Source organism: Chrysemys picta, chromosome 1 (assembly GCF_011386835.1).
Source record: "Chrysemys picta bellii isolate R12L10 chromosome 1, ASM1138683v2, whole genome shotgun sequence".
Lineage (NCBI taxonomy): Eukaryota > Metazoa > Chordata > Testudines > Emydidae > Chrysemys > Chrysemys picta.
Window position 1 is genome coordinate 354814603 of NC_088791.1, and position 72089 is coordinate 354886691.

Consider the following 72089-nt stretch of genomic DNA (forward strand, 5'->3'; position numbering starts at 1 on the left):
GTAAGAGGTGGAGAATAGAGTGGGGCCTTGGCGCAGATGGGACAGTGGAAAGGGCCTTGTGGAAAGAGGTGGGACAGGGTCTTGTGCATTAGGCAGCGCAGGTCGCGGGGCCTCAGAGATCCAGTTAACAGCCATTAGAAAGGTGGCAACATTATAGGAGAATGAGTTGTACACAAAAAGATTCCTCGGTTTGTCATGCAGACAGAGCAGAGCAAGGTCAGGAAAGGGTTTAATGTCACTTTGACTGTCCAGTCAGTGATTGCGGGAAGGGGGGCCCAGCAGAATGTCACCAGCCAGCTCTGCACAGAGCTCGGTCTGAGAGCCAGAGCACCAGGAGAAAACTTTAGGTCTCTTTATGAGTAAAGAGGCGGAGCAGCCTGCCCCGGATGTGTTTGGTCCTCACACCATATATGATGGGGTTTAGCGTGGGGGGCATCAAGACAGACACCGTAGCAATGAGAACATGGAAATTCAGGGGCACATTTTGGGCAAATCTGTTCATGAGGGAGATGATGACACCTGGGATGTAAAAGACTGAAATGAGAAATAGGTGGGAACCACAGGTCCCCAAAGTCTTGAGCCGCGCGTCTTTTGTGGGGAGGATGAAGATGGCCCTGAGGATCTGGGTGTAGGACACCCCGATAAAAATCCCATCCAGACCCATCACACAGAATTGCACAAAGAGGCCGTAGTAACTACTAACACGGGTGTCAGAACAGGCCAGGTTCACCACAGCTATGTGTGCGCAGTACGGCTGGGGGATGATGTTAGTTCTGCAATAAGGCCACTGCCTTACCAGGAATGGAATGGGCAATACAACTATGCAACCACGCAGCACCATAGCCAGAACAATCTTGGCCACCAGGGGGTTTGTCAGGATCGTGGAATGTCTCAAGGGGTGGCAGATGGCAACGTAGCGATCAAAAGCCATGGCCACAAGGATTCCAGACTCCATCACAGAGAAGATGAGAATGAAGTACATCTGGGTGAGGCAAGCACTGAAATCGATCTCCCTGGAATTGAACCAGAAGACTGCCAGCATTTTGGGCAGGATGGATGTATACACGACCAGGTCATTGACAGCCAGCATGCAGAGGAAATAGTACATGGGCTCATGGAGGCTCGGCTCCCTCTTCACAGTGAACAGGATGGAAAAGTTCCCCAAGATGGCTATGATGTACATGGTGCAGAAGGGGATGGAGATCCAGACGTGGGCCGCCTCCAGGCCAGGAATGCCCTGCAGGATGAAGGTGGAGGGGTTGATGAAGTCAGTTGTGTTGGACTCTGACATGGAGTAGGGGAGAAGATGTCGAAATCTGAGGCAGAATGGTGTCTCTTGCATATACCGTATGTTCCCCTGCCCAGGGTCTTGGGTGATGGTTGCAGTAAAAATACCTGAAGGGAGAAACAATGTGACTATGAGAGACTACATACAGTACTGGAGGGTTTTCTCATGAGCGAAGCAGATTGGGTGCTCTTTGCACACTGAAAAATGAATTATGAAGAACTGACCCTACTAATGCCAATTGCATATTTTATGGGGCTCCCTGCTCTATAATTCCTACACATCATGGTGTGGAAAACCTTACTAGGCACCGGTAAGAAACGCAAGTGTGGATACTGGTTATCCATCATTGTTCCTTAGGCTTTTTCTAAACTGACATGTTTTGTTTCCACAAATAAGCAGCTTTTGCCAAAGAAACAGTGGCAGTGTACACACTGCAAAGCCACTTTCAATGACAGAACTCCTCAGTTTCAGTGACATCATATAACCACCTTGACAAGAGTTTTACGCAAAAGTTTTTTTGTCAAAGTGCCAGTGTAGCCACTTGTGTTAGTTTTTAATCACTGTAACTGGCCTCTGGAAGGCGTCCCACATTGCCCATCCTGAGTGCTCCGGTGAACAGTTTCAACTCCTCTCCCCTGCATCAAGGTAAACACTTTCTGCCCCTCCCCCTTTAAGGGCTCTGGGATTTTGAAATTCCTCTTCCTGTTTGCTCAGTGTAGAGTGCTCACATCACACCTTCCCAGGTGGCCATGGCAGCTCTATGCTTGGGACACTGCGGAGCTGCTGGATCCGCTCAGTATTTGGGGAGAGGAGGCCGTGCAGTCCCAGCTGCGTTCAGGCCATAGGAATGTCAATAGCAAAGGGCAGATTTTGTGCAGTGTGTGGGAAAAGAGCTGTGATCAGGACACACTGCAGTGCACAGCAAAGGTGAAGGAGCTGTGGCACATGTACCAGAAGGCCAGGGAGGCAAACAGTATCTCCGGTGCTGTGCCACAGACCTGCTGTTTTTATAAGGAGTTGGATGCTATCCTCAACAGTGACCCCATTTCAACTGCCAACAGCCCCGTGGGTACTTCTGTGGGGGTACTCCTGTCAGTGTACGTAATCTACCTCTCTGAGAGGTGGTAGCTAGGTCGATGAAGAATTCTTTGGTAGACTTCCTGCTTTATATACCAGGGTTAGGTTGATAGAGCTACATCTATCAGGGGTGTGATTTTTGTTTTGCTATTGCAAAAAGGAGCCAATACAATTTTCATTCTCATTAGCAGAGGCATAGCATGCAAGTCACGGGAGGGGATAGTAGCAGTTTTTTTGGTGCTGGTTAGACCTCATCTGGAGTATTGTGTCCAGTTTGGGTCTCCAATATATAGGAAGGATGTAGAGAAACTGAAAAGGATCCAGGTGAAAATGACAAAGACGACCCACAGGATGGAATGCAAGCCATATGAGCAAAGGCTGAAGGAAAAGAGTATGTTTAGTTTGGAAAAGAGAGGATTAAGGGGGGACATGACAGCAGTCTTGAGATACTTGAAAGGCTGCCATTAAACATATGCAGGAACATTGCCACATAGATCAAGAGGCAAGGGGTACAAACTACAGTATAGCAGATTTTGATTTAATCTCTGATAAACTTTTCAAATGTAAGAACAGGTGGACAATGGAACAGATGCCCAGACAGGTTGTGGAAAGTCCTTCATTGGACGTTTTGAACAGGAGACTGGATAGTCATCTGTCTGGGGTGGTTTAGACACAACAAATCCTACATCTTGGCAGGGGGTTAGACTAGTTGATCCTTGCAGCACCTTCTAACCCTGTTGCTCTTTGATTCCATGATATAAAAGACTGGATGATCTGATGGTCCCTTCTGATTTTGAACCCTATGAATCTATTGACATAGAAAGTAGCTCAGGCATTTATCTTTATTCTGTCTCATAACACACAAACAAGGGAACATTCAATTAGTTTAAATATAAAATTGATAAAAGAACTCCTTGCCACAGATATTATTGGAGCAAAGAGCTTAGCTGAATGGGATTCACAAATGGATTGGCCATTGCCTGAGCTACTTTCTATGTCCATAGAGTCATAGGGTTCAAAATCAGAAGAGACCATCAGATCATCCAGTCTGACCTTCTGTATTACACAATACATTAAATTTCGCCCAGTTACCCCACTATTGAGCTCCATAGCTTGTGTTTGGGTAAGACATGGTCTACACTAGGATTTTGTATCATGGAATCAAGGACCAACAGGTTTAGAAGGTGTTGCAAGGATCAGCTAGCCTAACCCCCTGCCAAGATGCAGGATTTGTTGTGTTTAGACCATCCAACACAGATGAGTATCCAGCCTCCTGTTTAAGACTTCCAGTGAAGTGTTCGGGGAGATTTTGGCAAACCAGTAAAGTGCCTAACCCACTATCGTGTATTGCTAACAGTAATCAAGTTAACAGGCCATACTGAACCATTCTTGCTTATTGCTATCAGAATAGCTAAGGCAGCAGGTCATAAATTGGTCATGCAGTGGCCTCAGTGTAACCAGACAGGAGGAACGGGGGTTTCGGCTGCCACAGACAGGGCAGCTTCACCCCAGTCCCTTCCTGCTAAGAGTGTTAAAATTGCTGATGCATGTATTGTAGAAAAACAAGAAGTCTGATTATATGTGCCCCCAGGAATGTTTGTCAGGGCCCAAAGGCATGGACATGCTGAAAAAAAACCCCTCTGGTTAATTGGCAATAATGAGGTGTCTGACCTTTTAACCCTACTTGCTTAGTAAGTTTCCTTTAAGGGATATGTCATTGCGTTACTAATGTATAAATAAGGGGAAGAAGTTTGAGGTAATTGGACTTCTCAGAAGGTCTCTTCAGGGACGCTCCCTCTGGACGCATCTTCGGGTCCCCACCAGCAGACCGAAGCCTGGCTAGCTGAAGCCTGTCACTCGGTGCCACTCGAAAGCCACGCTCAACTTTGGTAATTATCGAGGGTTGGGGGTGTTTCACTAACCTATTGCAGACGTGTGTAAGTGTTTGAGACTAAATAAAGTTTAGCTTTAAGTGAAAGCACTCTTGTGTTGTTCTGTTTGTGCCAGCCATCTATCGGTCGGACGGCCATGTCTCCCCTGATTTATTTCCTGATACCACCTCGCACAGAGTAAAAGTTACCAAGAGCTTTGGGTTAAAAGAACCCCGGGTAACAGAAGGACTTTTCACAACCTGCCTGGGCGTCTGTTCCATTGTCCTGTTCTTACAGTTGGGAAGTTTATCTGAGATTAAATCTAAATCTGCTATGCTGTTGTTTGAACAAATTGCTTCTTGATATAGGTGGCAACCTTTCCTCATATTTTTAATGGCATAATTAAGTCTGCCAAACATTAATCTGAAATTTCCCACTCTGGGTGTCTACTTCCGGCTGAACTGAATTTTCAAAATTTCAGGCATAACAGTTCAGTTGACTTCTAGAATGAAGCGGGGGAGAAGATGTCTTGCCAATGTTGAAAAATGGTCATATTGCTGCTAGTGAGGACCCCGAGCACTCTTAGCCGATACCGAGCAAATGATCTTCTTGTTGGCACCCCAAACTCAGCCAACCAGCATAGTAACTAGCAAGCAGTCATTCTAGTCTACCTTCTCAGTTGAGGGAGGGGCGACAAGTTCAATATGTTCCCTTCTTGGGGTTACGAGTGTCGGTGGCAGTAACCAATGACTCATCTGTCGGGGGACTTGCAATCGCCGGAATTTGGGCCAGGTCCAGCATGTCATTAGGCTGGTAACAAAACCACTACTAATTGGCACCCCAAGATTGCTATGATGGGGTGTAGGGCTAAATTCAGGACACCTGTACCAGTGGGGGACCATCCCAATAACACTGTAGGAATTAGAAACACTGTTCCTCTCAGCTAATAGTAGAAGGCAGCTTGGGTGAAAGTGATCATAAAATCATAGAGTTCGCAATTCTAAGGAAGGGTAGAAGGGAGAACAGCAAAATAGAGACAATAGATTTCAGGAAGGCAGATTTTGGTAAGCTCAGAGAGCTGATAGGTAAGGTCCCATGGGAATCAAGACTGAGGAGAAAAACAACTGAGGAGAATTGGCAGTTTTTCAAAGGGACACTATTAAGGGCCCAAAAGCAAGCTATTCCGCTGGTTAGGAAAGATAGAAAATGTGGCAAAAGACCACCTTGGCTTAACCACGAGATCTTGCATGATCTAAGAAATAAAAAGGGGTCATATAAAAAATGGAAACTAGGACAGATTACAAAGGATGAATATAGGCAAACAACACAGGAATGCAGGGGCAAGATTAGAAAGGCAAAGGCACAAAATGAGCTCAAACTAGCTACGGGAATAAAGGGAAACAAGAAGACTTTTTATCAATACATTAGAAGCAAGAGGAAGACCAAAGACAGGGTAGGCCCACTGCTTAGTGAAGAGGGAGAAACAGTAACAGGAAACTTGGAAATGGCAGAGATGTTTAATGACTTCTTTGTTTCAGTCTTCACCGAGAAGTCTGAAGGAATGCCTAACATAGTGAATGCTAATGGGAAGGGGGTAGGTTTAGCAGATAAAATAAAAAAAAGAACAAGTTAAAAATCACTTAGAAAAGTTAGATGCCTGCAAGTCACCAGGGCCTGATGAAATGCATCCTAGAATACTCAAGGAGCTAATAGAGGAGGTATCTGAGCCTCTAGCTATTATCTTTGGAAAATCATGGGAGATGGGAGAGATTCCAGAAGACTGGAAAAGAGCACATATAGTACCCATCTATAAAAAGGGAAATAAAAACAACCCAGGAAACTACAGACCAGTTAGTTTAACTTCTGTGCCAGGGAAGATAATGGAGCAAGTAATTAAGGAAATCATCTGCAAACACTTGGAAGGAGGTAAAGTGATAGGGAACAGCCAGCATGGATTTGTGAAGAACAAATCATGTCAAAACAATCTGATAGCTTTCTTTGATTAGATAACGAGCCTTGTGGATAAGGGTGAAGCTGTGGATGTGGTATACCTAGACTTTAGTAAGGCATTTGATAGGGTCTCGTATGATATTCTTATCGATAAACTAGGCAAATACAATTTAGATGGGGCTACTATAAAGTGGGTGCATAACTGGCTGGATAACCATACTCAGAGAGTTGTTATTAATGGTTCCCAGTGCTGCTGGAAAGGCATAACGAGTGGGGTACCCCAGGGGTCTGTTTTGGGACCGGCTCTGTTCAATATCTTCATCAATGACTTAGATATTGGCATAGAAAGTACGCTTATTAAGTTTGCGGATGATACCAAACTGGGAGGGATTGCAACTGCTTTGGAGGACAGGGTCATAATTCAAAATGATCTGGACAAATTGGAGAAATGGTCTGAGGTAAACAGGATGAAGTTTAACAAAGACAAATGCAAAGTGCTCCACTTAGGAAGGAAAAATCAGTTTCACACATACAGAATGGGAAGAGACTGTCTAGGAAGGAGTACGGCAGGAAGGGATCTGGGGGTTATAGTGGACCACAAGCTAAATATGAGTCAACAGTGTGATGCTGTTGCAAAAAAAGCAAACATGATTCTGGGATGTATTAACAGGTGTGTTGTGAGCAAGACACGAGAAGTCATTCTTCTGCTCTACTCTGCTCTGGTTAGGCCTCAGCTGGAGTATTGTGTCCAGTTCTGGGCATCGCATTTCAAGAAAGATGTGGAGAAATTGGAGAGCATCCAGAGAAGAGCAACAAGAATGATTAAAGGTCTTGAGAGCATGACCTATGAAGGAAGGGTGAAAGAATTGGGTTTGTTTCGTTTGGAAAAGAGAAGACTGAGAGGGGACATGATAGCAGTTTTCAGGTATTTAAAAGGGTGTCATAAGGAGGAGGGAGAAAACGTGTTCACCTTAACCTCTAAGGATAGAACAAGAAGCAATGGGCTTAAACTGCAGCAAGGGAGGTCTAGGTTGGACATTAGGAAAAAGTTCCTAACAGTCAGGGTGGTTAAAAACTGGAATAAATTGCCTAGGGAGGTTGTGGAATCTCCATCTCTGGAGATATTTAAGAGTAGGTTAGATAAATGTCTATCAGGGATGGTCTAGACAGTATTTGGTCCTGCCATGCGGGCAGGGGACTGGACTTAATGACCTCTCGAGGTCCCTTCCAGTCCTAGAATCTATGAATCCATGAATAATTGCCAAGTTATCAGCCAAAACACTAGAGCAGGGGTAGGCAACCTTTGGCACACAAGCCAAAGGTGGCATGCAAGCTCATTTTCAGTGGCACTCACACTGCCTGGGTCCTGGCGACCAGTCCGTGGGCTCTGCATTTTAATTTAATTTTAAATTAATCTTCTTAAACATTTTAAAAATCTTATTTACTTTACATACAACAATAGTTTAGTTGTATATTATAGACTTATAGAGAGAGACCTTCTACAAACATTAAAATTTATTACCGGCACGCGAAACCTTAAATTAGAGTGAATAAATGAAGACTCGGCACACTACTTCTGAAAGTTTTCTGACCCCTGTCCTAAAGGATCCACTCTGCCACTGAAATGAAACCACCTTAGGGTTGGAGCCCATCACAGACAGGCACAGCAAAGAGGGACATTTTGACCCATGATACTAGAGCAAATTCAGCGTCTGTGGCAAGGGCCCCGGGATGTTTAGTGGCTGCATGGAGTGGAAATGACTATAGACCCTTTCTCTATCTCATCATTGCACTTGGTTTGTTGAACAGAAGGAGATGGGTACCTGTGATTTCTGAGACAGAAGCCTCTTTGGTAGAAATATCCCTCAGGTAGCCGTGTCCCACACCTCTCTCACCCCATATCTGCATCAGCATTGCACACCGAGAGCTGACACAGGTGTGTACACTGTTTATAATATAGCTCTGTGCAATTCCAGTGGGGTTCACTCAGCCTCTAGGGGAGAAGCGGCATCTGGATGCAGACAGGCTGAAGACCAGACACACTCTAGCTCATGTCTCTGTTTCCATGTCTGCACTTCTGTGTTGGTTATTCAGCTTTAGCACCAAACAATAATTAAGGGACCTTCCCAAAGGGAGATGAGAACTCTTGGGCTCTCCACTGAGTCAGAGAGGAATTGGGTTTTCTGTGTATTTCTGTATATTAAAAATGATAGGTGATTACTTAGAAACCTAGGGATAGTGCCTAGGTCTCATAGGGTTTGATGTTGTCTAAATGCCCAGGATGGTAGATAGTAGAGAGATAGATCTGGAGAAAGATGACTATGGGGAGACACAAACACTTTCTGAAGGCACATGGGATTTTCGCTTAGGGTGACCAGACAGCAAGTGTGAAAAATTGGGACAGGGGGTGTTGGGTAATAGGAGCCTATATAAGAAAAAGACCCAAAAATCGGGACTGTCACTATAAAATTGGGACATCTGGTCACCCTATCTTCGCTAAGGGGTCAGAGAGTAGTAATTCTAATTAGTAACTATTATTATACCACATAGAAGGATCTTCAAATGACCTAAGAAAGGAAAGTCACTATGAAGACATCCCCATTATGTCCATAGGTAAACTGAGGAACAGGGAGACATGACTTGGCTAAAGTCACACAGAGAATGATAGACAGACCCCAGGAGTTCTGAGTTCCCTGCCATAACAATGGTCTCTCCATCGGTAACTGAGTGCATGATAAGCGGGAAATGGAGTCATTCTTTCGTAGGGCCTGTTCATTGGGTAGGAGTGACGGACTTCTGCAGGGTGCAACCTGAAAGAGGGGTTCCTGTGATCTCTCTCACATACCAACCTGGGCCCCGCCACACTGTGAGGCTGTGAAAAGCTGCCATTGTCTCCAGTTCTTGCACTTACACAGCCATACACAGACAGGGACACACCCAGCGGCAGTTACCTGAAAGCTTTCACTAGCCACTCATGAACCAACAATAGAGAGGCTCCATCCTGTTCCCCCAGCTCCACAGCCTAGGACCTCAGAGCTGTACTGTCTTGCCCTTGTCAGAAGACTGACCAGTGTAAATTGCTTGTCCTGCCTCCTTCCCTCAATGTGGAGAGGACAATGCACCAGCCCCTGTTCCCGAGCAGATTTCCCTTTATACTTCAAATAACACACGGTTTTATGTAAATAAATAGAAAGCAGATGTACTAAGTACAGAAAAAAATATTTTAAGTCATTATAAGTTATAGAGAACAGATCAAAGTTGGTTCCTTAAGAAATAAGCCAAATGATGATGTCGCTTTCCCCTATTATAGCTTCTGCCATGTGGAGGGAACCTCATTTTTCAAAGCAAAAGCCCCCAGCACAATTTGTGGAAAAGTTCAGGCACAAGATGTAGTCCAGTGTCATATGAGCTGGTCACGTGCCCTTCCATGCTGCGAGCACATGGCCATGATGAAGCTGGTGTGTGGGGACTTTAGATGTGTGGGGACTTCTGTGTCATTTATGGTTTGTTTATGGCTTTTATGGTGGGTGGGGAGTTGACCTCTTTATCATCACCATGTCCTATGCTATGATCCTCCAGGCGGTACCGAGCTCCTGTGCACAAACTCCTGTCTCAAGGCCTTCAGCACCTGCGCGTCTCTCTTGTGTGTCATCCATGGCCTCTTCATCTTTCTCACCCATTGTTTTGGCCAGAACGTCCCCCTGGCAGCCATGTCCACATCCTGGTGGCCAATTTCTGTGGGTGCCCCCCATGTGAAACTCTATTCTGTATGGCATGAAAACCAAACAGATCTGGGAAAGGGTGCTCTGTATCTTCCAGCAGAAGGGAATCTGAGCAGTGTGTGCCTCTCTAATTTAATCTAGGAATATAAAACATGCATCACCATGGCCTCTGACCCCCTCATGATCTGCCATCACTCACATTGGTATGTGGTATTAGAGCTGTCACCATGGATGTCGAGTGGGCTCCTCGTTTGCATTAGCCCTTCTGTGTCTGGGTGCCCATGTCTGGGTGACGCAGGCGTCCAGACACAGCATCCAAAAACCAGACTGTCCAGGTAAAACCATGATGGGTGGAAACTCCATTCAGTCTCATTTGATGCTGTGAACCATTGTTATCCTTATGTCTTTGGGTTTTTCCTGAACCTTTCACTCATGCACCTTGTGCTCAGAGGCAGAAGGCTGGGGCAGAGGCATCTGTCTATAAATAGGTTTGTCATTTAAGACACTCAGCACCTAACCAGATCTCGCAGGGACTGAAGAAGGGGGTAACTGCATTCTAGAGAAAAGCCAGTTTTCTCCAGCTTCTCTGCAGTGGGTCGGGCATGGAAGAAATGGAACCTCCCCAGCAAAGGGAACAGAGAGAGGAGGGGTGGGTCCAGTCCTTTAAAAACACACAGACTGGATGAACCAGAAGAAGTTGGGGCAGGAGAGAGGCACACAGGCGGCAGATGGGACTCTTTGGCTGCAGCAGAGAGACGGACTCCAGCTGGAGGAGGAGCCAGGAGTTGCAGGAAGTGGCTCCTGGACACCCCAGAGGGCTCTGACCAAATCCCAAAGTTCGCTCCAGGGTGGTGTGGACAAAGTAATGCACATTGGAAAACATCATTCCAAATATGCATATAAAATGATGGGGTCTAAATTAGCTTTTACCACTCAGAAAAGCGATCTTGGAGTCATTGTGGAAAGTTCTCTCCATTCAACATCCATTCAATTGGCAGCAACAGTCAAAAAAGGAAACAGAATGTTGGGAGTCATTAAGAAGGGGATAGATACTAAGATGGAAAATAGCATAAAACCATGACTGGTGTGGAGAAAGTGTATACAGAAGTGTTATTTATGCCTTCTGTAAACGAGTGCAGCCTCACCCGGCGGCACCTCCTGCTGGTCGTCTAGGAATTAGCTCTCCAGCCATTGGAGCGCCCTCTGCAGGCTGGTGTCCTGCTACCGCTTGGCCCCCATGTCCCTCCCAGACCCTGTGCCCTGTTGTCTGGGGTGCTGCGCCCTAGCAGTAACCCCTCACAGCTCTGGGTCTCCCCCTCCCCGGGGAACCCCCATCCACTATCCCCACTTCACCTCAGTCTTGGCTACTGCCAGTCCTCATCTAGCCCCCATTCAGTGGGGCAGACTGCAGTATCAGCCACTCATCACAGGCAAAGGGGTTTGGACCTGCTGCCGCTGCCTACCCGTGGGCTGCCCCTGCAACCCAGTACCTAATAGGCCTTACCAGGCCTGCGGCCTGGGGTTTCCTAGGCCAGAGCTCCCCAGCTCCCTTGGCCTTTCCCCAGCCCTGCTCCACTCCAGATACCTGGTTAACCTCCCTGCAGCCAGGCCCTTCCCTCTCTGAACACAGAGAGAGACTGCTGATCCTGGCTCCCGGCCAGCTGTGGCCTGATTGGGGCATGGCCCAGCTGCGGCCGCTTCCCCAATCAGCCCAGCTTTTAGAGCTGCAGCCCTCGTTCAGGGCTGATTTCAAGCCCTGCTAGGCAGGAGCGGGTGGTAACACTACACCGTCTCATAACACAAGAACTAGGGGTCACCAAATGGAATGAATAGGCAGCAGGTTTAAAACACACAAAAGGGAGCATTTCTACACACAACACGCAGTCAACCTGTGGAGCTCTTTGCCAGAGGATGTTGGGAATGTCACGACTATAACAGGGATAAAAAAAGAACTAAATACATTCATGGAGGATAGGCCCATCAACGGCTATAAACCCAGGATGGGCAGGGATGGTGCCTGTAGCCTCTGTTTGCCAGAAGCTGGGAATAAAAGGGCACTGGTGCTTGCACATGAAGTGGTCTCCGGCTGATTTTTGGGATGAGCAGTGAAGCGCTCCATTATACGTGGGGGCTTGTCCGGGATTGGAAGCCAGCGAATGTGATTGGCGACCCAGAGATGGAGGAGACCCTGCAATGGCTGGTAAAACAACAGAGACAGCAGACCCTGCAAAGCTTCCAGCAGTCCCACCAGACAGGTTTTCCTAGCCTGGCAGGTGGAACAGCAGCGAGGCCTGCAGGGATTTATCCGGGAGTAAACCAGCGAGCAGGGGCAACTCCAGCAACGCGTAGTGAGTCCTGTGACAGGGGAGGGCACCTGTCCACTAGCCTGGGGACTGTGTAAGATGAGCCCGGCAGATGATCTGGATGCCTTCCTGGGGACCTTTGAGTAGGTAGCCACGGGCGCCGGGTGGGAGAGGGCAATGTGGGCCCTCCGACTCGCTCCCTATTTGACAGGGGAGGCTCAAGCAGTCTATATGGCATTGAGCAAGGGACAAGCCCGTGATTATGAGGCAGTAAGAGACGCCATTCTGGACCGGGTGGGCCTATTGGCTGAGCGGTACCGACAGAAGTTCCGGTTGGCCCAGTGGACATCAGCAGTGCAGCCCCGGGCATATACCCAGAGGCTGATGGGCTGGGCCATGCGTTGGCTGATGCCTGAGGCACATACCATGGAGGAAATCATGGATACCCTGGTCCTCGAACAATTACTACAGAGACTCCCAGAGACCATTCACGTATGGGTGAGATGTCACCAGGCAGCATTGAGGTGGCTGTCAGATTGACGGAGGAGTACATAGAGGCCGAGGGACCCAGGAGGGAGGACCGACCCCAGAAAGACAGGAAGACAGGGAGAAGACAGACAGAACCTTTTTCTGGGAGAGAGCAAGAGAAGAAGGGGAAGCCCTGAGAAGCGCCCTAAAGGCCCGTCCGTCTAACGTGTCGGCAGTGTGGGAAACTGGGTGATACAAAATGGGAATGCCCGGATATGGAGTGCAGGTGAGCCGAATTTTGTGGATGGACTCAAGCTGAGGAGCAAAAACAGGGGCCGAAACTATCCACCATTCCTGTAAAGATTGGGAGAAAACCCCAAATGGGCCTGGTGGACACGGCCTCAGGCTGTACACTAGTACAGAGGAGGTTGGTAAAGCCGCACTGGCAGCTCCCGGGGGCAAGGATAGCTCTCGGGTGCATCCATGGGGACAAGAAGTCCTGCCTGGTGGCCCAGGTACCCCTGGAAGTGAGGGGCCGCTTCAGATGGAAGTGGGTGGGGGTGCTGGATGGGCTACCATACTCGGTAGTGTTAGGCCAGGACTGGGGCCCGCTGCCAAGAAGGAAGTGGTGGGGTACCCTGAAAGAGGGAGGCGGAGATATCGAGCCAAAGGGTCCCCAGATGAAAGGACAGGCCTTGTCCCTTCAGTAGCGAAGAAACTCCTAACAACAGAGCCCTGAGAGGGTGGATCCATGGGAAGGGTATATGGGGGGGTTGGCCAACCTGAGCCCTTCAGAAGAAGGGACAGGCCAAGGGGAACACCCCATATCACTGCTCCCTGCGGATGAGGCCCCTGACAAGCAGAATAGAGTGGGGGAAACTGAGGCGCAGAAGGTCCCGCCAGATGGTGGGATGAATCCTGACCCCTACCAAAGGGACAGGAGGAACAGGGGACTGGACGCCTGCCCATGTGTGACTGGTGTGATGACCTGAGGGCAGAGGTGGAACTGTGGGGGCAGCCAGTCCCAGAACCGAGTACTTCTCTGCGAGAGGGGAATAGAGTTGGACGGGGGTCACCCGGCCAGGGGCGGGGAGCTTTTCCTTGAAGGGCCTGGCCCGAGTACAGGGCAGAAAGGTGGAAGGGCCAAGGGGCCAAGTTCGGCCGGACCTTCCACTTCTTAAGGGGGGAGGCATGTAACAGGGTGCTGGCCAAAAAGCTCCTTTTTGGCCAGGCGCCTATTAGCCCAGCTCCAATTAAGGGGTATTAATTGGTAGTAGCTGGGTGTGGCTCGCAAAAGGGCTTCAGGAAAAACAAGTGTGGGCCTTGCTAGCCAAGAGGCTATATAAAGCTGGCGGGAAGGGGGGAACAGGAAAGGGAGGAGCCTGTAGCTGTAGTTCCCAGTTGGCTAAAGAAGCTAGCTGTCCCCCAGGGAGCTGGCTGGAATGGACTGTATATAAACAGTGGTGGGAACTGACACAAGGACTAAAAAGGCACTGGTGCTCGCAAATTAAGCGGTCTCTGGCTGATTTTTGGCATGAGCGGTGAAGCGCCCCGTTACAGTCCCACACACTGGACCCATGTGCTTTTGAGTCAGAGCAGCGTTAAGGCCCAGCCTCTGGCTCTGGGTTTCTAGCTCTGGGTTTCTAGGCTCAGTCTAGGCCTAGTCTAGGTGCAGCTTCCATTATACCACCTCCCACTGGGACCGGGGAACTGCATAACAAGTACCAAGGCCCTGACGCTAGTTCCTTTGCTCTGTACCTCGGCAGGCTTTTCTCCTACGATACAGAGTAGACTGCAGTCTTTCTCAGGACGTGGAAGTATGTCTTATATAAAAATACAAAATTAGAACTCAGGGAGGTCTAGTTCAGTAGATATATTGCTGTGACACTCTGTACCCCCAAAGCAAAACCCTGGCACCCCACATTCACCATTATTATATAGTTGCAACAAATCTTGTACAAAATATGTCATGTGAGATATCTATAGAAAAGCTGTGGTTTGCTGAATGTGATTATCCTATTTGTGTTTCTGTATAATTTTTGCCTCTGAAGTAACAAATATTGACTGTCTACCTGTATTTCAAATGTATTTCCTCCTGTGATAACTCCCACAAAGTAGCTTACATCCAAGCTAGGCAGCACATTGTGAATGGATATTCAACTTGATGGCCCATCAAGGAACACAATGGGCCATGGAAGAATCTTCTCCCCATCTGTAGCTGAAATACCGGTAATGGCCCCCGCTATGGTTCAATGAAGGATGCAAGGGCATGTGACCAGCTCATGTGACACTGGACTCCATCTTGTGCCTGTACTTTTGTACTAACTGTGCTGGTATCTCTGTTTGGGGCAATGAAGTTCACTTCTTATGGCAGAAGCTATAAAAGGGAGAAGTGTTATCACCACTTGGACTCACTCCCCCCACAACTCACCACTTTAAAACAAAGCTAGAAAAAAAAAAGACTTTGACTGGAGAGGTGGTCAGTGGTTGGAAAGGAGAAATGCAGGAACGTCGCCAAAAATCCACAAGTGGGAACAGTTGTGTCCTGCATACAACGAGGCAGGTGATATTGCTGAACACTTCACTATCTTTGAGAGGCTGTGTGTGATTCATACAATTCCTGATAACCAGAAGATGCACACTTTAGTTGCAAAGTTAATTGGTAAGGATCTGGATATAGTCAATAAAATGCCAATTGAGAATCTTTTAGATTATTCTAAATTCAAAGAAATGGTTTTGAAACAATTTCAGATTACCTCTGAAATATATAAAGTGAAATTTACAAATCCTAAGAGGGGTGCTGGTATGAGTAAAGTGGAATATTTAAACAAAATGAAAGATTTAATGGGAAAGCAGAGAAGGGGCAAAGGTGTTAGAAGCTTTGAAGGAATGTTTGATCATAGAATCATAGAATATCAGGGATGGAAGGGACCTCAGGAGGTCATCTAGTCCAACCCCCTGCTCAAAGCAGGACCAATTCCCAACTAAATCATCCCAGCCAGGGCTTTGTCAAGCCTGACCTTAAAAACCTCTAAGGAAGGAGATTCCACCACCTCCCTAGGTAACGCATTCCAGTGCTTCACCACCCTCCTAGTGAAATAGTGTTTCCTAATATCCAACCTAAACCTCCCGCACTGCAACTTGAGACCATTACTTCTTGTTCTGTCATCAGGTACCACTGAGAACAGTCTAGATCCATCCTCTTTGGAGCCCCCTTTCAGGAAGTTGAAAGCAGCTATCAAATCCCCCCTCATTCTTCTCTTCTGGAGACTAAACAATCCCATTTCCCTCAGTCTCTCCTCATAAGTCATGTGCTCCAGACCCCTAATCATTTTTGTTGCCCTCCGCTGGAATCTTTCCAATTTTTCCACATCCTTCTTGTAGTGTGGGGCCCAAAACTAGACACAGTACTCCAGATGAGGCCTCACCAATGTCAAATAAATTGGAACGATCACGTTCCGTGATCTGCTGGCAATGCCCCTACTTATACAGCCCAAAATGCTGTTAGCCTTCTTGGCAAAAAGAACACACTGTTAACTCATATCCAGCTTCTCATCCACTGTGACCCCTAGGTCCTTTTCTGCAGAACTGCTACCTAGCCATTCGGTCCCTAGTCTGTAGCAGTGCATGGGATTTTTCCATCCCAAGTGCAGGACTCTGCACTTGTCCTTGTTGAACCTCATCTGGGTTTTTTTGGCCCAATCCTCTAATTTGTCTAGGTCCCTCTGTATCCAATCCCTACCCTCTAGTGTATCTACCATGCCTCCCAGTGTAGTGTCATCTGCAAACTTGCTGAGGGTGCAGTCCACACCATCCTCCAGATCATTAATAAAGATATTAAACAAAACCAGCCCCAGGACCGACCCTTGGGGCACTCCGCTTGAAACCGGCTGCCAACTAGACATGGCGTCATTGGTCACTATCCGTTCAGCCCGACGATCTAGCCAGCTTTCTATCCACCTTACAGTCCATTCATCCAGCCCATACTTCTTTAACTTGGCGGCAAGAATACTGTGGGAGACCGTATCAAAAGCTTTGCTAAAGTCAAGGAATAACACATCCACTGATTTCCCCTCATCCACAGAGCCAGTTATCTCATCATAGAAGGCAATTAGGTTAGTCAGGCACGACTTCCCCTTCGTGAATCCATCCTGCCTGTTCCTGATCACTTTCCTCTCCTCTACGTGTTTCATAATTGAGTCCTTGAGGACCTGCTCCATGATTTTTCCAGGGACTGAGGTGAGGCTAACTGGCCTGACTGGTGTTGTTACTCAGGAGCATTTCTTACACATATGTAAAGATGATGTAAAACAGCGTCTGTGGGACAAAAGGGTGAACGCTGGGGATGAAATGGCTTCTCTAGCTGATGATTTTGAGCAGACACAAGCATCTATTGTGAATAAACCACAGACAGAGGGGTTTACACTTGGTGAGAAGCATGTTCTGTTTTACCCCATTCCTCTACGCTTCACAGAGGGCTAGCGAACTTGCAAATTCCCTTTCCATCCTTTCCTCACCAGACTCTGGCATACCAAGACACCAAAGATAAGCTTAGAATGACATCCCTACTGAAGGGGACGCTGAGGGGAAAGGAAAAACAGTAACTAAATACATGCCAAGGTTCATGGAGGAATTGAACGACCATCTTAGTAATCAACTCTAATTTTTAAATATACACAAATACACAGAAGAGCCAATTACTCTCTGACTCAGCACAGAGCCCAAGCGCTCTCGTCTCCCTTTGGGAAGGTCCCTTAATTACTGTTGGCTGCTAAAAATGGATAAAAAACACAGAAGTGCAGATATGGAAATACAGACATGAGCTAGAGTGTGTCTGGTCTCCAGCCAGCTTGCATCCAGATGCTGCTCCTCCCCGGAGGCTGACCAAACCCCACTGGGATTGCTTAGAGCTATATTATAAACGATGCACATCCTGTGCGAGCTCTCAGCGTGGGATGCTGCTGCAGATGCTGGGGTGAGAGAGGTGAGGGACATGGCTACCTGAGGGATATTCCCAGTGAAGAGGCTTCCATCTCAGAAAATCTCAGGTACCCATCTCTTTCTGTTTGACAAACTGAGTGCAACATATGCATGATGGGATAGAGAATAGGTCTGTTTTCATTTCCACTCTACACAGCCACTAAACATCCCAGGGCCCTTGCCACAGGTGCTGAATTTGTTCTAGTATCATGGGCCAAAATGTCCCTCTTTGCTGTGCCCCTCGGTGATGGGCTGCAGCCCTAAGGTGGCTGCATTTCAGTGGCACAGTGGATCCTTCAGGATGAAAGTTGTTACTAGAAGTCCAGGACAAGGCCAGATTGGGAGGCTGTGGGCCGTAGTTTACTCAGACCCCCATGAAGCGCTATGCCAGCCCCCCTCTCGTGCTTTAAGTGTAGACAAGCCATCAAGCAGATTATCCAGAAAAAACATCCAGTCTGGAGTAAGAACTGAGTAAAACCTCAGGAGCCAGCTGTGTGTTAATGCACAGACACTCTCACCTCCTCCTCTTGCAATTTAGGGCTTTGGCTGTTAGCAGGGCAGGGTGGGGGGTGGGTGTTACCAGACTTTATCTGCTAAAAAGCTGGAGGTGCTAGGGCTCCTCACTAGCATAAGTATAACAATTTTTCAACATGGGGAAGACATCTTCTCCCCTAGCTTCATTCTAGAAATTGGCTGAACTGTTGTGCCTGCAACTTTCAAAATGCAATTCAGACAACAGTAGACACCCAGCGTGAGAAATTTCAGGTTAATGTTTGGCAAACTTATACGCAACTGAAAATGAAATCTTATAATTGAAGGTGTCAGACAGACTTAACTATGGGTGGTGCCACCAGCAACACCAACTATGGCCAATCCAGTTGTGAATCCCATTCAGCTAAGCTCTTTGCTCCAGTAATATCTGTGTCAGGGAGTTTCAGAGGCCAAATATGGATTATGTAAACAGTTTTCTTTTATCAATTTTATATGTTCAGAGTTTCAATGTAATTGAATGTTCCCTTGTTCATGTGTTATGAACATAAGAGCCTGAACTACTTTCTATATCAATAGATTCATAGGGTTCAAAATCAGAAGGGACCATCAGATCATCCAGTCTGACCTCCTGTACAACACAGGACATTAAATTTCAACCAGTTACCCCAGTACTGGGCTCCATAACTTGTATTTGAGTAAGACCTGGTCTACACTAAGATTTTCATGGAAGAGTGACAGGGTTAGAAGGGGGCTGCAAGGATCAGCTACTCTAACCCCCTGCCAAGATGCAGGATTTGTTGTGTCTAAAGCATTCAAGACAGATGACTATCCAGCCTCCTGTTGAAAACCTCTAGTGAAGGACTTTCCACAACCTGCCTGGGCGTCTGTTCCATTGTCCTCCTGTTCTTACAGTTAAGAAGTTTATCAGAGATTAAATCAAAATCTGCTGTGCTTTAGTTTGTACCCCTTGCCTCTTGATCTATGTGGCAATGTTCCTCCATATTTTTAATGGCAGCCTTTCAAGTATCTCAAGACTGCTGTCATGTCCCCCCTTAATCCTCCCTTTTCCAAACTAAACATACTCTTTTCCTTCAGCCTTTGCTCATATGGCTTGCATTCCATCCTGTGGATCGTCTTTGTCACTCTCATTTGGATCCTTTTCAGTTTCTCTACATCCTTCCTTTATATTGGAGACCATAACTGGACACAATACTCCAGGTGAGGTCTAACCAGCGCCCAGAAAAGTGCAACTATCTTCTGCCGTGACTTGCATGCTATGCCTCTGTTAATGCAAATGAAAATTGTATTGGCTCTTTTTTGCAATAGAAAAGAAAAAAACCACACCCCTGAGAGATGTAGCTCTATCCACTTAACCCTGGTATGTACAGCATGAGGTCTACCGAAGAATTCTTCATCAACCTATCTACCACCTCTCAGAGGTAGATTACGTACGCTGACAGGAGTACCCCCACCAAAGTACCCACGAAGCTGTTGGCGGTGGAAATGGGGTCACTGTTGAGGATAGCATGCAACTTCTTATAAAAACGGCAGGTCTGTGGCAAGCACCGGAGATACTGTTTGCCTCCCTGGCCTTCTGGTACATGTGCCACAGCTCCTTCACCTTTGCTGTGCACTGCAGTGTGTCCTGCTCATAGATCTTTTCCACACGCTGCACGAAATCTGCCCTTTGCTATTGACATTCCTATGGCCGGAGCGCAGCTGGGACTGCACGGCCTCCTCTCCCCAAATACTGAGCGGATCCAGCTGTTCCGCAGTGTCCCAAGCATAGAGCTGCTATGGCCACCTGGGAAGGTGTGATGTGAGCACTCCACACCGAGCAAACAGGAAGAGGAATTTCAAAATTCCTGAGCCTTTAAAGGAGGAGGGGCAGAAAGTGTTTACCTTGACGTAAGGGAGAGGAGTTGAAACTGTTCACCGGAGCACTCAGGATGGGCAATGTGGGACGCCTTCCAGAGGCCAGTTACAGTGATAAAAACAAGCACAAGTGTCTACACTGGCATTTTGCTGACAAAACTTGTGCGTAAAACTCATGTCCAGGTGGTTATATGATGTCACTGAAACTGAGTAGTTCTGTCGTTGAATGTGGCTTTGCAGTGTGTACACTGCCACTGTTTCTTTGGCAAAAGCTGCTTATTTGTGGAAAAAACATGGCAGTTTTAAAAAGCCTAAGGAACAATGATGGATAACCAGTATCAACACTTGTGTTTCCTACTGGTGCCTAGTAAGGTTTTCCACACCATGATGTGTAGGAATTATTGAGCAGGGAGCCCCATAAAATATGGAATTGGCATTAGTAGGGTCAGTTCTTCATAATTCATTTATCTGAATAATGAAAATGTCATTTTTCATTGTGCAAAGAGCGACCAATCTGCTTCACCCATGAGAACAGCCTCCAGTAGTGCGTGTAGTGTCACTTATTCACATTTCAGAGTAGCAGCGGTGTTAGTCTGTATCAACAAAAAGAATGAGGAATCCTTGTGTCACCTTAGAAACTAATGAATTTATTTGGGCATAAGTCTTCATAGGCTAAAACCCACTTCATCGGATGCATGCAGTGACAAATACAGTAGGAAGATATATATACACAGAGAACATAAATTAAGGTGGGCTATTATCAGCAGGAGAAAAAAAAATTGTAGTGATAATCAGGGTGGCCCATTTCCAACAGTTGACAAAAAGGTGTGAGTAACAGTAGGGGAAAAATTAGCATGGAGAAATAGTTTTTACTTTGTGTAATGACCCATCCACTCCCAGTCTTTATTCAAGCCTAATTTAATGGTATCCAGTTTGCAAATTAATTCCAATTCTGCAGTTTCTCGTTGGAGTCGGTTTTTGAAGTTTTTTTGTTGAAATATTGTGATTTTTAGGTCTGTAATTGAGTGACCAGGGATGTTGAAGTGTTCTCCGACTGGTTTTTGAATGTTATAATTCTTGACGTCTGATTTGTGTCCATTTATTCTTTTGCGTAGAGACTGTCCGGTTTGGCCAATGTATATGGCAGAGGGGCATTGCTGGCACACGATGCCATATATCACATTGGTAGATGTGCAGGTGAACGAGCCTCTGATGTTGTGGCTGATGTGATTAGGTCCTCCGATGGTGTCCCTGAATAGATATGTGGACAGAGTTGGCAACAGGCTTTGTTGCAGGAATAGATTCCTGAGTTAGTGTTTTTCTTGTGTGGTGTGTGGTTACTGGTGAGTATTTCCTTCAGGTTGGGGGGCTGTCTGTAACCGAGGACTGGCCTGTTTCCCAAGATCTGTGAGAGTGAGGGATCGTCCTTCAGGATAGGTTGTAAATCCTTGATGATGCTGTCATAAACAGATAGTTAAGGGTTAATGCCTCTTTTACCTGAAAAGGGTTAAGTAGTTCACCTAGCCTAGCTAACACCTGACCAGAGGAACCAATGGGAGGACAAGATGGTTCAAAAGAAAAGGGAGAAGTTCCCTTTGTCTGGGTCAGTTTCACTTTTGACGGGAGAAAAACGCTCCAGAATTCAGCCTCTTATTAAGTAGTGAGTATTAGTGAAGGAAATAAATAGGTTTTTGTTTATTTCTTTGTAATCTGTCTTGTGCAATTAGAGGAATAGTCAAATTGAGTATTTGGGTATTTTTTGTGTAAGTTTTTGCCCAGGGGAACATCCTCTGTGTTTGGAATATGTTGTCTGTGAGAGTAGCTGGTATGCTAATCTCTCCCAGAGGGTTTTCCTTTACCTTTCTTTTCTTTAATTAAAAGCCTTTTTTAATAACCTGATTGGTTTTTCCTTGTTTTTTAGATCCAAGGGGGTTGGATCTGGATCCACCAGAGTTGGTGGGAGAAAGGAGGGGGGATGGTTAATTCCTCCTTGTTTTAAGATCCAAGGGGTTGGATCTGTGTTCACCAGGGAATTGGTGAAGAGTCTCTCAAGGCTACCCAGGGAAGGGAATTAGTGCTTGGGAGTGGTGGCAGCCAGACCAGATCTAAGCTGTTAATTGAGCTTAGAGCTTCTCATGCAGGTCCCCCACATCTGTACCCGAAAGTTCAGAGTGGGATAGGAACCTTGACAGATGCGATGGAGAAGTTTTAGTTGGATGCTGGAGGTGACGGCCACTAGTTCATATTCACATTGTCTCTCCATCCAGGTATTTGTACTGCGACCATCACACCAAACCCTTGGTATATACATGAAGTCAGAGGAACGTACAGTACATGCAAGAGACACCGTTCTGCCTCAGAGTTGGAAAACTTCTCCCCTACTGCATGTCAGAATACAACACGACCGACTTCACCAACCCCTCTACCTTCATCCTGCAGGGAATTCCTGGCCTGGAAGTGGCCCACGTCTGGATCTCCATCCCCTTCTGCGCCATGTGCGTCATCGCCATCTTGGGGAACTTTTCCATCCTGTTCACTGTGAAGATGGAGCCAAGCCTCCATGAGCCCATGTACTATTTCCTCTGCATGCTGGCCGTCACTGACCTGGTCATGTATACATCCACCCTGCCCAAAATGCTGGCAATTTTCTGGTTCAATTCTAGGGGGATAGATTTCAGGGCCTGCCTCACCCAGATGTTCTTCATTCACTGCATCTTAGTGATGGAGTCTGGGATCCTCGTGGCCATGGCTTTGGATCGCTACGTGGCCATCTGCCATCCCCTGAGACATTCCACCATCCTGACAAACCCCCTGGTGGCCAAGATTGGATTGGCTGTGGTGCTGCGTGGTTGCATAGTTGTATTGCCCTTTCCCTTCCTGGCAAGGCAGTGGCCTTATTGCAGAACCAACATCATCCCCCATCCTTACTGCCTGCATATAGCTATGGTGAATTTGGCCTGCACTGACACCCGTGTTAGTAGTTACTACGGCCTCTTTGTGCAATTCTGTTTGATGGGTCTGGATGGGATTTTTATAGGGGTGTCCTACACCCAGATCCTCAGGGCCATCTTCATCCTCCCCACAAAAGATGCCCGGCTCAAGACTTTGGGGACCTGCGGCTCCCACCTTTTTGTCATTTTAGCCTTTTACATCCCAGGTATCATCATATCCCTCATTTCCAGATTTGCCCAAAATGTGCCCCTGTATTTCCACGTTCTCATTGCCAACATGTACCTCTTGATGCCCTCCATGCTTAACCCCATCATCTATGGGGTGAGGACCAAACAGATCCGAGACAGGCTGCTCAGGCTCTTTACTCATAAAGGGGCCTAAAGTTTTCTCCTGGTGCTCTGGCTCTCAGACCGAGCTCTGTGCAGAGCTGGCTGGTGACATGGTGCTGGGCCCACTTCCCGCAATCACTGACTGGACAGTCAAAGTGACATTAAACCCTTTCCTGACCTTGCTGTGCTGTGTCAGCGTGACAAACTGAGGAATCTTTTTGTGTACAACTCATTTTCCCATAGGGTTGCCAGCTCTCTAGTTGCTGTTAACTGGACCTCTGAGGCCCCATGCCCTGCCCTGCTTATTCCCCATGGCCCTGCCCCACCTCTTTCCACAAGCCTGCTTCCACTGTCCCACCTGTTCCCCCAAGGCTCCACTCCCTCTCCACCTCTTACCCCAAAGCCCCATCCCTGTTATTCGCTCCCCTCCTCTCCAATGCTATCCACGTACTGGATCATCTCCACCTTCCTCCCCTCAAGCCCGGGCTCCCTCTGCTTGGGGCTGTGATGGGATATGCTGCATCCTGGCAAGGAACCTGCAGTGAGGACGCAGTGCTGGGGCAAATAGGCCAGTCCGGAGCAGAGAGGGAAGCCAGGAAACTTTGCTTTGCTGGGAGTGCTTTGTTCCAGGTGGGCCTTGAGTGGGCCTGACTGGGATATAAGGGCAGTCAGCAGCGAACCAGCTGAGCGGTGAACAGCAGAGGCTAACAGCGGGAGTTTGCCTGGGAGCTGTCCGAGAGGAGGTACGCTAAGTGCTGCATTAGGGGGGCTGTGTTGGGGAGTATCTGAGTGTCTGCTGCTGGGACAGTTGGTCAGTTTGACCGTGTGCTTGATTGTTTGCTTGTTTGTTTGAAAAGTGTGAACTGGGAGTGCTTTGTTCCAGGTGGGCCTTGAGTGGGCCTGACTGGTATATAAGGGCAGTCAGCGAACAGCAGAGGCTAACAGCAGGAGTTTGCCTGGGAGTTCGCGTGGGGAGAGCTCACTGAGGCTTTCATCTGCAGGTTTCTCTGAGTAGTTCCTGCAACAGTTGAGGAAGCTCTTAAGAGGACGGTGATATGGAAGGTGAGCGATCAGCTGTTGTAACCTGCACAGGTTGTGCCATGTTTGTCTTTCTTCCACAGGACAGAAGCGACTTTGTCTGTACAAAGTGCAAGCTGGTCTCCATATTGGAAGAGAAGGTTCGAGGGCTGGAGAAACGAGTATCGACTCTGCGTTGCATAAGGGAAAATGAAGATTTCCTGGACAGACGTCAGGAGATGCTTCTACGGTCACAATGTTCTGAAGATTAAGAGCAGGCGCAGCAGGGACAGAAGGATTGTGAAGAGGTTTGGCAGCATGTGACCTCCAGAAGGAGAAAGAGGAGCGTCCATGCACCAGCAATGGAGATACAGGTGAGCAATCGTTTCCATGTTCTCTCTGCAGCTACTAATGCGGAGAGTGGACTAGATGACCCATCTGAGGAAAGGGAGCAGAAGGAGACTCCACCGATTGGAAGGCAAAAGATGCACTGTCCTAGGGATGGGGGTTCCACGACCACCACTCCCAAGAGGAGGAGGAGGGTGGTGGTAGTCGGGGACTTCCTCCTCAGGGGGACTGAGTCATCTATCTGCCGCCCCGACTGGGAAAACCGAGAGGTCTGCTGCTTGCCAGGAGCTAGGATACACGATGTGATGGAGAGACTGCCGAGACTCATCAAGCCCTCGGATCGCTACCCCTTCCTGCTTCTCCACGTGGGCACCAATGATACTGCCAAGAATGACCTTGAGCGGATCACTGCAGACTACGTGGCTCTGGGAAGAAGGATAAAGGAATTTGAGGCACAAGTGGTGTTCTCGTCCATCCTCCCTGTGCAAGGAAAAGGCCGGGGTAGAGACTGTCAAATTGTGGAAGTCAATGAATGGCTACGCAGGCGGTGTCAGAGAGAAGGCTTTGGATTCTTCGACCATGGGATGGTGTTCCAAGAAGGAGGAGTGCTAGGCAGAGACGGGCTCCACCTAATGGAGAGAGGGAAGAGTATCTTCGCCAGCAGGCTGGCTAACCTAGTGAGGAGGGCTTTAAACTAGGTTCACTGGGGGAAGGAGACCAAAGCCCTGAGGTAAGTGGGGAAATGGGATCCTGGGAGGAAGCACAAGCAGGAGAGCGCAAGAGGGGAGGACTCCTAGCTCATGCTGAGAAAGAGGGACGATCGATGAGTTATTTTAAGTGCCTATATACAAATGCAAGAAGCCTGGGAAACAAGCAGGGAGAACTGGAAGTCCTGGCACAGTCAGGGAACTATGATGTGATTGGAATAACAGAGACTTGGTGGGATAACTCACATGACTGGAGTACCGTCATGGATGGATATAAACTGTTCAGGAAGGACAGGCAGGGCAGAAAAGGTGGGGGAGTTGCGTTATATGTAAGAGAGGAGTATGACTGCTCAGAGCTCCGGTATGAAACTGCAGAAAAACCTGAGAGTCTCTGGATAAAGTTGAGAAGTGTGAGCAACAAGGGTGATGTCGTGGTTGGAGTCTGCTATAGACCACCAGACCAGGGGGATGAGGTGGATGAGGCTTTCTTCTGGCAACTAGCAGAAGTTGCTAGATCGCAGGCCCTGGTTCTCATGGGAGACTTTAATCACCCTGATATCTGCTGGGTGAGCAATACAGCGGTGCACAGACAATCCAGGAAGTTTTTGGAACGTGTAGGGGACAATTTCCTGGTGCAAGTGCTGGAGGAACCAACTAGGGGCAGAGCTTTTCTTGACCGGCTGCTCACAAACAGGGAAGAATTAGTAGGGGAAGAAAAAGTGGATGGGAACCTGGGAGGCAGTGACCATGAGATGGTCGAGTTCAGGATCCTTACACAAGGAAGAAAGGAGAGCAGCAGAATACGGACCGTGGACTTCAGAAAAGCAGACTTTGACTCCCTCAGGGAACAGATGGGCAGGATCCCCTGGGAGAATAACATGAAGGGCAAAGGGGTCCAGGAGAGCTGGCTGTATTTTAAAGAACCCTTATTGCGGTTGCAGGAACAAACCATCCCGATGTGTAGAAAGAATAGTAAATATGGCAGGCGACCAGCTTGGCTAAACAGTGAAATCCTTGCTGATCTTAAACGCAAAAAAGAAGCTTACAAGAAGTGGAAGATTGGACAAATGACCAGGGAGGAGTATAAAAATATTGCTCAGGCATGCAGGAGTGAAATCAGGAAGGCCAAATCACACTTGGAGTTGCAGTTAGCAAGAGATGTTAAGAGTAACAAGAAGGGTTTTTTCAGGTATGTTAGCAAGAAGAAGAAAATCAAGGAAAGTGTGGGCCCCTTACTGAATGAGGGAGGCAACCTAGTGACCGAGGATGTGGAAAAAGCTAATGTACTCAATGATTTTTTTGTCCCTGTCTTCACGAATAAGGTCAGCTCCCAGATTGCTGCACTGGGCAGCACAGAATTGGGAGAAGGTGACCAGCGGTCCGTGGAGAAAGAAGTGGTTCGGGACTATTTAGAAAAACTGGACATGCACAAGTCCATGGGGCCGGATGCGCTGCATCCGAGGGTACTAAAGGAGTTGGCGGGTGAGATTGCAGAGCCATTAGCCATTATTTTTGAAAACTCATGGCAATCGGGGGAGGTCCCAGGTGACTGGAAAAAGGCTAATGTAGTGCCCATCTTTAAAAAAGGGAAGAAGGAGGATCCGGGGAACTACAGGCCAGTCAGCCTCACCTCAGTCCCTGGAAAAATCATGGAGCAGGTCCTCAAGGAATCAATTATGAAACATTTAGAGGAGAGGAAAGTGATCAGGAACAGTCAGCATGGATTCACAAAGGGGAAGTCGTGCCTGACTAACCTAATTGCCTTCTATGATGAGATAACTGGCTCTGTGGATGAGGGGAAAGCAGTGGATGTGTTATTCCTTGACTTTAGCAAAGCTTTCGATACGGTCTCCCACAGTATTCTTGCCGCCAAGTTAAAGAAGTATGGGCTGGATGAATGGACTGTAAGGTGGATAGAAAGCTGGCTAGATCGTCGGGCTCAACGGGTAGTGATCAATGGCTCCATGTCTAGTTGGCAGCCGGTTTCAAGCGGAGTGCCCCAAGGGTCGGTCCTGGGGCCGGTTTTGTTTAATAGCTTTATTAATGATCTGGAGGATGGTGTGGACTGAACTCTCAGCAAGTTTGCAGATGACACTAAACTAGGAGGGATGGTAGATACACTAGAGGGTAGGGATCGGATACAGAGGGACCTAGACAAATTAGAGGATTGGGCCAAAAAAAACCTGATGAGGTTCAACAAGGACAAGTGCAGAGTCCTGCACTTAGGACGGAAGAATCCCATGCACTGCTACAGACTAGGGACCGAATGGCTAGGTAGCAGTTCTGCAGAAAAGGACCTAGGGGTCACAGTGGACGAGAAGCTGGATATGAGTCAACAGTGTGCTCTTGTTGCCAAGAAGGCTAACAGCAGTTTGGGCTGTATAAGTAGGGGCATTGCCAGCAGATCGAGGAACGTGATCGTTCCCCTTTATTCGACATTGGTGAGGCCTCATCTGGAATACTGTGTCCAGTTTTGGGCCCCACACTACAAGAAGGATGTGGAAAAATTGGAAAGAGTCCAACGGAGGGCAACAAAAATGATTAGGGGTCTGGAGCACATGACTTATGAGGAGAGGCTGTGGGAACTGGGATTGTTTAGTCTCCAGAAGAGAAGAATGAGGGGGGATTTGATAGCAGCCTTCAACTACCTGAAGGGGGGTTCCAAAGAGGATGGAGCTCGGCTGTTCTCAGTGGTGGCAGATGACAGAACAAGGAGCAATGGTCTCAAGTTGCAGTGGGGGAGGTCCAGGTTGGATATTAGGAAAAACTATTTCACTAGGAGGGTGGTGAAACACTGGAATGCGTTACCTAGGGAGGTGGTGGAGTCTCCTTCCTTGGAGATTTTTAAGGCGCGGCTTCACAAAGCCCTGGCTGGGATGATTTAGTTGGGAATTGGTCCTGCTTTGAGCAGGGGGTTGGACTAGATACCTCCTGAGGTCCCTTCCAACCCTGATATTCTATGATTCTATGATTCTATGAAACTGTATAAAATCAGCTGAGGGTTGGGAGAAGCGCTGTGAGGGAGTCACGTGAGATTATGCATCATACAGCTTGTGGGCCCTAAAGCTCAGCTGCGAAGTCCTGAGGGCAGATACCATTGTGTGGCTTATTTCCTTAGCTTTCAGCTATTGTCTCAAGTTGCAGTGGGGAAGGCCTAGGTTGGATATTAGGAAAAACTATTTCAGTAGGAGGGTGGTGAAGCACTGGAATGGGTTACCTGGGGTTTTGTGGAATCTCCTTTCTTAGAAGTATTTAAGGCCCCACTCCCCTTCCACTCACAGTACCCTAGTGTCCATGGAGCAGCTCCAGGTTTGTTGTCACAGCCCTGCTCAAGCTCCTGTGGCTCGATGCCCACCAGAAATGTACATTTGTGTCCCACACACTAGACCCATGTGCTTTTGATTCAGAGCAACGTTCAGGCCCTGCCTCTGGCTCTGGGTTTCTAGGCCCACTCTCGGGGTGCAGCTTCCACTCTAGCACCTCCCTCTGGGAGTGGGGAGCAGGACACCAAGTGCCAAGGCCCTGAGACTAGTTTCCTTTGCTCTGCACTTCGGCAGGCTTTTCTCCCACGATACAGAGTAGACTGCAGTCTTTTTCAGGACGTGGAAGTATGTCTTATACAAAAATACAAAATTAGAACTCAGAAAGGTCTGGTTCTATAGCTCCATTGCTGTGACACTCTGTACCCCCAAAGCAAAACCCTGGCACCCCACATTCACCATTGTTATATAGTTGCAACAAATCTTGTACAAAATATGTCATGTGAGGTATCTATGGAAAAGCTGTGGTTTGCTGAATGTGATTATCCTATTTGTCTGTCTGTATCAGTTTTGCCTCTGAAGTAACAAATATTGACAATCTACCTGTATTTCAAATGTGTTTCCTCCTGTGGTAACTCCCACAAAGTCGTTAACATCCAGCACATTGTGAATGAATATTCAACTTGATGGCTCATCATGAACACAATTGGCCATGATAGAAGCGTGTCCCCATCTGTAGGCAAAATATTGGTAATGGCCCCTGTGGCAGGTGACCAGCTCATGTGACACTGGACTCCATCTTGTGCCTGAACTTTTCCAGTAACTGTGCTGGTATCTCTGTTTGGGACAATGAAGTTCCCTCCACATGGCAGAAGCTGTAAAAGGGGGAAGTGTTATCACCACTTGGTCTCGTTCCCCCGACAACTCACCACTTTAAAACACAGCTAGAAAAAAAAAGACTTTGACTGGAGAGGTGGTCAGTGGTTGGAAAGGAGAAAAGCAGGAACGTCTCCAAACGTCCACAAATGAGAACAGTTGTGTCCTGCATACAACGAGGCAGGTGATATTGCTGAACACTTCACTATCTTTGAGATGCTGTGTGTGATTCGTATGCTTCCTGATAACCAGAAGATGCACACTTTAGTTGCAAAGTTAATTGGTACGGATCTGGATATAGTCAATAAAATGCCAATTGAGAATCTTTTAGATTATTCTAAATTCAAATAAATGTTTTTGAAGCAATTTCAGATTACCCCTGAAATATAGAGTGAAATTTACAAATCCTAAGAGGGGTGCTGGTATGAGTAATGTGGAATATGTAAAGAAAATGAAAGATTTGATGGGGAAGTGAGCAAGGGACAAATGTGTTACAAGCTTTGAAGGAATGTTTGAAATTGGTCAGGAGCGTTTTTTAAATATATGTAAAGATGATGTAAAGCAATGTTGGTGGGACAAAAGGGTGAAAACTGTGGATGGGATGGCTTCTCTAGCTGATTATTTTGAGTGGACACAAGCATCTATTGTGAATAAACCACAGACACTTGGTTGGAAGCATGTTCCGTTTTTCCCCATTCTTCTATGATCCACAGAGGGCTAGCGAACATGCAAAGTCCCCTTACATCTTTACTTCCCCCTTGGCATACGAAGACATCAAAGATAACCCTAGACTGAGATCCCTACTGAAAGGGACACTGAGGGGAAAGGAAAAAAAATAACTAAATACATGCCAAGGTTCATGGAGGAATTGAACGACCCAATGGATATTGAACAAGCCAAATTGTAAAAGCAAAAGGCATGGTGTAATAAAAACACATGGAAATGCCTACCTGTGATAAAAGAGTTGGTGATGGTGTTAAATCTGATGATGCAAAGTTTGTTGCTAATGGTAAACCTTATAACAAAGAATTTGGTAGTGATGTTAAATCCTATGAAATGGTGTAATATGCATGATTTTGGGGGAAAGCTTTTAGCCAAGAACCCTATGGGGATAGTGCTTCTGAGCTAAACTCTGTAAAAAGGTTCAAAGCTTCTCTCAGCAGGGAAACCATAATAAACCTGGTCTGCTTTGTGAAAGGGGAAACCGAGTCACACCACCTCATGGCATTGCTGAATATCTGTGTTGAGATATCACCAGTTGGAAAAGCAAAATGGTAAAGAATGCTGCACAGACATTAATAGAGTTTTTCTAGTGACCCAGAGAAGGCACACTTGCTGAATTTTGAGATCACTAGACTGAACTACAAAGTGTTGATAGCAACAGAGAATCCTGTGGCACCTTTAAGACTAACAGATGTATTGGAGCATAAGCTTTTGTGGGTGAATAGGCGTCTGACGAAGTGGGTATTCACCCACGAAAGCTTATGCTCCAATACATTTGTTAGTCTTAAAGGTGCCACAGGACTCTCTGTTGCTTTTTACAGATCCAGACTAACACGGCTACCCCTCTGAAAGTGTTGAAAGGTACAGAGAACTGTGCAAGAACACCTGTGGGAATTGTATGGTCAAAACCTAATTAAGGCCTTGGCCACACTGCCACTGCATTAGTCATTGACAAACACCCCTGCAATAAACTAAGGGGGGAGATCTGATATTATGTTCCCTAAAGCAACACTCTCCTGTCCCCATATTTACTATGGTCATATGATTATGATGTGTTTCATATATAGTTTGTCATGTAATGTATCAATGGAAAAGTTATCATTTGCTGAACATTATTACCCTATTTGTATTCATGCATTATTTTTGTACCTAAAGTTATGAATATTAACTATGTACGAGGATTTCAAATATGTTTGTTCATCGGTAACAGCCACAATGGAGTTTCTATCTAGTCTAGCCAGTATATTGTGAATGAACCATTCAAGATTATGGTATATTAAAAAGCATGATAGGCTTTAGAAGAACATTATCCCCACGTCATGGACTTTCCTGTCAATGTTCTAGTCAGGATATGGGTGATGGCCCCTCTTATGAATTATTGAAGCAGGCAAGGGCATGTGACCAGCTCATGTGACACTGGACTACATCTTGTGTCTGAACTTTTCCACTAACTGCACTGGGGGTTTTTGCTTGGAAAAATTAAATTCCCTCCATATGGCAGAAGCTGTATATTAGGGAAAAACGACATTTTCACTTGGCCTCATTCTCCCCACAACTCAACACCCAGAACCACTTTAGAAATAAGGACTGAACTGGGGATGTTGTCCCAAGCTGAAGGGGTTTCTAGCCTGTGTATGACAGATGGATGGACTGTTTGTCCCATATGGGTGAGACACTCCTTGATTCAAATCCTGTCTAACGTATAGAGCTTAGATTGCAATTTTGTTAATTTCTTAAGTAACCACTTTGATCTGTTCTCTATAACTTATAATGACTTAAAATCCATCTTTCTGTACTTAGTACATCTGCTTTCTATTTATTTACCTAAAACGTTGTGTTGGTTGAAGTATAAAGGGAAATCTGCTCAGGAACAGGGGCTGGTGCATTGTCCTCTCCACATTGAGGGAAGGGGGCAGGGCAATAAACTTACACTGGTCAGTCTTCTGAAAAGGGCAAGACAGTACGGCTCTGGGGTCTTAGGCTGAGGATCTGAGGGAACTCGCTGGATCCTCTCTATCATTTGTTCATGAGTGGCTAGTGGAAACTTTCACATAACTGCAGGTGTCTGTCTGTGTATGACTCTTTAAGTGCAAGACCTGGAGGGGCTTGCTGCATTTCACAGACTCACAGTGGGCCAAGGTTGGTATGCGAGAGGGCTCGAGGGTACCCCTGTTTCAGGTTGCACCCTGCAGAAGTCCATCATGTCTACAAAACGAACAGGCCCTATGACAGTATGAGTCCATTTACCACTTTTCATGTGCTCTGTTACTGACGGAGAGACCGTTTTTATGGCAGGGAACTCAGAACTCCAGGGGTCTGTCTGTCATTCTCTTTGTGACTTTGGCCAAGTCATGTCTCCCTGTACCTCAGTTTACCTATGGATTTAATGGGGATGTGTTCATAGTGACTTTCCTTTGCTCGGTCTTTTGAAGATCCTTCTATGTGGTATAATAATAGTTACTAATTAGAATTACTAAACTCTGACCCCTTAGCGAAGATAGGGTGACCAGATGTCCCAGTTTTATAGTGACAGTCCCGATTTTTGGGTCTTTTTCTTATAGTTACTGATGAAAATTACCGATCTATGATCCCTTAACAAAAATGTCATGTGCCTCCAGAAAGACTTCGTGTCTCCTCTCAGTCATCTTTCTCCAGATCTGTCTGTCTACTATCTACCCATCCATCCTGGCCATTTACACAGCATCAGATCCTCTGAGACCTAGGCATTATCCCTAGCTTTCTTAGTAATCAGCTATAATTTTTAAATATACACAAATACACAGAGCAGCCAATTCCTCTCTGATTGAGTGGAGACCCCAAGAGTTCTCATCTCCCTTTGGGAAGGTCCCTTAATTACTGTTTGCTGCTAAAGCTGGATAACAAACACATTAGTGCAGACATGGAAACAAAGTCATGAGCTCGAGTGTGTCAAGTCTCCAGCCTGTCTGCATCCAGATGCCGCTTCTCCAAAAGAGACTGAGTGAACCCCACTGGGATTGCACAGAGCTATATTTTCAACAGTGCACATCCTTGTGTCAGCTCTCAGCGTGGGATGCTGCTGCAGATGCTGGGGTGAGAGAGGTGTGGGACACGGCTACCTGAGGGGGATTCCCAGTGAAGAGGTTTCTGTCTCAGAAATCACAGGTACCCATCTCTTTCTGTTCAACAAACGAAGTGCAATGTATGCATGATGGGATAGAAAACTTTTTTTTTTTCATTTCCACTCCACACAGCCACTAAACATCCCAGGGCCCTTGCCACAGGTGCTGAATTTGCTCCAATATCCTGGGCCAAAATGTCCCTCTTTGCTGTGCTCCTCGGTGATGGACTCCAGCCGTAAGGTGGCTGCATTTCAGTGGCACAATGGATCCTTCAGGATGAAAGTTGTTACTCGATGTCCAGGAAAAGGCCAGATTTGGAGGCTGTGGTCCCTAGTTTGCTCAGACCCCCATGAAGCGCTATGTCAGCCCCGCTGTCGTATTTTAAGTGTAGACAAGCCCTCAAGCAGATCATCCAGAAAAAACATCCAGTCTGGAGTAAGAACTGAGTAAAACCTCAGGAGCCAGCTGTGTGTTAATGCACAGACACTGTCACCTCCGCCTCTTGCAATTTAAAGCTTTGGCTGTTAGCAGGGCAGGGTGGGGGGTGGGTGTTACCAGACTTTATCTGCTGAAAAGCATGGAGGTGCTTGGGCTCCTCACTAGCAGAAATATAACAATTTTTCAACGTGGGCAAGACATCTTCTCCCCTAGCTTCATTCTAGAAATTGGCTGACGTGTTGTGCCTGCAACTTTCAAAATGCAATTCAGACAAACGTAGACACCCAGCGTGAGAAATTTCAGGTTAACATTTGGCAAACTAATACACAACTGAAAAAGAAGTCTTGTAATCGAAGGTGTCAGACAGATTTAACGATGGGTGGTGCCACCAGCAACACCAACTATGGCTAATACAGTTGTGAATCCCATTCAGCTAAGCTCTTTGCTCCAATAATGTATGTGGCAAGGAGTTCCACAGGCCAAATATGGATTATATAAGCACTTTTCTTTTATCAATTTTATATGTTCAGAGTTTCAATGTAATTGAATGTTCCCTTGTTCATGTGTTATGAGACAGAATAAATATCAATGTCTGAACTACTTTCTATATCAAGTTTCAGAGTAGCAGCCGTATTAGTCTGTATCCGCAAAAAGAACAGGAGTACTTGTGGCACCTTAGAAACTAACACATTTATTTGAGCATAAGCTTTCGTGGGCTACGTCCCACTTCTTTGGATGCATAGAATGGAACATATATTGAGGAGATATATATACACACACATACAGAGAGCATGAGCAGGTGGGAGTTGTCTTACCAACTCTGAGAGGCCAATTGGCTCTCTGTATGTGTGTGTATATATATCTCCTCAATATATGTTCCATTCTATGCATCCAAAGAAGTGGGATGTAGCCCACGAAAGCTTATGCTCAAATAAATGTGTTAGTCTCTAAGGTGCCACAAGTACTCCTGTTCTTTCTATATCAATAGATTAATAGGGTTCAAAGTCAGAAGGGACCATCAAAACATCTAGTCTGACCTCCTGTACCACACAGGACATTAAATTTCACGCAGTTACCCCAGTACTGAGATCCATAACTTGTGTTTGAGTAAGACCTTTTCTCCACTCGGATTTTATATCATTGAATCAAAGAGTGACAGGGTTAGAAGGTTCTGCAATGATCTGCTAGTCTAACCCCCTACCAAGATGCAGGATTTGTTGACTCTAAACCACCCCAGACAGATGACTATCCAGCCTCCTGTTGAAAACCTCCAGTGAAGGACTTTCCACAACCAGCCTGGGCGTCTGTTCCATTGTTGTCTTATTCTTACAGTTGGGAAGTTTATCTGAGATTAAATCTAAATCTGATGTGCTGTAGTTTGATCCCATTGCCTCTTCTCCTGCCCTATGTGGCAAAAGAGAACAACTTTTCTCAATCTTTTTTAAGGCAGCTTTTCAAGTATCTCAAGAACCCTGTCATGTCCCCCCTCAATCCTCCCTTTTCCAAACTAAACATACCCCGTTCCTTCTTCCTTTGCTCGTGTGGCTTGCATTCCATCCTGTGGCTCATCTTTGTCACTCGCCTCTGGATCCTTTCCAATTTCTCTACATCCTTCCTATATATTGGAGACCCAAACTGGACACAATACTCCAGCTGAGGCCTAACCAGCACAGAAAAAGTGCTACTATCCCCTCCCAGGACTGGCATGTTATGTCTCTGTTAATGCAAATGAAAATTGCATTTGCTTTTTTTTTTTTTTTTGGAATAGCAAAAACATCACACCCCTGAGAGATGTAGCTATATCAACCTGACTCAGGTGGAGACAGTATGAGGTCTACTGAAGAATTCTTCATCAAACTAGCTACCACCCCTCGGAGAGGTAGATTATGTACGCTGTCAGGAGTACACCCACCAAAGTACCCACGGGGCTCTTGGCGATGGAAAAGGGGTCTGGGGCACAGCACCGGAGATACTGTTTGCCTCCCTGGCTTTCTGGTACATGTGCCTCAGCTCCTTCCCTGCCATTAGTGTCAGTAGTGCTTACACAGAAGTACTGAGGCAGCCCTCCTGTAGTGTTTTAAGGCCCAGGATTCAATGCAAGGAAATGATAAAACTGCTTGTTTGTTTGCTGCTGCCATCTGCTATCACAACTTGCATGGAAACAAATAAAGAGTGTTTATAATTCAAATAACTTTGCTTTTAGAGCCAACCCCCCCACCATACATACACACACAGACACATGCACATTCTTGAGGGGGGGAAATCCCGAGGGAGGGCTGACTTTTAGAGCTGGGTGTAAGTCCAGCTGTCTTTTGAAAAGCTGTCTGTGGGGGTGGAGTGTAGGCCAAAGCGTGAAGTCCCAGAAATGTGAAAGGAGTGTGCGGGTGGAGTCTGGGGAGGGCATGGGACAGAGCTCTGAATGTGCTGAAGGGGAAGGAAGACACACATCTGCTCAGTCTGGGGGGTTATGGGAGACTGCAGCATGTTGGTTTGATGTCAAAAAATTTTATCAGCCTTGTTGTTGCGTCCCTCAGTGTATGCCTCATTTTCTTTTCTTTCCTGCTTCTTGATTTCTCTCCAGGGCCTGCGTTCCTTCTTGTCTGTATCAGAGAACTGCAACACCTCCCAAAACATATCTCACTTGCTCCATCTTGGGCACTTTCTTATCCGGTGGAGACACTCGGCTGCGGTGGACGGGGTGTCTCCTTTCTAGGACATATCTGGTGAAGCACAAGTAACAATAAACAGAAGCGTTATTGTTAAGTGTACATATAGCATTGAAATGCTATATTAAAAGACACCCCTGGTAACACACCAATCTCCTTCTGGCTGACCCTTGACAAGCACACATGCCACAAGGATGGTTAATGTACCCCGTGTGGAGGGACATTGTGCGTGGGAGAAAAGCAATGTGAAAGGGGTCGCGGGACATTTCTGACGGGACAACACTCTAAAGTTTCTCAACCATTTCCACATGCAGGGGTTATTGTGGCAGATATCTCTCTCCTGAGAGTAAGCAAGGATGTATCTACTACACACTTGTGTCTTGTGTCCAGGTCACTATGCTGCTTGCCTGTGTGCCTGTTTGGTCCTTGCCCAAGTAATTGCGGAATGGGCCGGGAAAGTGTCCCTCAATGGAGGAAGGAACAAAGCAGCTCTACCAAGGAATCTCCGGCACAGGATTGTGGAGTACCTGCAGGAAAGTTTCCTCAAGATCTCTCTGGAGGATTCCCATGAAATCTTGGTGTGTATCAACAGCCTGCCCCCCGCATTGCCTAGTTGCACGGGGAAATGCCCAGCACACAGAAACACAGCCAGCCTTGTACATTTCTCTGTCCCTAACCTACCTTCACACTTCACAAAGCAAAACCACTTACCAGGGGTCACCTCTCCTGTTTCTGGCTCACCAGATTGCGACTGCAGAGACTACCTGGACACCTCCAGAGTGGAGAACAGCTCCTGACTGGACACAGCACTGGGCGACCCCGGCATGGGCTCCAAATCTTCTAATGCCTCCACCTCTTCCTCAATGTCTTCCTTCTTTGGGTTATGTCCAGTTTCTGTCGGCTCCAGCCCCACCAAAATGCCTACAGTGCTCTTGGCAGTGGAAATGGGGTCACTGTTGAGGGTAGCATCCAACTCCTTATAAAAACGGCAGGTCTGTGGCACAGCACCGGAGATACTGTTTGCCTCCCTTGCCTTTTGGTACATGCGCCGCAGCTCCTTCACCTTTGCTGTGCACTGCAGTGTGTCCTGATCACAGCTCTTTTCCCACACGCTGCACAAAATCTGCCCTTTGCTATTGACATTCCTATGGCTGGAGCGCAGCTGGGACTGCACGGCCTCCTCTCCCCAAATACTGAGCGGATCCAGCAGCTCCGCAGTGTCCCAAGCGTGGAGCTGCCATGGCCACCTGGGAAGGTGTGATGTCAGCACTCCACACCGAGCAAACAGGAAGAGGAATTTCAATATTGCAGAGCCTTTAAAGGGGGAGGGGCAGAAGGTTTTTACCTCGATGCAGGAGAGAGGAGTTGAAACTGTTCACCGGAGCAGTCAGGATGGGCAATGTGGGAGGCCTTCGGGAGGCCAATTACAGCGATGAAAACAAGCAAAAGTGTCTAAACTGGCACTTTGCCGACAAAACTTTTGTGTAAAGACCCTTAAAATTCTTGTTAAGGTGGTTTTATTATGTCACTGAAATTGAGGAGTTCCGTAGTTGAAAGTGGCTTTGCAGTGTGTACACCTCCACTATTTCTTCATTAAAAGCTGCTTTTTTGTGGGGAAAAAAAAAACATGGCAGTGTAGACAAGGCCTAAGGAACAATGATGGATAACCAGTATCCACACCTGTGTTTCCTGCTGGTTCCCAGTAAGGTTTCCCACATGACTATGTGAGGGAATTGTTGAGGCAGGGAGCACCCTAAAATATGGAATTGACATTAGTAAGCGGAGTGCCCCAAGGGTCGGCCATGGGCACGGTTTTGTTCAATATCTTCCTTAATGGTCTGGATGATGGCATGGTTTTGCACCCTCAGCAATTTGCAGATGACACTAAACTGGGAGGCGTGGTAGATACACTAGAGGGTAGGGATCGGATACAGAGGGACCTAGACAAATTAGAGGATTGGACCAAAAGAAATCTGATGAGGTTCAACAAGGACAAGTGCAGAGTCCTGCACTGAGGATGGAAGACTCCTATGCACTGCTACAGACTAGGGACCGAATGGCTAGGTAGCAGTTCTGCAGAAAAGGACCTAGGGGTCACAGTGGACAAGAAGCTGGATATGAGTCAACAGTGTGCTCTTGTTGCCAAGAAGGCTAACGGCATTTTGGGCTGTATAAGTAGGGGCATTGCCAGCAGATCGAGGAACGTGATCGTTCCCCTTTATTCGACATTGGTGAGGCCTCATCTGGAGTACTGTGTCTAGTTTTGGGCCCCACACTACAAGAAGGATGTGGAAAAATTGGAAAGTGTCCAGCGGAGGGCAACAAAAATGAGTAGGGGTCTGGAGCACATGACTTATGAGGAGAGGCTGAGGGAAATGGGATTGTTTATCTCCGGAAGAGAAGAATGAGGGGGGATTTGATAGCTGCTTTCAACTACCTGAAGGGGGGTTCCAAAGAGGATGGAGCTTGGCTGTTCTCAGTGGTGGCAGATGACAGAACAAGGAGCAATGGTCTCAAGTTTCAGTCGGGGAGGTCCAGGTTGGATATTAGGAAACACTATTTCACTAGGAGGGTGGTGAAACACTGGAATGCGTTACCTAGGGAGGTGGTGGAATCTCCTTCCTTGGAGGTTTTTAAGGCCTGGCTTGACAAAGCCCTGGCTGGGATGATTTAGTTGGGAATTGGTCCTGCTTTGAGCAGGGGGTTGCACCTGATGACCTCCTGACGTCCCTTCCAACCCTGATATTCTATGATTCTATGGTTCTATGATTTGTTCATCATTCATTTATCTGAATAATGAAAATGTAACTTTTTAGTGTGTGAAGAGTGACCAATCTGCTTCATCCATGAGAACAGCCTCCAGTAGTACATGCAGTGTCTCATACTCACATTGTCTCTCCTTCCAGGTAATTGTACTGCGACCATCACCCTGGGCATATACAGGAAGTCAGGGAAACCTACAGTACATGCAGGAGACACCGTTCTGCCTCAGAATTGGACACCTTCTCCCCTACTCCATGTCAGATTCCAACACAACTGAATTCACCAACCCCTCCACCTTCATCCTGCAGGGCATTCCTGGCCTGGAGGCATCCCATGTCTGGATCTCCATCCCCTTCTGCACCATGTACATCATAGCCATCTTGGGGAACTTCACCATCCTGTTCACTGTAAAGATGGAGCGGAGCCTCCATGGTGCCATGTACTATTTCGTCTGCATACTGGCTGTTACCGATCTGGTCCTGTGCACGTCCACCCTGCCCAAAATGCTGGAAATCTTCTGGTTCAATTCCAGGGAGATCGATTTCAGTGCCTGCCTCACCCAGATGTATTTCATTCACTGCTTCACAGTGATAGAGTCAGGCATCTTTGTGGCCATGGCTTTGGATCGTTACGTGGCCATCTGTGATCCCCTGAGACATTCCACCATCCTGACGAACCCCTTGGTGGCCAAGATCAGCCTGGCTGTGGTGCTGCGTGGCGGCATAGTCGTATTGCCCTATCCCTTCTTGGTCAGACAGTGGCCATATTGCACAACCAATATCATCCCCCAGCCGTACTGTGTGCACATGGCCTTGGTGAAGCTGGCCTGTGCAGATACCCGCTTCAGTAGTTACTACGGTCTCTTTGTGCTATTCTGTGTGATGGGTCTGGATGGGATTTTTATCACTGTGTCCTATACCCAGATCCTCAGGGCCATCTTCAGCCTCCCTACAAAGGACGCCCGGCTCAAGACTTTTGAAACCTGCGGCTCCCACCTTTTTGTCATTTTAGCCTTTTACATCCCAAGTCTCTTCATCTCGCTGATGTACAGATTTGCCCAAAATGTGCCCCTGCATTTCCACGTTCTCATTTCCAATGTGTACATCTTGATGTCCCCCATGCTAAACCCCATCGTCTACGGAGTGAGGACCAAACAGATCCGGGACAGGCTGCTCCGGCTCTTTACTCAAAGAGGGGCCTAAAGTTTTCTCCTGGTGCTCTGGCTCTCAGAACAAGCTCTGTGCAGAGCTGTCTGGTGACATGGTGCTGGGCCCCCTTCCCTGAATCACTTACTGGACAGTCAAAGTGACATTAAATACTCTCTTGGCCTTGCTGTGCTGTGTCAGTGTGACTAACTGAGAAATCATTCTGTGTACAACTCATTCTCCTATAGGATTGCCACCCTTCTAATAGCTGTTGACTGGACCTCTGAGGCCCCAAGCCCTGACCTGCCTATTCCCAAAGGCTCTGCCACCTGCCCCACCTCTTTCCACAAGGTCGCTTCCACTGTCCCATCTCCCCCAAGGCCCCACTCCCTTCTCCATCTCTTTCTCCAGTGCCCCGCCTCACCTCTACCACTTCCCGCAAAACCCCACCCATGTTTCTCACACCGCTCCTCTCCAACCCCATCCACTTGCTGGATCATCTCCACCTTCCTCTCCCACAATCTGGGCAACCTCTGCTCCGGGACTGGGATGGGAGCTGCTGCAGCCTGGCAAGGAACCGGCAGTGAGAAGGCAGCGCTGGAGCTAACAGGCCAGTGCAGAGCAGAGAGGGAAGGCAGGAAACCGTATAAAATCAGCTGAGGGTTGGGAGCAGGGCTGTGATGCAGTAACAGCTTGTGGGCTCTAAAGCTCAGCTGTAAAATCCTGAGGGCAGAGACCATTGTGTGACTTATTTCTTTAGCTTTCGGCGATGGTTTCAAGTTGCAGTGGGGGAGGTCCAGGTTGGATATTAGGAAACACTATTTCACGAGGAGGGTGGTGAAGCACTGGAATGGGTTCCCTAGGGAGGTGGTGAAATCTCCATTCTTAGAAGTTTTTAAGGTCAGGCTTGACAAAGCCCTGGCTGGGATGATTTAGTTGGGGTTGGTCCCGCTTTGAGCAGGGGTTTGGACTTCCTGAGGACCCTTCCAATCCTGATATTCTATGATTCTATAATTTGTTCCTCCTCACTGGGGGCCTGTAGCTGGCAAGGTCCCTGCAATGGGGATGGGCTGGAAGCCTTTGTCCTCATTGACTCATAGACTCAAATACTTTAAGGTCCGAAGGGACCATTATGATCATCTAGTCTGACCTCCCGCATGATGCAGGCCACAAAAGCTGACCCACCCACTCCTGGAATAATTCTCTCCCTTGACTCAGCTGTTGAAGTCCCCAAATCATGATTTAAAGACTTCAAGTCGCAGAGAATCCTCCAGCAAGCGACTCATGCCCCATGCTGCGGAGGAAGGCCAAAAACCTCCAGGGCCTCTGCCAATCTACCCTGGATGAAAATTCCTTCCCGACCCAAAATATAGCGATCAGCTGAACCCCGAGTATGCGGGCAAGATTCTCCAGCCAGACCCTCCGGAAAAAGTTCTCTGTAGTAACTTTAAATATCCCATCATTGACCATTGTTACTAATTACCATCGATGGCACGTTATTGACCTATTGACTAAAATCACGTTATCCCATCAAACCATCCCCTCCATAAACTTATCAAGCTTAATCTTAAAGCTAGAGAGGTCTTTTGCCCCCACTATTTCCCTCGGAAGGCTGTTCCAGAATTTCACCCCTCTGATGGTTAGAAACCTTTTTCTAATTTCAAACCTAAACTTCCAGACAGCCAGTTTATATCCATTTGTTCTCGTGTCCACATTAGTACTGAGCTGAAATAATTCCTCTCCCTCCCTGGTATTTATCCCTCTGATATATTTAAAGAGAGCAATCATATCCCCCCTCAGCCTTCTTTTGGTTAAGGTGGACAAACCGAGCTCCTCGAGTCTCCTTTCATATGACAGATTTTCCATTCCTCGGATCATCCTAGTGGCCCTTCTCTGTACCCCTTCCAGTTTGTATTCATCCTTTTTAAACATGGGAGACCAGAACTGCACTCAGTACTCCAAATGAGGTCTCACCAGTGCCTTGTATAATGGAACCAGCACCTCCTTATCCCTACTAGAAATACCTCGCATAATGCATTCCAGGACCACATTAGCTTTTTTCACGGCCACGTCACATTGCCGACTCATAGTCATCCGGTGATCAACCAGGACTCCGAGGTCCTTCTTCTCTTCCGTTACTTCTAACCGATGCGTCCCCAGCTTATAACTAAAATTCTTGTTAGTCATCCCTAAATGCATAACCTTACACTTCTCACTATTAAATTTCATCCTATTACTATTACTCCAGTTTACAAGGTCATCCAAATCTCCCTGCAGGATATCCCGATCCTCCTCCGAATTGGCAATACCGCCCAACTTTGTGTCATCCGCAAACTTTATCAGCCCACTCCTACATTCGGTTCCGGCCTCAGGGACAGGGCAAGGGATCAGCTTTGAAGCGAGGAGGACAAGAGCTGAGAGAGATGTAAGGATCAGCCCCTGTGTAAGCTGGGAAGGCGGGATGCTGGGCAGATGCTGGGATGGCTGTGATAGCTCACACAGAGGGAGATAAATGGCACATCTACCATTAGCCAGAAATTTACATGGCACCCTATCTGGAATGACAGGACACCCACTGCCCAGGGGCTGAGCTGAACGGTGAAGCTGAGTCTAACATGCTCTGCATGACGCTTTTGATCACTACATCTAGAATTTCTTAAGTTGTACTGCCAGGCAGCATTCTCCCATGTCATGGATGGGCTGAGCCCCGCAGAGGTAAAGTGATTTACTCAAGGCCACACAATGAGTCTGTGGCAGAGCTGAGAATAGAAACCGGGAGTCCTGACCCCCACCGCCTCCAGCACCACTGCTCTGGCCATGAACTGGCATTGCTCCTCTGCATTGTGTTAGATACAGTGAGACTATTTGTGTGTTGTGATCAGTGGAGTTTCCGTCCTTCTTAAACAGGAGGAATTTATTAAAGAAACAGCTAAAAACTACAGACACAAAAACCGGTTTCCACACAGTGCAGAGTTCTACCTTGTCTTGCTTGTTTACCAGGGACCACACACTGCCTGGAACTCCATAGAAAGCATAAAGGCCAACGATGTGCTAAAAGGAACCACATCAGTGCAGTGTGTGACCCTGCTGCCTTGATTAGGGCCTTTGGGTAGCAACACACTAGAAATAATAACTAATCATCTCCATTTAGTGCAGGGAGAAGATGTGCCCAAGGTCACCCAGTGAATGTGGGGAAGAGCTGGGACTCTTCACTCCCAGCTCACTGGTCTCTTCTGACACTTTATCTCTAGTTAAAATGTCTTGGGCCAAATCCTCAGCTGGTGTAAGTGGTTGCAGCCTCACTGAAATCAGGGGAGATCCCCAGCACTAAAGAACCAATGGAGAGAGAGCACCATGAATCTGTGCTGCTGCATGGACCATACAAGCCGCGTCTGAGACACTAAACCAGGGATTGGAAGCGAGGGACTCTGGGCTATTTTCCTGGCTCAAGACATTTTCCTTCCTGCTGCCTCAGTTTCCTCATCTGTAAAAGGGGGATACCTCCTGGGAGGAGTGAGCAATACTGTGTGTAGAACCTATCAACAGTCAATTCTGTCCATGTGTGACCGTGCTTCAGTGGGACATGGCTGAGGAAGCCAAACTCAGGACAAACTACTGAGAAAGAGGGTAGACTTACCCCATGATGGTGGTTATTCTATGATTACATTATACCAAGCCAGTAAAAAACTTAACCTTCTGTCTCACCACACTGTTTAACTAGAAGTCAGAAATGCATTCTCCTGACACATCGCAGCTCTTCGCTCATTACCCGGACACTGGACTCCAAGATGAGCGGTCACTGAAAACCAGTTTCCACCACAAATTGGATCTTTCTAATCTGAAGGGAGCAGCCACTTATCGAGGTCGATATATAACTCAGATCTTACCCAATAATTCCATTTCTGCCATCCCTTTAGCTATTAAAAACTAAAGGTTTAATGATAAAATAAAGCAAGAAGAGTTATAAATGGTTAATAGATCAAATACATCCAAGTGGTTTTTCAGTGTTCAGAGGTCAGCATCACAGCAGTGATGGAATAAACTGCTAGCTTGCAAAAATCTCTCTGGAAATTACACAAGCATGTTGGGGGTCATTAGTCCTTGTTCAGAGCTTCCTTGTTAGAAAACCAGTGAAGAGAAATCAAGACAATACAGAGATGTCTCGGGGGACCTTTTATATCCTCTGCCCTGTGCTTGGAATTTTATTGTCCCAAACAAAGCACCTACCAGAACATTGCCAATATTAATAACTTTGGACACAAAGATGATACATGGATATAAACAAGATAATCATACTTAGCAAATCATAACTTTCTCATTGACATCTGACAGGACATACTTTGTACAACATTTGTTGCAATTGTGTAACTGTGGCAACAACAATGATAAAAATGGTCCTATTCGATCATACAACATCACACAATGTTCTCGTTCCATGAGGATGCGACATCTTCTAGTCACCTAAGCAAGGACCATTGCCTGGGTTCTAGCAGGGCAAGCAGCTGGGATGCTAGAGCCACTGGAGGATGGAAAGAGCGGATAAAAATCTGTTTTGCCATGGGGAGGCTGGTCCTTGTACAAAGAAAGGAGGAAAGAGTTCTTTAAAAGTGAGAGGTGGAGTCTGTGAACTTGGCTATTTCCTCCAAGCATCACCAGCCAGTCCACTTGGCTTTGAACAATCTGCTCATACAGGGGTGCTTTTGAGTGTTGGTAGTGGGGCAGCGACACCGCTCTGAGACAAAAGGCTAGGCTGACTGGGGAAGCAGCCACAGCTGGGGCCATGCCCCAATCAGGCCACAGCTGGCCCTATAAAAGGGCTGTGAGCCAAGAGCTAAATCAGTCTCTCCCTAGCTCTTGAGAGAGAAGGACCTGGCTGCTTGAAGGATACTTGAGGTGGAGCAGGGCTGGGGAAAGGGAGGGTGAGCTGGGGAGCTACAGCCTGGCAACTTTCCCAGGCTGCAGGCCTTGATAGAGGCCTGTGCAAGTACGGGTGCTGCGAGGAGCAGTCCAGGGTTAGGCAGCAGGTCCAAAACCCCCTTGCCAGTGATAAGTGGTTTACAGACTGCAGTCTGCCCCAGTGAGCGGGGCCTAGATGATGACTGGCAGTAGCCACTAAGGGAAGGTGGGGATAGAGGGTTGGGGGTTTCCCTGGGAGGGGAGACCCAGAGCGTGGTGAGGTGGTGCTGGGTCAGAACCCTGAGGTAAAGGGCACCGGGGTCCGGGAAGGACACGGGGGCCTAAGGCAGGCAAGACACCAGCCTGCAGAGAGCGCTCTAGGCTGGACAAGAGATAATTCCAAGAATAACCAGCAGGAGGCTCTGCTTCGGTGAGTCATCGCTATGCTACAGTGTCCCTGTGTTTTCTGGGACTAGCCCACGGACAGACCTCCTGTGATGGGATCCCCGGGGTGCAACCAGGACTGTGGGACAGCTGAGCCCTCTGTCCCACCAACCTGGGGTATCCCTCTCTCTTGTTATGCTGAGTGAAGCCACAAACCTCTGGCAGGTTTTGCGCGTACACAGCCATCCACAGGCAGGGACACACCCAGCTGAATTACATGAATAATCTCCCAGCCACTCATAACTAACAGTAGAGAGGCTCCAGCCACTTGCCCCCAGCTCCCCAGCCTTGCACCAAAGAACTGCACTGTCCTGCCCTGGTATGAAGCCTGGCCAGTGTAAGATCGTTACCCAGTCCCGCCCCTCCCTCGATGTGGAGAGGACACACATTAACCTCTGTAACCTGAGCTGAGATATCCCAAGCACTTGAACCAAAACACATGTTTTAGATAAAATATAAAACAAATTGATGAACTTCAGAAGATAGGTTTGAAGTGATTATAAGTAGCAGGATTACAGATCAGAGTTGCTTATGTAAGAAACAAAAATAAAATACAGAAAAAAAATTATTTGCACAAAGGGACTGAGAGCCCCACCCAGAATAGGCATTTGCCTGGTGTTCAGGGCACTCACGTGGGATGTGGTACACTTGTGTTTAAGTCCCTGCTCCAAATCAGATAGAGGAGAGATTTTGTCTGGGTCTCTCACATCTCTCTCAGGTCTAGAAGTCGAAATCATGAAATGGTTGAACTCGAGTGCCTCATTTGTATTAAATGAGGATATTGATGTAATAGGCATCCCAGAAACTTGGTGGAATGAGGATAATCAATGGGACACACTAATACCAGGGTACAAAATCTATCGGAAGGACAGAACAGGTCATTCGGCTCGGGGAGTGGCACTATATAAGAAAGAAAGAGCAGAATCAAAAGAAGTAAAAATCTGAAATGAAACAAACTGTACCACAGAATCTCTATGGATAGTAATTCTGTGATGGAGTCACAGGTCCGATGCTCTGGACCTGCTCTGTATGAAGCCAGCCAGGACTCCAGTGTAGTGTGTCTCCTCTCAGGGCAGGCTATCCAGGGCAAAAACCTCCTCGGCTATGGCATTCCTGGTCTGACCTCGGAGCATTCAGCATCCCTGTTCACACCGTACACTTTCTGTTGGCAGGTGCACCTGGACGGGACCCCTGGAGAAGCCAGAGGGCCCTGCACCCCAACTTCCCAGTCAGCTGTGACTCTCAGCCAGCGTTGTAAAACAGAAGGGTTTATTTATTGACAGGAACACAGCATATGACAGAGCTCGTCGCTTACGTGCAGGGAGCTGGAACCTCCTCACCTGACCTTGATTGTCCCAGAAAAAGTCACACACCCTTACTCCCACCACTTAGGTATTGGTGCAATACATGGGATTCCCGGAAAACAATAAAGACTTGCCTAGGTTCTGTTACCTAAGCAGCCTGAGCTGAGTACATCCCAGTTTCAGTGAACTGCAGAGGGGATGTGACCCAGCACAAGAAACAGGAAAATGACTACCAGTGAAGCAGTTAACAAACTAGTACTGGCCAGACTAGAAGCAGAAGAAAATGAAAAGAAACATCAGAGACTGCTCCAGTTAAAAAAACTCGAAAAAGAAGCTGCTATGGAGGAGAGAGAAAGAGAAGAGAAAGCCAAAGAGGAGGCCCACAAGAGAGCTATGGAGCAAAAAGAAAAAGAGATGGAGGAGAGCGAAAGAGAGAGGAAGCATGTATTGGAATTAGCATGGGCTAGGCCGGATATACCAGCCAATCCTAGCCACCCCCCTCCAGGTACTACTTCCCATCCCAGAAAATTCCCCACCTACAAGGCAGGAGATGATACTGAGGCCTTCTTAGAAAATTTTGAAAGGGCCTGCCTTGGGTACAGCATCACTACAGACCAGTACATGGTAGAGCTGAGGCCGCAGCTCAGTGGACCCTTAGCAGAGGTGGCGGCTGAAATGCCTAAGTAACACATGAACAGTTATGAACTTTTCAAAAACAAGGCCAGAATCAGAATGGGGCTAACACCTGAACATGCCTGTTGGCGTTTCAGAGCCCTAAGGTGGAAACCCGATGTGTCATTTACGCGACATGCCTACTACATTGGGAAAAATTGGGATGCCTGGATATCAGGAGCAAATGTTAAATCTACAGAAGAGTTGCCCTTCCTAATGCAAATGGAGCAGTTTTTAGAGGGTGTTCCTGAGGAAATAGAAAGGTACATCCTAGATGGGAAGCCCAAAACTGTAACCGAGGCGGGGGAGATTAGAGCCAAATGGGTGGAAGTGGCAGAAAAGAAAAAAATTAGTAGCAGTTGGAGTGAATATCAGAAGGGGCAACCCGAAACAAAACCTTCCCACCGGGGACAACCCAAGGCCCCACATACATCCCAAGGGAAACTCCAGATGCCTTCTCACCCCACCACACCAGTCTCCACCAACCAACATCGCCCCGGTGATACCTTACCAGGGCGATGTTTTAAATGTAATGAACTGGGACATATAAAGGCCCACTGCCCCAAGAACCCCAAATGATTACAGTTCATTACACCACAATCTCACCAAATATCCCCAGGCCCAGATGCCTCTCTCATACCCTCAGAGAGAAGGGAAACCTTGAGAGTGGGTTGAAAAAATTTTATCGCGTGGAGGGACACTGGGACACAAGTGTCAACTATCCACCAATCTCTAGTGGACCCCAAACTCATCAACCCAGAGGCTCCGGTGACAATTCAACCCTTCATGTCACACTCCGTAACCTTGCCTACAGCCAAGTTGCATGTCCAGTACAAGGGCTGGTCAGGAATGTGGACTTTTGCAGTCTATGACAATTATCCCATCCCCATGCTGCTGGGGGAAGACTTGGCCAACCATGTGAAGCTAGCCAAGAGAGTGGGAATGGTCACCCGCAGCCAGGCTAAGCAAGCTTTCACACCCATCCCTGTTCCTGAGCCGTCCACCAGGGCCCCGTCTGTGTTACCAGAGACCCAGACAAAGGTGGTGGAACCGGATTCCCTGCCAACGACTGCAACAGCCGTAGTGGATCCAATCCCAGAGATGAAACCGAAGCCAGTCCCAGAACCAGAACTGGCAACACAACCAGCTCCAGAACCATTGCCAGCACTGAGTACAGCATTTGCAAACCCATCTACAACTCCAACGCCAGAGGGCACCAGCGAGCCTGAACTGGCAGAAGCAGCAGATAACCCTACCCAAGAGGCCCAGCCAGAGCCTGAAATACAACATAGTGCACCAGCGGACAGCGGGTCACAGTCAACGGAAACAGTCCCAGCACCTGCATCACTTCCAGAGGGACAAAGCTCAAGTCCACAGTCCAAGGAGGAACTGATGTCTCCAGCATCAAGGGAACAGTTCCAGGCCGAGCAGGAAGCAGATGACAGCCTTCAGAAAGCTTGAGCGGCGGCACGGAGCACCCCACCGCCTTTCAGCTCTTCTAACTGATCCCGGTTTGTTGTAGAACAAGGACTTTTATACAAGGAGACTCTTTCTGGTGGGCACGAGGAAGACTGGCATTCTCAAAGACAGTTGGTAGTTCCCACTAAGTATCGGGTAAAGCTCTTGAGCTTAGCCCATGATCATCCCACTGGCCATTCTGGGGTGAACAGAACCAAAGACCGGTTGGGAAAGTCCTTTCACTGGGAGGGAATGGGCAAGGACGTTGCTAATTATGTCCGGTCTTGTGAGGTGTGCCAACGAGTGGGAAAGCCCCAAGACCAGGTCAAAGACCCATTCCAGCCACTACCCATAATTGTGGCCCCATTTCAGAGAGTAGCTGTGGATATTCTGGTTCCTTTCCCAAAGAAGACACCCAGAGGAAAGCAGTACATACTGACTTTCATGGATTTTGCTACCCGATGGCCGGAAGCAGTACCCTTAAGCAACACCAGGGCTAAAAGTGTGTGCCAGGCATTAGCAGACTTTTTGGCCAGGGTAGGTTGGCCCTCTGACATCCTTACAGATTCGGGAACTAATTTCCTGGCAGGGACCATAAAAAACCTGTGGGAAGCTCATGGGGTGAATCACTTGGTTGCCACCCCTTACTACCATCAAACCAATGGCCTGGTGGAGAGGTTTAATGGAACTTTGGGGGCCATGATACGTAAATTTGTAAAAGAACACTCCAATGATTGGGACCTAGTGTTGCAGCAGTTGCTTTTTGCCTACAGGGCTGTACCACATCCCAGTTTAGGGTTTTCACCATTTGAACTTGTGTATGGCCGCGAGGTTAAGGGGCCATTACAATTGGTGAACCAGCAATGGGAGGGGTTTACGCCTTCTCCAGGAACTAACATTCTAGACTTTGTAAGCAACCTACAAAGCACCCTCCGACACTCATTAGCCCTTGCTAAAGAAAACCTAAAGGATGCTCAGAAAGAGCAAAATGCCTGGTATGAAAAACATTCCAGAGAACGGTCCTTCCAAGTAGGAGACCAAGTCATGGTCTTAAAGGCGCTCCAGGCCCATAAAATGGAAGCATCGTGGGAAGGACCATTCACGGTCCAGGAGCGCCTAAGAGCTGTTAACTATCTCATAGCATCCCCCACCTCCAACCTAAAGCCTAAGGTATACCATGTTAATTCTCTTAATCCCTTTTATTCCAGAGAATTGAAGGTTTCCCAGTTTACAGCCCAGGAAACAGATTACACGGAGTGGCCTGAAGGTGTCTACTACAAAGGAAAAAGTAATGGTGGCATGGAAGAGGTGAACCTCTCCGCAACCCTTGGACATCTGCAGCGGCAGCAGATCAACGAGCTATGCACTAGCTTTGTGCCAGTGTTCTCAGCCACCCCAGGATGGACCGAACGGGCATACCACTATATTGACACAGGTACTGCTCACCCATTAGAACCCCACCCTACCGGGAGTCACCTCATGCCCAAACTGCTATAAAAAGGGAGATCCAGGACATGCTAGAGATGGGTATCTCTAAGAGTGCATGGGCATCTCCAGTGGTTCTAGTTGCCAAACCAGATGGGGAAATACGCTTTTGCATGGACTACTGTAAGCTAAATACTGTAACTCGTCCTGACAACTATCCAATGCCATGCACAGATGAGCTATTGGGAAAATTGGGACATGCCCAATTCATCTCTACCTCAGACTTAACCAAGTACCACTAGATGAACCCACCCAGGAAAGGTCAGTCTTCGTCACCCAGGCAGGGGTGTATGAATTCAGTGTACTCCCTTTCGGGCTGTGAAATGCACCCACCACCTTCCAAAGACTTGTAGATGGTCTCCTAGCGGGATTGGGAGAATCTGCAGTTGCCTACCTCGATGATGTGGCCATTTTTTCTGATTCATGGGCAGAACACCTGGAGCACCTGGAAAAAGTCTTCGAGCGCATCTGGCAGGCAGGACTAATTGTTAAGGTTAAAAAGTGTCAAATAGGCCAAAACAGAGTGACTTACCTGGGGTACCAGGTGGGTCAAGGAACTATAAATCCCCTACAGGCCAAAGTGGATGCTATCCAAAAGAGGCCAGTTCCAAAGTTAAAGAAACAGGTCCAATCCTTCTTATGCTTGGCCGGATATTATAGGCGATTTGTACCACACTATAGCCAAATCGCCGCCCCACTGACAGACCTAACCAGAAAGAAACAGCCAAATGCAGTTCAGTGGATTGATGAGTGTCAAAAGGCCTTTAACCAGCTTAAGGCGACACTCATGTCTGACCCTGTGCTAGGAGCCCCAGTATGGCCGTTGTTATGATCTAATGTTCACTGAGGCAGGGAATGGCGTGCAGGTATTACATAGTGTGTATTCGGAATCTCTTGTGCTGTCTAAAGTAAAGGAACTGTTTTAGAAACCCCCTTTGCAGGGCCTGGGTCTGTTTGCTTTAACGATCCTGTGCCCCAAAAGAGAGAAACTGGAAACCGAGTGTGCCGAAGGGGTGAGCTCTGGCAAGAGTGTGCTGAACCAATTGGAGTGTCTGGGGGAGCTGAACCACATCATGGTGAAGAGAACAGCATGTGGACCTCTTCAGTCAGGTTTGGGATCACCCAGCACCACTCCCTTTCCACTCACAGTACTCTAGCTTCAATGTGGCTGCTACAGGTTTGCTGTCACAGCCCTGCTCAAGCCCACCAGAAGTGTACGTTTGGGTTGAACACACTGGACCCATGTGCTTTTGAGTCAGAGCATCATTCAGGCCCTGCCTCTGGCTCTGGGTTTCTAGATTTGGGTTTCTATGCCCACTCTCGGGGTGTAGCTTCCATTATAGCGCCACCCTCTGGGAGCAGGGAGCTGCACACCAAGTGCTAAGGCCCTAAGACTAGTTTCCTTTGCTCTGTACCCTGGCTTGCTTTCCTACTGTTGTACAGACCAGACATTGATGTATGTCATATATAAAAATAAAAATTAAATTTCAGAGAGCTCTAGTTCTATAGCTCTATTGCTGTGACACTCTGTACCCCCAAAGCAAAACCCTGGGACCCCACATTCACCACTGTTATATAGTTGCAACAAATCTTGTACAAAATATGTCATGTGAGGTATCTATGGAAAAGCTGTGGTTTGCTGAATGTGTTTATCCTATTTGTGTGTCTGTATCATTTTTGCACCTGAAGTAACAAATATTGACTATCTACCTGTATTTCAAATGTGTTTCCTCCTGTGGTAACTCCCACAAAGTTGTTTATATCCAGTCTAGCCAGCACATTGGGAATGGATATCCAACGTGATGCTTCATCAATGAACACAGTGGGCCATGGAAGAAGCTTGTCCCCATTTGTAGCCAAAATATGGGTAATGGCCCCTGTTATGACTCATTGAAGCATGCAAAGGCATTTGACCACCTTATGTGACACTGGACTCCATCCTGTGCCTGTACTTTTTCACTAACTGTGCTGGTATCTCTGTTTGGGACAATGAAGTTCCCTCCACATGGCAGAAGCTATAAAAGGGGAATGGACATCACCACTTCGTCTCACTCCCACCACAACTCAAAACTTTAAAACACAGCTAGAAGAAAAAGACTTTGACCGGAGAGGTGGTCAGTGGCTGGACAGAAGAAATGCAGAAACCTCTCCAAAAGTCCACAAATGGGAAAGTTGTGTCCTGCACATAACGAGGCAGGTGGTATTGCTGAATTCTTCACTAAGTTTGAGAGTCTGTGTGTGATTCACAAGATTCCTGGTAACCAGAAGAAGCAGACTTTAGTTGCAAAGTTAACTGGTAAAAATCTGGATGTAGTCAATAAAATGTCAATTGAGAATCTTTTAGATGATTCTAAACTCAAAGAAATGGATTTGAAACAATTTCAGATTATGCCTGAAACATATAGAGTGAAATTTACAAATCCTAAGATGGGTGCTGGTATGAGTAATGGAGAATATATAAATCAAATAAAAGATTTGATTAGAAAGTGGGCAAGGGGCAAAGGTATTATGAGCTCTGAAGGAATGTTTGATGTTTTTGCTCAGGAACATTTCCTGAATATATGTAAAGATGATGTAAAACAGTGTCTGTGGGGCAAAAGGGCAGACACAAGTATCTCTTGTGAATAAACCACACACAGAGTATTTTACACTTGATGGGAATCATGTTCCATATTACCCCATTCCTCTATACTCCACAGAGGGATATGCAAAGTCCCCTTACATCCTTACCTCACCAGACCCTGGCATATCAAGACACCAAAGATAACCTTAGACTGAGATCCCTACTGAACGGGACACTGAGCGGAAAGGAAAAACAGTAACTAAATACATTCCAAAGTTGCTGGAGGAATTGAATGACCCAATGGATATTGAACAAACCAAATTGTTCAAGCAAAAGGCATGGTATAATAAAAATACATGGTGATGGTATAAAATCTCATGATGCATAGTTTCTTGCTAATTCTAAACCTCATAACAAAGAATTTGGTAGTGATGGTAAATCCTATGAAAAGGTGTAGCATGCATGATTTTTGGAGAAAGTGCTTCTCAGCTAACACCTGCAAACAGGTTCAAAGCTTCTCTCAGCAGGGAAACCATAATAAATCTGGTTTGCTGTGTGAAAGGGGAAACTGAAGTACACCACCTCGAGGCATTGCTGACTATCTCTGTTGAGATATCACCAGTTGGAAAAGCAAACTGGAAAACAATATTGCACAGACATTTCTAGTGACCCAGAGAAGGCACACTTGCTGACTTTTGAGATCACTAGACAGATCTACAAAGTGTTGAAAGGTACACCTGTGCAAGAACACCTGTGGGTAACACCACGATGTTTGCAAAACTAGGGAGTTGTATGGTCAAGAGCTAATTAAGGCCTTGGGCACACTGCCACTGCATTAGTCATTGACAAACAATCCTGCAGTAAACTAAGGGGCGAGGTCTGATATGATGTGCCCCAAAGCAACACCCTCGTGTCCCCATATTTACCATGGGGATATGATTTGATGTGTTTTATATAATGTGTGTCATGTAAGGTATCAATGCAAAAGTTATGATTTGCTGAATATGATTACCCTATTTATATGCATGTATTATGTTTGTACCTAAAGTTATGAATATTGACTATGTACCAGTATTTCAAATGTGTTTGCTCCTCGGTAACAGCCACAATGTGGTTTACACCTGATCTAACCAACATATTATGAATGAACCATTCAAGGTAATGGTGCATTAAGAAATACAGTAGGCGTTAGAAGAAGATTATCCCCACCTGATGGACTTTCCTGTGAACGTTCTAGCCAGGATATGGGTAATGGCCCCTGCTATGAATTATCGAAGCATGCAAGGGTACGTGACCAGCTCATGTGACACTGGACTACATCTTGGCTCTGAACTTTTCCACTAACTGCGCTGGGGGCTTTTGCTTGGAAAAATGAAGTTCCCTCCACAAGGCAGAAGCTATAACAGGGGAAAGAGACATCGTCACTTGGCTTCACTCCACCCACAACTCAACACCCGGAACTACCTTAGGAAGAAGGACTGAACTGGGGATGTGGTCCCAGGCTGAAGGGATTTCTAACCTGTGTATGGAAGATGGGTGGATGGTTTGTACCATCAGGGTGAGACACTCCTTGATTCAAATCCTGTCTACCGTAAAGAACTTCCATTGTGATTTTGTTTATTTCTTAAATAACCAACTTTGATCTCTTCTCTATAACTTATAACCACTTAAAATCATTTTTCTGTACTTAGTACATCTGCTTTCTATTTATTTACCTAAAATCATGTGTTATTTGAAGCATAAAGGGAAATCTGCTCAGGAACAGGGGCTGGTGCATTGTCCTCTCCACATTGAGGGAAGGGGGCAGGGCAATAAACGTACACTGGTCAGTCTTCTGAGAAGGGCAAGACAGTACAGCTCTAAGATCCTAGGCTGGGGAGCTGGGGGAACTGGCTGAAGCCTCTCTAATGTTGGTTCATGAGTGGCTAGCGAAAGCTTTCACGTAACTGCAGGTGTGTATGCCTCTGTCTGTGTATGAGTGTGTAAGTACAAGTCCCGGAGGGTCTGGCAGCATTTCACAGACTCACAGTGGGCCCAGGTTGGTATGTGAGAGGGCTCAAGGGTACCCCTGTTTCAGGTTTCACACTGCAGAAATCCATCACTCCTACCCAATGAACAGGCCCTACGACAGTATGAGTCCATTTGCCAGTTATCATGTGCTCAGTTAGCGATGGAGAGACCGTTGTTATGGCAGGGAACTCAGGACTCCTGGGGTCTGTCTGTCATTCTCTTTTTGATTTTGGCCAAGTCATGTCTCCCTGTATCTCAGTTTACATATGGATATAATTGGGATACATTCATAGTGACTTCCTTTGCTAGGTCTTTTGAAGATCCTTCAGTGAAAGGTTCTACGTGATATGATAATAGTGACTGATGAGAAATACTGATCTCTGATCTCTTAGCGAAAATCTCATGTGCCTCCAGAAAGTGTTTGTGTCTCCCCCAGTCATCTTTCTCCAGATCAGTCTGTCTACTATCTACCCATCCATCCTGGGCATTTACACAGCATCAGACCCTATGAGACAAAGACACTATCTCTAGCTTTCTTAATTATCAGCTATAATTTTTAAATATACACAAATACACAGGTCAGCCAATTTCTCTCTGACTCAGTGGAGAGCCCAAGAGTTCTCATCTCCCTTTGGGAAGGTCCCTTAGTTACTGTTTCCTGCCAAAGCTGGATAATTAGCACAGAAGCAAAGCCATGCAGACAGAGACATGAGCTCGAGTGTGTTCTGTCTCCAGCACATTCGTATCCAGATGACGCTTCTCCCCTAGAGGCTGAGCGAACCCCACTGGGATTGCACAGAGCTATATTATAAACAGTGCAGATCCCTGTGTGAGCTCTCAGCGTGGGATGCTGCTGCAGATGCTGGGGTGAGAGAGGTGTGGGACACGGCTACCTGAGGGATATTCCCAACAAAGGGGCTTTCATCTCAGAAATCACAGGTATCAACCTATTTGTGTTCGACAAACCAAGGGCAACGTATGCATCATGGGACAGAGAATAGGTCTGTAGTCAATTCTGCTCTGCACAGCCATTAAACATCCCAGGGCCCTTGCCGCAGGTGCTGAATTTGCTCTAGTATCATGGGCCAAAATGTCCCTCTTTGCTGTGCTCCTCTGTGACGGGCTCCAGCGCAAACGTGGCTGCATTTCAGTGGCACAAAGGATCCTTCAGGATGAAAGTTGTTAGTAGACGTCCAGGACAAGGCCAGATTTCGAGGCTGTTGGCCATAGTTTGCTCAGGCCCCCATGAAGCGATATGGGAGCCCCCTTGTCGTGTAGAAAAGCCCTCCGGCAGATCTTCCAGATAAATATCCAGTCTGGAGTAAGAACTGAGTAAAACCTCAGGAGCCAGCTGTGTGTTAATGCACAGACACTATCACCTCCGCCTCTTGCAATTTAAAGCTTTGGCTGTTAGCAGGGCAGGGTGGGGGGTGGGTGTTACCAGACTTTATCTGCTGAAAAGCATGGAGGTGCAAGGGCTCCTCACTAGCATAAGTATAACAATTTTTCAACATGGGCAAGACATCTTCTCCCCTAGCTTCATTCTAGAAATTGGCTGAACTGTTGTGCCTGAAACTTTCAAAATGCAATTCAGACAAAAGTAGACACCCAGCGTGAGAAATGTCAGGTTAATGTTTGGCAAACTTATACGCAACTGAAAATGAAATCTTATAATTGAAGGTGTCAGACAGACTTAACTATGGGTGGTGCCACCAGCAACACCAACTATGGCTAATACAGTTGTGAATCCCATTCAGCTAAGCTCTTTGCTCCAATAATGTATGTGGCAAGGAGTTCACAGGCCAAATATGGATTATATAAGCACTTTTCTTTTATCAATTTTATATGTTCAGAGTTTCAATGTAATTGAATGTTCCCTTCTTCGTGTGTTATGAAACAGAATAAATATCAATGTCTGAACTACTTTCTAGATCGATAGATTCATAGGGTTCAAAATCAGAAGGGACCAGCAGAACATCCAGTCTGACCTCCTGTATAACACAGGGCATTAAATTTCGCCCAATGACCCCAGTACTGAGCTCCATAACTTGTGTTTGAGGAAGAACTTGTCTACACTAGGATTTTGTATCATGGAATCAAAGAGTGACAGGGTGAGTAGATTCTGCAATGATCAGCTAGTCTAACTCCTGCCAAGATGCAGGATTTGTTATCTAAACCATCCAAGACAGATGACTATCCAGTCTCCTGCTGAAAACTTCCAGTGAAGGACTTTCACAATCTGCTCGGGCATCTGTTCCATTGTCCTCCTGAACTTAAATTTGAGAAGCTTATCAGAGATTAAATATAAATCTGTTATGCTGTAGTTTCTCTACATCCTTCCTATATATTGGACACCGTAACTGGACACAATACTCCAGCTGAGGTCTAACCAGCGCCAAGGAAAGTGCTACTATCCCCTCCCGTGACTTGCATGCTATGCCTCTGCTAATGCAAATGAAAATTGTATTTGCTCTTTTTTTCAATAGTAAAAAAAAATCACAGCCCTGAGAGATGTAGCTCTATCAACTTAACCCTGGTATATACAGCAGGAAGTCTACCAAAGAATACTTCATCGACCTAGCTATCACCTCTCAGAGAGGTAGATTATGTACGCTGACAGGAGTACCCCCACCGAAGTACCCATGGTGCTGTTGGCGGTGGAAATGGGGTCACTGTTGAGGATAGCATCCAACTTCTTATAAAAATGGCAGGTCTGTGGCAAGCACCGGAGATACTGTTTGCCTCCCTTGCCTTCTGGTACATGTGCCGCAGCTCCTTCACCTTTGCTGTGCACTGCAGTGTGTCCTGATCACAGCTCTTTTCCCACACACTGCACAAAATCTGCCCTTTGCTATTGACATTCCTATGGCTGGAGCGCAGCTGGGACTGCACGGCCTCCTCTCCCCAAATACTGAGCGGATCCAGCAGCTCCGCAGTGTCCCAAGCATAGAGCTGCTATGGCCACCTGGGAAGGTGTGATGTGAGCACTCCACACCGAGCAAACAGGAAGAGGAATTTCTAATTCTCAGGCCTTTAAAGGGGGAGGGGCAGAAAGCGTTTACCTTGATGCAGGGGAGAGGAGTTGAAACTGTTCACCAAAGCACTCAGGATGGGCAATGTAGGACGCCTTCCAGAGGCCAATTACAGTGATAAAAAAGATCACAAGTGTCTACACTGGCACTTTGCCAACAAAGCTTTTGAGTAAAACTCTTGTCAAGGTGGTTATATGATGTCACTGAAACTGAGGAGTTCTGTCATTGAAAGTGGCTTTTCAGTGTGTACACTGCCACTGTTGCTTTGGCAAAAGCTGCTTATTTGTGAAAACAAAACATGTCAGTGTAGAAAAAGCCTAAGGAACAATGATGGATAACCAGTATCCACACTTGTGTTTCTTACTGGTGCCGAGTAAGGTTTCCCACACCATGATGTGCAGGAATTATAGAGCAGGGAGCCCCATAAAATATGGAATTGGCATTAGTAGGGTCAGTTCTTCAGAATTCATTTATCTGAATAATGAAAATGTCATTTTCAGTGTGTGAAGAGCGACCAATCTCCTCCCCTCATGAGAACAGCCTCCAGTAGTGCATGTAGAGTCTCATATTAACATTGTCTCTCCATCCAGGTATTTGTACTGCGACCATCGCCCTAGACCCTGGGTACATAGAGGAAGTCAGGGTAACGTACGGTACATGCAAGAGACACCGTTCTGCCTCAGAGTTAGACACCTTCTCCCTTATCCATGTCAAAATACAACACAACTGACTTCACCAACCCCTCCGCCTTCATCCTGCTGGGCATTCCTGGCCTGGAGGTCGCCCATGTCTGGATCTCCATCCCCTTCTGCGCCATGTACACCATAGCCATCTTGGGGAACTTCACCATCCTGTTCATTGTGAAGACGGAGCCGAGCCTCCATGATCCCATGTACTATTTCCTGTGCATGCTGGCCATCACTGACCTGGTCGTGTATACATCCACCATGCCCAAAATGCTGGCAATCTTCTGGTTCAATTCCAGTGAGATCGATTTCAGTGCCTGCCTCACCCAGATGTTCTTCATTCACTCCTTCTCTGTGATGGAGTCTGGGATCCTCGTAGCCATGGCTTTGGATCGCTACGTGGCCATCTGCCATCCCCTGAGACATTCCACCATCCTGACGAACCCCCTGGTGGCCAAGATTGGCCTGGCTGTGGTGCTGCGTGGTTGCATAGTTGTATTGCCCTTTCCCTTACTGGCAAGACAGTGGCCTTATTGCAGAACCAATATCATCCCCCAGCCGTACTGCGCACACATAGCTGTGGTGAACCTGGCCTGTGCCGACACCCGTGTTAGCAGTTACTATGGCCTCTTTGTGCAATTCTTTTTGATTGGTCTGGATGGGATTTTTATCGGGGTGTCCTACACCCAGATTCTCAGGGCCATCTTCATCCTCCCCACAAAAGACGCCTGGGTCAAGACTTTTGGGACCTGCGGCTCCCACCTTTTTGTTATTTTAGCCTTTTACATTCCAGGTCTCATCATCTCCCTCATGAACAGATTTCCCCAAAATGTGCCCCTGTATTTCCATGTTCTCATTGCCAATTTTTACCTCTTGCTGCCCCCCATGCTACACCCCATCATCTATGGGGTGAGGACCAAACAGATCCGGGACAGACTGCTCCGGCTCTTTACTCATAAAAGAGCTTAAAGTTTTCTCCTGGTGCTCTGGCTCCCAGACTGAGCTCTGTGCAGTGATGGCTGGTGACATGGTGCTGCGTCCCCTTCCCGCAATCACTGACTGGACAGTCAAAGTGACATTAAATGTTTTCCTGTCCTTGCTGTGCCGTGTCTGCGTGACAAACTGAGGAATCTTTTTGTGTACAGCTCATTCTCCCATAGGATGCCACCTTTCTAATTGCTGTTAACTGGATCTCTCAGGCCCCATGCCCTTACCTGCCCATTCCCCAAGGCCTTGCCCCCTGCCCCACCTCTTTCCACAAGGCCCTGCTCCATTCTCCACCTCTTTTCTCAAAGCCCCACCCCTGTTATTGGCTCCCCTCCTCTCCAACCCCATCCACTTGCTGGACCATCTCCACCTTCCTCTCCCACAATCTGGGCTCCCTCTGCTCCGGGGCTGAGACGGGATCTGCTGCAGCCTGGCAAGGAACTTGCAGTGAGGATGCAGCGCTGGGGCGGGCAGGCCAGTCCGGAGCAGAGAGGGAAATCAGCTGAGGGTTGGGAGCAGGGTTGTGATGCAGTCAGCGGAGATTGTGCATGAGACAGCTTGTGGGCCCTAAAGCTCAGCTGTAAAGTCCTGCAAAGTCCTGAGGGCAGACACCATTGTGTGGCTTATTTCCTTAGCTTTCAGCGATGGTCTCAAGTTACATTGGGGAGGTCCAGGTTGGATATTAGGAAACACTATTTCACTAGGAGGGCGGTGAAGCACTGGAATGGGTTCCCTAGGGAGGTGGTGAAATCTCCATCCTTAGAAGTATTTAAGACCGAGCTTGACAAAGCCCTGGCTGGGATGATTTAGTTGGGAATTTGTCCTGCTTTGAGCAGGGGGTTGGACTAGATGACCTCCTGAGGTCCCTTCCAGCTCTGATATTCTATGATTCTATGATTCTATCTGATCTATTAACCATTTATACCTCTTCTTATTTTCTTTTATTATTAAACCTTTAGTTTTTAATTGCTAAAGGGATGGCAGAAGTGGGATTATTGGATAAGATCTGAGTTATATATTGACCTGGATAAGTGGCTGGTCTCTTCAGATTAGAAGGACTCGATATGTGGTGGAAATTGGTTTTCACTGACTGCTCATCATGGAGTCTGGTGTCCGGGTGGGGAGCCAAGGGCTGGGATGTGTCTAGTTAACCAGTGCGGTGAGACAGACGTTTATGTTTGTTACTGGCTTGGTATAATGTAATCATAGATAAACCACCATCCTGGGGTGAGTCTACCTTCTATGACAGTAGTTTGTCCTGAGTTTGGCATCTTCAGCCATGTCCCACTGAAGCACGGTCACACATGGACAGAATTGACTGTTGATAGGTTCTACGCACAGTATTTCTCACTCCTCCCAGGAGGTATCCCCCTTTTACAGATGAGGAAACTGAGGCAGAAGGAAGGAAAATGTCTTGAGCCAGGAAAATAGCCCAGAGTCCCTCGCTTCCAATCCCTGGTTAGTGTCTCAGACGCGGCTTGTATGGTCCATGCAGCAGCACAGATTCATGGTGCTCTCTCTCCATTGGTTCTTTAGTGCCGGGGATCTCCCCTGATTTCAGTGAGGCTGCAACCACTTACACCAGCTGAGGATTTGGCCCAAGACATTTTAACTAGAGATAAAGTGTCAGAAGAGACCAGTGAGCTGGGAGTGAAGAGTCCCAGCTCTTCCCCACATTCACTGGGTGACCTTGGGCACATCTTCTCCCTGCACTACATGGAGATGATTAGTTATTATTTCTAATGTGTTGCTACCAAAAGGCCCTAATCAAGGCAGAAGGGTCACACACTGCACTGATGTGGTTCCTTACAGCACATCGTTGGCCTTTATGCTCTCTATAGAGTTCCAGGCAGTGTGTGGTCCCTGGTAAACAAGCAAGACAAGGTAGAACTCTGCACTGTGTGGAAACTGGTTTTTGTGTCTGTAGTTTTTAGCTGTTTCTTTAATAAACTCCTCCTGTTTAAGAAGGACGGCAACTCCACTTATCACAACACATAAATAGCCTCACTGTACCTAACACAATGCAGAGGAGAAAATGCCAGTTCATGGCCAGATCAGTGGTGCAGGGGGTGGTGTGGGGTCAGGACTCCCGGTTTCTATTCTCAGCTCTGCCACCGACTCATTGTGTGGCCTTGAGTAAATCACTTTACCTCTGTGGGGCTCAGTGAATCCAAGACATGGGGAGAACGCTGCCTGGCAGCCTAGCTAAAGAACTTCCAGATGTAGTGATCAAAAGTGTCATGCAGAGCGTACGTTACACTCAGCTTCACCGTTCAGCTCAGCCCCTGGGCAGCGGGTACTCTGTCATTCCAGATAGGGTGCCGTGTAAATTGCTGGCTAATGGTAGACATGCCGTTTATCTCCCTCTGTGTGAGCTACCGCAGCCTCCCCGGCGTCTACCCAGCATCCCGCCTTTCCAGCTAATGCAGGGGCTTATCCTTCCATCTCCCTCAGCTCTTGTCCTCCTCACTTCGAAGCTGAACCCTTGCCCTGCCCCCGAGGCCTAGCTCAGGGTAAAGGGGTCCCATCCCATCCCTATTGCAGGGACCCTGCCAGTTACAGGCCCCCAGCCGGGAGGAACAAATCATAGAAGATTAGGATTGGAAGGGACCTCAGGAGGTATCTAGTCCAACCATTACTCCTTGTTCTGTCATCTGCCACCACTGAGAACAGCCGAGCTCCATCCTCTGTGGAAACCCCCTTCAGGTAGCTGAAAGCAGCTATCAAATCCCCCCTCTTCTGCAGACTAAACAATCCCAGTTCCCTCATCCTCTCCTCATAAATCATGTGCTCCAGACCCCTAATCATTTTTGTTGCCCTCCGCTGGACTCTTTCCAATTTTTCCACATCCTTCTTGTAATGTGGGGCCCAAAACTGGACACAGTATTCCAGATGAGGCCTCACCAATGTTCCTCAGTCTGCTGGTAAGGCCCCTACTTATACAATCCAAGTGGTTTTTCAGTGTTCAGAGATCAGCATCACGGCAGTGATGGAATAAACTGCTAGCTTGCAAAAGTCTCTCTGGAAATAAGCAAAGCAGGTTGGGTGTCATTAGTCCTTGTTCAGAACTTCCTTGTTAGAAGCCCAGTGCAGAGAAATGAAGATAATACAGAGATGTCTCAGGGATCCTTTTATATCCTCTGCCCTGTGCTTGGAATTTTACTGTCCCAAACAAAGCCCATTTCAGTACATCATCAATATTAATAACATTGGACAAGAAGATGATACATGCATATACACAGGATAATCATACTTAGCAAATCATAAATTTTCCATTGACACCTGACAGAACATACTTTGTACAACATTTGTTGCAATTATATAACCGTGGTATTAACAATGATAAAAATGGTCATATTCAATCATGCAGCACCACACCATGTTCTCGCCCCCTGATGGTGCGACAGCTATTTGCCACCTAAGCAAGGCCTATTGCCTGCAATCTAGCAGGGCAAGCAGTTTGGACACTAGAGCCACTGGAGGACTGGAATAGCAGATAAAAATCTGTTTTGCCACAGGGAGCCTTCTGCTTGTACAAGGAAAGTGATAGTAACTGGGAGATTAGAGAGGTTTTTAAAATTAAAAAATACCTCAATATTAATAGGGAATTTGAACTAGCCCTATATTAACTGGGTACTTTACCTCAGGACGGGATGCACAGATGAAGTTTCTTGAAACCTTAAATGACTGCTTCTTGGAACAGCTAGTCCGGGAACCCAGAAAGGGAGACGCAATTTTGATTTAGTTGTAAGTGGAGCACAGGATCTGGTCCAAGAAGTGAATACAGCGGGACCGCTTGGCAATAGTGACCTTAATCAAATTAAATTTAACATCTCTGTGGTGGGGAAAACACCACAGCAGCCCAACAGAGTAACATTGAATTTCAGAAATGGGAACTACACAAAAACTAGGAGGTTAGTGAAAGAGAAATTAAGAGGCCCAGTGCCAAATGTGAAATCCCTGCAAGCTGCATGGAGGTATTTTAAAGACACCATAACAGAGGCTCAACTTACATGTATACCGCACATTAAAACCATAGTAAGAGAACCAAAAAAAGAGCCACTATAGCAAAACAACCAAGTAAAAGAAACAGTGAGAAGCAAAGAGGCATCCTTTAAAAAGTGGAAGTTAAATCCTATGGAGGAAAATAGAAAGGAGCATAAATTCTGGCAAGTGACGTGCAAAAATTAGGAAGGCCAAAAAAGAATTTGAAGAACGGTTAGCTAAAGATTCGGTTGGGATATGTTAGGGTTAAGTAAAGGCCAGGAAGGTTGCTGATGTGCTGACATGGCATTAGGGGATAAAGGCAGAAGCAGGCAGTATTTCTTTGTTTGATAGATAAGTTGCCATATTTTCCCCTTCCCTGTTGCTTGGAAGAATTGAAAAGCTCTGCAGCTGCATGAGAAATGTAGTTGTCTAATGAATACCCTTTTTGTAAAAGAAATGGTATCTCCCCTCCCTTCCTTTCCCAGCTACACCAGTGAGCTCAGGCTCATGGCCCCTTCCTCCCTCCCCTGAGATCTGCTCATGGCCCTTTCCTCTCCCCACACCGTGAACCGCTGATTAGTGAAATCTGTAGCAACAGATTATTCCAAAGAAATGTATTTTAATGTAAAAATGCCTGGATAACATGCGTAATGCTGTGAACAAAAGATAGGGGTGGGTATACTAATGATAAGGGTGTTTCTATTACTTAGTAAGGGGTTTTTGGGTGTTGTAACGGATGTAGGCGTTTACATACTAACTTAGATAAAAAGAGTGTGATGTCACTAATCCAGTGCTTACTCGACAATTGGGTGGAGGGGAACAAGTATCGCAATAAAGAACCCCGTATTCAAATCCGCCTCTGGGTCAACCTGCTCCTTCTTCTTCGAACAAACTCAAAAAGTAAAAGCATAAATGTTTAAGTACATCAGAAGCAGGAAGCCTGCTAAACACCAGTGGGGCCACTGAACGAACGAGATGCTAAAGGAGTACTCAAGGATGATAAGAGCATTGCGGAGAAATTAAATGAATTCTTTGCATCAGTCTTCATAGCTGAAGATTTGAGGGACAGGGCCGGCTCCAGGCATCAGCCCAGCAAGCAGGTGCTTGGGGCGGCCAAGGGGAAGGGGCGGCACGTCGGGCTGTTTGGTGGCAATTCGACGATCGCGGCTTTTTTTTTTTTCGCTGCTTGGGGCGGCAAAAAACCCTGGAGCCGGTCCTGTTGAGGGAGATTCACAAATTTGAGCCATTCTTTTCAGGTGACAAATTTGAGGAACTGTCCGAGATTGAGATGTCATTAGAGGAGGTTTTGGAACAAAATATTACTGTTTAATGTATTAAAAGTCACCAGGACCAGATGGTTTCACTCAAGAGTTCAGAAGGAATTCAAAAGTGAAATTGCAGAACCACTAACAGAATTGTAGAGTGCTAGAAGCTTAGGGTTAGAAAAGCAAACACAATGTTGGGAATCATTAAGAAAGGGATAGACAATGTGATGGAAAATATCATATTGCCTCTATATAAATTCACGGTAAGCCCAAATCTTGAATACCGCATGCAGATGTGGTCACCCCATCTCAAAAAAAAAAAAAAAAAAAAAGATATATTAGAATTGGAAAAGGTTTAGAAAAGTGCAGCAAAAATGATTAGGGGTATGGAGCAGTTTCTCTATGAGGAGAGATTTAAAAGACTGGGACTTTTCAGTTTGGAAAAAAGAGGACTAAGGGGAGATATCTTAGGGGTTTATAAATTCATGACGGGTGTGGCGAAAGTAAATAGGGGTCACTAAATGAAATTAATAGGCAGCAGGTTTACAAAACAAACAAAAGGAAGTATTTTCTCACATAATGCACAGGCAACCTGTGGAACTCCTTGCCAGAGGATGTTGTGAAGGCCAAGAATATAACAGGGGACAAAAAAGAACTAGATAAAATCATGGAGTCCATCAATGGCTATTAATCAGGATGGGGAAGGATTGTGTTCCAAGCCTCTGTTTGCCAAAAGGTAAGAATGGTCGACAGGGTATGGATTCCCTCTGGAGCACTTGGCATTGGTCACTGTCGGAAGACAGGATACTGAGCTAGATGGACCCATGGTCCGGCCCAGTATGGCCGTTCTTATAATCTTATGTTCACTGAGGCAGGGAATGGCGTGCAGGTATCACATTGTGTGTTTTCAGTATCTCTTGTGCTGTCTAAAGTAAAGGAAATGTTTTAGAAACCCCCTTTGCAGGACCTGGGTCTGTTTGCTTTAACGATCCTGTACCCAGAAAGAGAGCAACTGGAAACAGAGTGAGCCCAAGGGGAGCTCTGGCAAGGGTGTGTTGAACCAATTGGAGTGTCTGGTGGAGCTGAACCACATCACGGTGAAGAGAACAGCTTGTGAATCTCTTCAATCAGGTTTGGGATCACCCAGCCCCACTCCCCTTCCACTCACAGTACTCTAGTTTCAATGTGGCTCCTCCAGGTTTGCTGTCACACCCCTGATCAAGCTCCCGTGGCTCAACGCCCACCAGCAGTTTGGGTCCCACACACTGAACCCATGTGCTTTTGAGTCAGAGCAGAGTTTCTGGCTCTGGGTTTCTAGGCCCACTCTCAGGGTGCAGCTTCCATTATAGCACCTGCCTCTGGGACCGGAGAACTGCACACCAAGCGCCAAGACCCTGAAACTAGTTTCCTTTGCTCTGAACTCGGCAGGCTTTTCTTCTACAGTACAGCGTAACCTGCAGTCTTTTTCAAGACATCGATGTATATCTTCTATAAAAATAAAAAATAGATTTCAGAAAGCACTGGTTCTATAGCTATATTGCTGTGACACTCTGTACCCCAAAAGCAAAACCCTGGCACCCAACATTCACCACTGTTATATAGTTGCAACAAATCTTGTACAAAATATGTCATGTGAGGTATCTATGGAAAGCTGTGGTTTGCTGAATGTGATTATCCTATTTGTGTGTCTGTATCATTTTTGCCTCTGAAGTAACAAATATTGACTATCTACCTGTATTTCAAAAGTATTTCCTCCTGTGGTAACTCCCACAAAGTACTTTACATCCAGTCTAGCCAGCACATTGTGAATGGATATTCAACTTGATGGTTCATCAATGAACAAGATGAACCATGGTAGAAGCTTGTCCCCATCTGTAGCCAAAACAGGGGTAATGACCACTGCTATGACTCATTGAAGCATGCGAGGGCATGTGACCAGCTCATGTGACACTGGACTCCATCTTGTGCTTGTACTTTTCCACTAACTGTGCTGGTATCTCTGTTTGGGACAATGAAGTTCCCTCCACATGGCAGAAGCTATAAAAGGGGAATTGACATCACCACTTGGTCTCACTCCCACCACAACTCAACACTTTAAAACACAGCTAGAAGAAAAAAGACTTTGACTGGAGATTTGGTCAGTGGTTGGAAAGAAGAAATGTAGGAACCTCTCCAAAAGTCCACAAATGATAACTGTTGTATCCTGCATACAACGAGGCAGGTGATATTGCTGAATACTTCACTATCTTTGAGACACTCTGTGTGTTTCATACAATTCCTGATAACCCGAAGATGCGCACTTTAGTTGCAAAGTTAATTGGTAAAGATCTGGATATAGTCAATGAAATGCCAAATGAGAATCTTTTAGATTAGTCTAAATTCAAAGAAAGGGTTTTGAAGCAATTTCAGATTACCCTGGACCATATAGAGTGAAATTTACAAATCCTACGAGGGGTGTGCATGTCTTATTTTTGTAGCTAAAGTTAGGAATATTGACTATGTACCATTATTTCAAATGTGTTTGCCCCTCGGTAACATAGACTCATAGAATATCAGGGTTGGAAGGGACTTCAGGAGGTCATCTTGTCCAGCCCCCTGCTCAAAGCAGGACCAATTCCCAACTAAATCATCCCAGCCAGGGCTTTGTCAAGCCTGACTTTAAAAACCTCTAAGGAAAGAGATTCCACCACCTCCCTAGGTAACGCATTCCAGTGCTTCACCACACTCCTAGTGACAAAGTTTTTCCTAATATCCAACCTAAACCTCCCCCACTGCAACTTGAGACCATTGCTCCTTGTTCTGTCATCTGGTACCATTGAGAACAGTCTAGATCCATCCTCTTTGGAACCCCCCATCAGGTAGTAGAAAGCAGCTATCAAATCCCCACTCATTCTTCTCTTCTGCAGACTAACTAATCCCAGTTCCCTCAGCCTCTCCTCGTAAATCATGTGCTCCACCCCCTAATCAATTTGGTTCCCCTCTGCTGGACTCTTTCCAATTTTTCTACATCCTTCTTGTAGTGTGGGGCCCAAAACTGGACACCGTACTCCAGATGAGGCCTCACGGTAATGGTGCATTAAGAAACATGATAGGACTTAGAAGAACATTATCCCCACCTGATGGACTTTCCTGTGAATGTTCTAGCCAGGATATGGATAATGGCCCCTGCTATGAATTTTTGAAGCATGCAAGGGCATGTGACCAGCTCTTCCACTAACTGTGATGGGGGCTTTTGCTTGGAAAAATGAAGTTCCCTCCACATGGCAGAAGCTGTAACAGGGGAAAGTGACGTCGTCACTTGGCCTCACTCTTCCCACAACTCAAAATCCGGAACCACCTTACGAATAATTACTGAACTGGAGCTGTTTTCACACTCTGAAGGGATTTCTAGCCTGAGTATGAAAGATGGGTGGACAGTTTGTCTCATCAGGGTGAGAGACTACTTGATTCAAATCCTGTCTAATGTATAGAATTTACATTGTGATTTTGTTTATTTCTTATGTAACCAAATTTGATCTGTTCTCTATAACCTATAAAAACTTAAAATCCATTCTTCCTGTCATTTCACCTTTCTATTTATTTACATAAAACTATGTGTTATTTGAAGCATAAAGGGAAATCTGCTCAGGAACAGGGACCTGTGAATTGTCCTTCCACATTGAGGGAATGGGGCAGGGCGATATACATACACTGGTCAGTCTTCTGACAAGGGCAAGACAGTCCAGCTCTGGGGTACTAGGCTGCAGAGCTGGGGGAACTGGCTGGAGTCTCTCTATTGTTGGTTCATGAGTGGCTAGTGAAAGTTTTCACGTAACTGCAGGTGTGTGTGTGTCTGTCTGTGTATGTGTGTGTAAGTGCAAGACCTCACAGTGTGACAGGATGCCCAGGGTGGTGTGTGAGAGGGCTCACGGGAACCCCTCTTTCAGGTTGCACCCTGCAGAAGTCTGTCACTCCTAACCAATGAAGAGGCCCTATAACAATATGACTCCATTTCCCGGTTATCATGCGCTCAGTTACAGACGGAGAGACCGTTGTTATGGCAGGGAAGTCAGGACTCCTGGGTCTGTTTGTCATTCCCTGTTTGATTTTGGCCAAGTCATGTCTCCCTGAACCTCAGTTTACCAATGGATATAATGGGAATATGTTCATAGTGTCTTTACTTGCCTAGGACTTTTGAAGATCCTTCAGTAAAAGGATCTACGTGGTATGATAGTAGTTACTGATGAGAATTATTGATCTCTGATCCCTTAGCAAAAATCTCATGTGCCTCCAGAAAGTGTTCCTGTCTCCCCCAGTCATCTTTCTCCAGATCTGTCTGTCTACTCTCTACCTATCCTTCCTGGGCATTTAGACAGCATCAGACCCTATGAGACAAAGGCACTATCCCTAGCTTTCTTAGTAATCTACTATCATTTTTTTAAATATACACAAATACACAGAGCAGCCAATTCCGCTCTGACTCAGTGGAGACCCCAACCGTTCTCATGTCCCTTTGGGAAGGTCCCTTAATTACTGTTTACTGCTAACGCTGGATAACAAGCCCAGAAGTGCAGACATGGAAACAGGACATGAGCTTGAGTGTGTCTGATCTCCAGCCTGTTTACATACAGATGCCCCTTCTCCCCTAGAGGCTGAGCCAATCCCACTGGGATTGCACAGAGCTATATTATAAACAGTGCACATCCCTGTGTGTGCTCTCAGTGTGGGATGCTGCTGCAGATATTTGCCTGAGAGAGGTGTGGGTCACGGCTACCTGAGGGATATTCCCAGCGAAGAGGCTTCCATCTCAGAAATCACAGGTACCCATCTCTTTCTGTTCGACAAACCAAGTGCGACTTACGCATGATGGGACAGAGAATAGGTCTGTTTTCATTTCTGTTCTGCACAGCCACTAAACACCCCGAGGCCCTTGCCACCGGTGCTGAATTTCCTGTAATATTCTGGGCCAAAATGTCCCTCTTTGCTGTGCCCCTCGGTGATGGGCTCCAGCCCTAAGCTGGCTGCATTTCAGTGGCACAGAGGATCCTTCAGGTTGAAAGTTGTTAGTAGACGTCCAGGACAAGGCCAGATTGGGAGGCTGTGGGTCGTAGTTTGCTCAGGCCCCCATGAAGCGCTATGGCAGCCCCGCTGTCGTGTTTTAAGTGTAGACAAGCCACAAGCAGATCATCCAGAAAAACATCCAGTCTGGAGTAAGAACTGAGTAAAACCTCAGGAGCCAGCTGTGTGTTAATGCACAGACACTGCCACCTCCGCCTCTTGCAATTTAAGGCTTTGGCTGTTAACGGGGTGGGGAGGGGGGTGGGTGTTACCAGACTTTATCTACTGAAAAGCATGGAGGTGCAAGGGCTCCTCACTAGCAGAAATGTAACAATTTTTCAACACGGGCAAGACATCTTCTCCGCTAGCGTCATGCTAGAAATCGGCTGAACTGTTATGCCTGAAACTTTCAAAATGCAATTCAGACAAAAGTAGACATTCAGCGTGGGAAATTTCAGATTAATGTTTAGCAAACTTATATGCAAGTGAAAATGAAGTCTTGCAATTGAAGGTGTCAGACAGACTTAACGATGGGTGGTGCCACCAGCAATACCCACTATGGCCAATCCAGTTGCGAATCCCATTCAGCTAAGCTCTTTGCTCCAATAATATCTGTGCAAGAGTTCCACAGGCCAAATATGGATTATGTAAACAGTTTTCTTTTATCAATTGTATATGGCATTAGGGGATAAAGACAGAAGCAGGCAGTATTTCTTTGTTTGATAGATAAGTTGCCATATTTTTCCCTTCCTTGTTGCTTGTAAGAACTGATCAGCCCTGGAGCTGCATGAGAAATGTAGATGTCTAATGAATACCCTTTGTGTAAAAGAAGTGTTATCTCCCCTCCCTTCCTTTCCCAGCTACACAAGTGAGCCCTGGCGCATAGCCCCTTCCTCCCTCCCCGAGAACCACTGATTAGGGAAATTTGTAGCAACAGATTCTTGCAAAGAAATGTCTTTTCAAGGGAAAAATGCCTGTATAATATACATGCAAGAGCATGTGACCAGCTCATGTGACACTGGACTCCAGTGTCCGTACTTTTCCACTAACTGTGCCCGTATCTCTGTTTGGGACAATGAAATTCCCTCCACATGGCAGAAGCTATAAAAGGGGGACGTGTTATCACCACTTGGTCTCACTCCCCCCACAACTCAATACTTTAAAACACAGCTAGAAAAAAAATATGTTCACTGGAGATGTGGTCAGAGGCTGGAAAGGAGAAATGCAGGAACCTCTTCAAAAGTCCACAATGAGAACAGTTGTGTCCTGCATACAACGAGGCAGGTGATATTGCTGAACACTTCACTATCTTTGAGAGGCTGTGTGTGATTCATATGATTCCTGATAACCAGCAGATACTCATTTTAGTTGAAAACTTAACTGGTAAAGCTCTGCATATAGTCAAAATGTGACAACTGAGAATCTTTACGATTATTCTAATTTCAAAGAAATGGTTTTCAAACAATTTCAAATTACTCCTGAAACATATAGAGTTAAATTTACAAATCCTAAGAGGGGTGCTGATACAAGTAATGTGGAATATGTAAATAAAATGAAAGGTTTGATGGGAAAGGGGCCAAGGGGCAAAGACATTATAAGCTTTGAAGGAATGTTTGATGTTTTTGCTGAGGAACATATCTGAAGTATATGTTAAGAAGTTAATAAGGGTGAAATCTGTGGATGGGATGGCTTATTTAGCTGACGATTTTGAGCAGACACCAAAGATAACCTTAGACCAGGATGGCCAACCTGAACCTGAGAATGAGCCAGAATTGACCAATGTACATTGCCAAAGAGCCACAGTAATATGTCAGCAGGCCCCCATCAGCTCCCCCACCCTGCTCCCAGTGCCTCCAACCCACCGATAGTCCCGCCAATCAGCGCCATCCCATCCCTCCCCATGTGTCCCGAT

General features: G+C 46.7%; 3 protein-coding genes and 1 pseudogene across 3 annotated transcripts; 3 read left to right on the forward strand and 1 right to left on the reverse strand.

Moving 5' to 3' along the window:
* Positions 1-343: 343 nt before the first annotated feature.
* Positions 344-1342, reverse strand: LOC135972399 (olfactory receptor 52M1-like). Its single transcript, XM_065550359.1, has one exon. The coding sequence runs from the start codon at positions 1340-1342 to the stop codon at positions 344-346; it is 999 nt and encodes a 332-aa protein (XP_065406431.1).
* A 21018-nt stretch (positions 1343-22360) lies between these two features.
* Positions 22361-23359, forward strand: LOC103306654 (olfactory receptor 52M1-like). The gene has a single exon (XM_024111397.3). The coding sequence runs from the start codon at positions 22361-22363 to the stop codon at positions 23357-23359; it is 999 nt and encodes a 332-aa protein (XP_023967165.2).
* Positions 23360-39409: 16050 nt separating this feature from the next.
* LOC135972400 (olfactory receptor 52R1-like) lies at positions 39410-40408 on the forward strand. Its single transcript, XM_065550373.1, has one exon. The coding sequence runs from the start codon at positions 39410-39412 to the stop codon at positions 40406-40408; it is 999 nt and encodes a 332-aa protein (XP_065406445.1).
* Positions 40409-58872: 18464 nt separating this feature from the next.
* Positions 58873-59870, forward strand: LOC101937992 (olfactory receptor 52K2-like; annotated as a pseudogene).
* The last annotated feature ends 12219 nt before the right edge of the window (positions 59871-72089 follow it).

Excerpts from the sequence above, each read along its gene's own strand:
- LOC135972399 (XM_065550359.1), bottom strand. The coding sequence starts at position 1,342 with ATGCAAGAGACACCATTCTGCCTCAGATTTCGACATCTTCTCCCCTAC.
- LOC103306654 (XM_024111397.3), top strand. The coding sequence starts at position 22,361 with ATGCAAGAGACACCGTTCTGCCTCAGAGTTGGAAAACTTCTCCCCTAC.
- LOC135972400 (XM_065550373.1), top strand. The coding sequence starts at position 39,410 with ATGCAGGAGACACCGTTCTGCCTCAGAATTGGACACCTTCTCCCCTAC.